The sequence below is a fragment of the Pan paniscus genome, chromosome 13 (genome assembly GCF_029289425.2).
Source record: "Pan paniscus chromosome 13, NHGRI_mPanPan1-v2.0_pri, whole genome shotgun sequence".
Lineage (NCBI taxonomy): Eukaryota > Metazoa > Chordata > Mammalia > Primates > Hominidae > Pan > Pan paniscus.
Genome location: NC_073262.2, coordinates 133,527,878 through 133,598,897, shown reverse-complemented (window position 1 = coordinate 133,598,897; position 71,020 = coordinate 133,527,878). Strand labels below are relative to the sequence as shown.

At 48.4% G+C, this 71,020-nt stretch overlaps 1 protein-coding gene and 1 pseudogene across 5 annotated transcripts; one reads left to right on the top strand and one right to left on the bottom strand.

Moving 5' to 3' along the window:
* Positions 1 to 13,547: 13,547 nt before the first annotated feature.
* On the top strand, positions 13,548 to 68,004 carry GPR55 (G protein-coupled receptor 55). 5 transcript variants are annotated; one of them, XR_008624604.1, is made up of 3 exons: positions 13,922 to 14,217; positions 64,225 to 65,699; positions 67,012 to 67,996. XR_008624604.1 is itself a non-coding variant. In XM_055109201.1 (2 exons), the coding sequence occupies exon 2, from the start codon at positions 64,359 to 64,361 to the stop codon at positions 65,316 to 65,318; it is 960 nt and encodes a 319-aa protein (XP_054965176.1). In that variant the 5' UTR covers positions 13,548 to 14,217; positions 64,351 to 64,358; the 3' UTR covers positions 65,319 to 68,004. The 5 variants fall into 5 exon arrangements, 3 of the variants coding, with proteins under 3 accessions (XP_054965176.1, XP_054965174.1, XP_054965175.1); XR_008624605.1 differs by lacking the exon at positions 13,922 to 14,217 and adding an exon at positions 44,081 to 51,171 and having other exon boundaries at positions 64,351 to 65,699; positions 67,012 to 68,002; XM_055109201.1 differs by having other exon boundaries at positions 13,548 to 14,217; positions 64,351 to 68,004.
* LOC100983910 (cytochrome c oxidase assembly protein COX20, mitochondrial-like) lies at positions 17,228 to 18,323 on the bottom strand (annotated as a pseudogene).
* Positions 68,005 to 71,020: the final 3,016 nt, after the last annotated feature.

Sequence of the window (71,020 nt, the reverse complement as noted above, 5' to 3'; positions counted from 1 at the left end):
GCCACTTTAACCATTTATTTTTCTTTCTTTCTTTTTTTTTTTTGAGACAGAGTCTCGCTCTGTCAGGCTGGAGTGCAGTGGCGCAATCTCGGCTCACTGTAACCTTGGCCTCCCGAGTTCAAGCAATTCTCCTGCCTCAACCTCCCGAGTAGCTTGGATTACAGGCATGCATCACCATGCCCAGCTAATTTTTGTATTGTTGGTAGAAGTGGGGTTTCGCCGTTTTGGCCAGGTTGGTCTTGAACTCCTGACCTCAGACGACCCACCTGCCTCGGCCTCCCAGAGTGCTGGGATTTCAGGCAGAGCCACCGCGCCCGGCCCACTTTAACAATTTTAAAGTGTACATCCAGTGGCTTCAGTACATTCACCATCTCATTCAACTGTAACATTTTTATCACCCCCAAAGGAAACCTCATACACATTAAAAAACCACGCCCCATTTCCCCTTCCCCTAGGCCCTGGCAACCACCAACCTACTTTCCATCTCGAATGGATTTGCCTATCCTGGATATTTCATACGTATGAAATCATACAATATGTGTCCTTTTGCGTCTGGCTTCTTTCACTTAGGTTCATCCAAGCTGCAGCATGCGTTGGTACTGCCTTCTTTTTATGATGAAATATTCCGTTTTATGAAAGTACTACAGTCTAGTTTATCCATTTACAGCTTATGGACAGCTGGGCTGTTTTTACATTTTGGTCACTGTTTTAACCTGTGTTTCTATTCTTCTGGGTACATACTAGAAATGGGACTTCTGGGTCATATGGAAACTCCATGTTTAAATTTTTTTTTTTTTTTTTTGAGATGAAGTCTCACTCTGTCACCAAGGCTGGAGTGCAGTGGCATGATCTCAGCTCGCTGCAACCTCTGCCTCCCGGGTTCAAGCGATTCTTCTGCCTCAGCCTCCCGAGTAGCTGGGACTACAGGCATGTGCCACTACTCCAGGCTAATTTTTGTATTTTTAGTAGAGTCGGGGTTTCATAATGTTGGCCAGGCTGGTCTCGAACTCCTGACCTCGTGGTCTGCCCGCCTTGGCCTCCCAAAGTGCTGGGATTACAGGCGTGAGCCACTGCACCTGGCCCCATGTTTAAATTTTTGATGAACCAACAAATTGATTTCCACATCAGCTGCACCGTTTTACATTTTCACAAGCAAAATAGGAGGGTTCCAGTTTTCCCACATCCTTGCCAATGGTTATTTTCCATTTAAAAAATTATAGTCATCCTCGTGGGTGTGAAGCGGTCAACTGTTAATACCCTTTTTGACACAAGTTTCGGGTGTCAAAAGATATGCTCTAATGCTGCCCTTTGGCTTCACGAGGCTACTTAAAGCTTCCAATTTCTTGTAAATAATATTAGACTTTGTTATTGTTACATTAACTTGGTGACCCAAGGGATTCACGGCTGTAGGGGGGCAATCCTGTTATATTCTAAGTGCTGTGGTTTGAATGTGTCCCCCAAAGTTCATGTGTTGGAAACTTAATTGCCAGTGCAACAATGTTGAGAAGTGGCACGTTTAAGTGGTGATTAGGTCATGGGAACACAGCTCTCATGAGTGGATTCAGGCCATTATTGGGGTACTGGATTAGCTGTCACAGGAGTGACTTAGATACAAAATCAGGGAATTCTGCCCCTCTTTCCTTCCTCTCACATGTGTTCTCTCTCACGATGTGATGCCTTCTGCCATGGGATGGCCCTCACTGGATGCCAGCACCACGCTCTTGGACTTCCCAGCTCCAGAACCATGAGCCAAATAAACGTCTGTGCTTTGTAAATTACCCAGTCTGTGGTATTTTGGTATAGCAGCAGAAGATGAACTAAGACACTATGCATGATGTTACCCTGAACATTTGCATAAAAACAGCTTTTTACATCACATAGCCACACTCAAAATGTGTTATGGGAATACAGAAAAACAGACGTGGGGGAGATGACATTAACTGTGGTGAGGGGGTGAAATAATCCTTGGGACCAGTGACCTTTAGGGGTCTTTTAAAGTGATTTGTGTGCTCAAAATAACTGGCCCGGGCCTGCGGAATCCGGGCATCCTGACAAAACCACATGAATGAGGAGAAAGGCACTTTTCATGACCAGCCCCACCAGGGGAATTTTTCAGGCACACATCTCACTCTGATGCTCAGGTCAGCTGGCTACCACTAATGAGCCCAGGCCCAGAGGCTGAGGCACCCCAGTGAGTCAGAGCCCAGATCAGGGAGGGTGAGAATTACCACTTCCTGTCTATGTAAAACACTTAGATAAATGTTGGTTCCCACCATGGCTAAGAATCAAATAATATTCTTTCTTCGGGCCTCAACCTCAAGTGCCTGACAAACTCTTGAAAAACCCAAGGCACTGCCCAAAGTAGTTTACATGGGGAGGTCCAAGGTGGTTTCCCTATGGCTGGTTGATGATGTTAATTACGGTATTTTTCAGGATTGGCAGTCAAGCAGATGTTATTAACATTAACTAATTAATCCAGGTCTTATTGCATGTCATCCTGACGCCAAGTAAAAGCACCAGAGAAGTTTGGAAGTGGAGAAATGCCACAGGGTGGATCAGGAAAGACAGGACAGAGGAGGGGCCATTTGTGTAAGACCTACCTGAAAGGATAGGTGGAAGAGGACAGTGGGAGGGAAGGGGAGGATTGAGGCAGGGAGGTAAAGGTGCCACCCCCACACAAGCATGGAGCAATGCCAAGTGTCCCAACATAGAATGGACTTCTGGATACATCCACTTTATCCCAAAATTATTGTGACAATGTGATCAAAAGAGAATATTGTGGCCAAAATGTTAAAGTTTGACATTCCAGAACAGGAATAATTATATCTTGGCACTGTTCATGGTGACATTTCTTCCATAGCTACTGTACTGAATATTTAGCAGGCGAAGAAGACACTTTCAACTGAAGTAAGTGGAGAAGTGACTATTTTGGGGAACCCCCAGGCTACCTAGGACAGTCTCTTTAACCCCTAGGATCGAGGTGTAGTTATTAAAAGCATCCACTTTCATTGCCCAAAGTGTCCCAGTTTAGACAATAAACTATATGGTCACTCTATTTATCATGGATTTTAAATTATTTTTAAAAATTGTGGTAAAATAGACATAACCTAGAATTCACCATTGTAACCACTGTAAGTGTTGAGTTCAGTGGAATTAAGTTATGTTCACCTAGTACAACCACCACCAACTCCCCATCCCCGCCTTCCCCCAGCTCCTGGCAACCAACCATAATCCTAATTTCTATGTCTATGCATTTGACTACCCTAGGTACCTCTTTAAGTGGAATCATACGGTATTTTTCTTTTTGTGATTGACTTATTTGACTTAGTATAATGTCTCCAAGTTTCATCCATATGAGAGCATGGGTCAGAATCTCCTTCCTTTGTAATGTTGAGTAATACTCCACTGCGTGTGTATTCGTCTGTTCTTGCATTGCTATAAAGAAATACCTGATACTGGGCCAGTCATGATGGTGCATGCCTGTAATTACAGCACTTTGGGAGGCCAAGGTGAGAGGATCACTTAAGTCCAGGAGCTCAAGACCAGCCTGTGCAACATGGTGAAACCCCATCTCTACAAAAAATACAAAAATTAGCTGGGCATAGGCCGGGCGCAGTGGCTCATGCCTGTAGTCCTAGCACTTTGGGAGGCCAAGGCAGGTGGGTCACGAGGTCAGAGGATTGAGACCATCCTGGCTAACATGGTGAAACCCCGTCTCTACTAAAAATACAAAAAATTAGCTGGGCGTGGTGGTGGGCGCCTGTAGTCCCAGTTACTCGGAAGGCTGAGGCAGCAGAATGGCGTGAACCCGGGATGCGGAGATTGCAGCAAGCCCAGATTGCGCCACTGCACTCCAGCCTGGGCGACAGAGCGCACTCCGTCTCAAAAAGAAAAAAAAAAAATTAGCTGGGCAAAGCGGCCCATACCTGTAGTCCCAACTACTGAGGTGGCTGAGGTGGGTGGATCGATTGAGCCTGAGAGGTCGAGGCTGCAGTGAGCTGTGTCATGCCACTGTTCTGTAGCCTGGACAAGAGAGCAAGACCCTGTCTCAAAAAAAGGAAAAAAGAATAAAAAAAGAAATACCTGAGACTGGGTAATTTATAAAGAAAAGAGGTTTCATTGGCTCTCGATTCCACAGGCTGTACAGGAAACATGATGCTGGCCTTCTGCTTGGCTTCCAGGAGGCCTCAGGAAACTTACAATCATTGCAGAAGACAAAGTGGAAGCCAGCACTTATCACGTGGCCGGAGTAGGAGCAAGAGAGAGAGGGGGGAGGTGCGACACACTTTTTAAACTACCAGATCTTGTGAGAACTCACTCATTACACAGTACCAAGAAGGGATGGTGCTAAACCATTTATGAGAACTATGCCTTCATGATCCAATCACCTCCCACCAGGTCCCGCCTCCAACACTGGGGGTTATAACTAGACAGGAGATTTGAGTGGGACACAGATCCAAAACTATATCAGCAGTTTATCAGTGGATAAACACAATGTGTTATCCATTCATCCATTGATGGAAGCAGCACTTGGGCTGCCCCTACCTTTTGGCTATTGTGAATAATGCTGCTATGAACATGGGTGTACAGAAAGCCGTGTGTGGCTTTGCTTTCAGTCCTTTCCAGTGTACACCCAGAAGTGGAATGCCTGGATCATATGGTAATTCTTTTTTTATTTTATTTTATTTATTATTATCATTTTTGAGATGGAGTCTCACTCTGTTGCCCAGGCTGGAGTGCAGTGGTGCGATCTTGGCTCACTGCAACCTCCGTTTCCCAGGTTCAAGCGATTCTCCTGCCTCAGCCTTCCGAGTGGCTGGGATTATAGGTGCCTGCCACTGCGCCCAGCTAATTTTTGTATTTTTAGTTAATTAATTAACTAAATAATTAATAAAAAATAATTATTTTATTTTTAGGGTTTCACCATCTTGGCCAGGCAGGTCTTGAACTCCTGACCTCGTGATCTACACACCTCGGCCTCTCAGAGTGCTGGGATTACAGGTGTGAGCCACCGCGCCTGGCCTCTATTTTGAATTTTTTGAGAAAATGCCATTCTGTTTCCAGTAGTGGCAGCACCACTTTACATTCCTATCAGTACAAGGATTCCAATTCTTCAATATCCTCTCTTTCTTTCTTATAATAGCCATTCTAGTGGGTATGAAGTGGCATCTCATTGTGGTTTTGATCTGAATTTCTCTAATTAGTGATGTGCTGAAGTGCATGGCGCCATCATAGCTCACTGCAGCCTCAAAATCTTGGCCTCAAGTGATCCTCCTGCCTAGTCTCCTGAGTAGCTGGAAGTATAGGTATGTGCCACCACACCGGGCTAATTTTTTAAATTTTCAAATTGTTTATAGAGATGGGGTTTCACCATGTTGTTCAGGCTGGTCTCGAACTCCTGGCTGCAAGTGATCCTCCCACCTTGGCCTCTCAAAGTGTTAGGATTACAGGCATGAGCCACCATGCCTGGCCAGCCATTCTTCTCTAGAGACATATCTATTCAAGTTCTTTGTTCATTTTTGTATTGTGTTGTTTGTTTTGTTGTTGTTTTTAAGTTTTAGGAGTTCTGTATATGTTCCGGATATTAATTCCTTATCAGATATAATCACGGATTTTTTTTACATGATTTTGAAACTTTTCTTCCTTGTAAAAGTTTGAGATATAAAGAATTCCCAGGCTGGGCATGGTGGCTCATGACTGTAATCCCAACATTTTGGAAGGCCGAGATGGGAGGATTGCTTGAGCCCAGGAGTTCAAGACCAGCCTGGGCAACATAGTGAGATCTCATCTCTACAAAAAATTTTAAAATTAGCCAGTCATGGTGGTGTGCACCTGTAGTCCCAGCTACTCAGGACGCTGAGATGGGAGGATCGCTTGAGCCCAGGAAGTCAAAGCTGCAGTGAGCCATGATCATGCCATTGCACTGCAGCCTGGGTGACAGAGCAAGACCCTGTCTCAAACAACAACAAAAGCAAAAACAACAACAACAACGACAAAATAATTCCCAAACTGGGCTCTTACTGGAATGACTTATGGTCCAAATATATAACTGAATTGTGTAACTAAGAATTAAATAGCCATCCTAAAGTTTATTTAGCTTAATATTACAAATGCAAGTACACCAAATAATTTTTATAAGGATTAGATGTCATAAAGTCTAATGTCTGTCATCATACTTAACAGTCTCATTTAAATCTTTATATTGTGTTGCATCATAGGTGATACATTGCTCTTTTTTTTTTTTTTTTGCGAGACAGGGACTTTCTCTGTCATCCAGGCTGGAGTGCAGTGGCGCAACCTTGGCTCACTGCAGCCTTGACTTCCTGGGCTCACGAAAACCTCCCACCTCAGTCTCCTGAGTAGCTGGTACTAGAGGTGCTATTGTTCTTCTTAAAGTTATCTAGTTAACACATTATCTTAACCGTCAATCTACTTCCCTATTTATCTGTTGAGACGCTCTTAATAACTGTTTTGGTACATAAAATAAATACCTTTCACAATCATCACTAATTATTGGCACATTTTGCTCCAGCAATAATAATGGTGCATTTATACTTCAATGGACTGATAGAACTTCAAAACCTAAAGCATATAATATTTTCTCACTCCTTGTTACATCTCACATGCTCAACTATAATTCAAAGTGAATATGCAGCCTTACCACCGAATTGGAACGGCCTGCCTTGCTGGAGTAACTCCAGATGATATGCAGGCTCCATATCATGATCATTTCTGTGGCCACCTGGTCCCTGATGGACTTCAAGGCAGTGAAGCTGTTACCAGTGGAGGGTGTCCAGGTTCTTGGCATTTTGAACAAAGAGTTGGACAAAACCCACAAACAAAGCAAGGAAAGAATGAAGCAACAAAAGCAGAGATTTATTGAAAATGAAAGCACACTCCATAGGGTGGGAGCGCCCCGAGCATAGGGACTCAAGAGCCCAGTTGCAGAATCTTCTGGGGTCCGAATACCCCCTAGAGGTTTCCCATTGACCACATGGTGTTCACCCCATGCAAATAAAGTAGTGGCCCGAAATCAATCTGATTGGTTGCAGAAAGCAACTCATCAGAGACTGAAGTGAAGTTACAAAGTTACACTCCTATGCAAATATCTGATCGGTTGCAGAAAGCAACCAATCAGAGGTACTTTCAGTTTTCCAGCAGAAATGGGTGGGTGCTTTTCAAAGGGAGTCGTCCCTGGTCCTTTTGCTACTTAGGTATGGAAAGTTGGGGTTTTCCTTTCAATTTGGTTCTAGGAAGTCAGCGTGAATCAGCCTTAGGTTTCCTGCCTCCAGACCCTAGTCTCCTGCCTCAAAGTGGCCAGTCGGCTCTCGGGCCTTCCCAAGGCAGAAGGTGGAGCTGAAAAGCAGACTTCCCTGAATGCTGAGGCTAAGTTGAAAAGTGGTGTAGGCTCCGTGCAGCCCACCTGAAGAACAGAGGAAGGGAGCACCAGAAAGCTGCTTGGGAGCTGGGTCTCAGGATGCCGGGCAGAGGCGTTTGAGCTTTACCCCTTGGGTGGTAGAGCATGGGCCACTGCAGGCTCTCCAGGACGTGAGTGGGCGTGGGTGGGCCCGCGGGCCTATTTGACTTAGTTTCTCTCTCCCACACCATGGGAGCCATCTTCTCCCTCTTGCGACTCCCTGTCTTATAAACCAGAGAAGATGACTAGTGCTTATGAAAAGCACTTTTGTGCTGACAGGTGCCCTAAGGCCACCATCATCATCCGTGAGGATTTCTCTTTTTGTCAGAGCGCTGCAGCAGCTGCAGCCTCATTCAGGGTCTGGCCTGTGTCCCCAGATTGCAGAGGAGAAAAGAGCCAACATAGGCCAGGCACAGCGGCTCACGCCCGTAACCTCAGCACTTTGGGAGGCTGAGGCAGGCAGATCCCTTGAGTCCAGGAGTTTGAGACCAGCCTGGGCAACATAGTGAGACCCCGTCTCTAAAAAAAAAAAAAAAAAAAAAGCCAGGATGGGTGGCATGGGCCTGTAGTCTCAGCTACTTGGGAGGCTGAGGTGGGAGAATTGCTTGAGCCTGGGAGGTTGAGGCTACAGTGAGCCATAATTGCATCACGGCACTCCAGCCTGGGAGACTGCTGAAATGCCCCAAAAACAAACAAAAGAACTACCACAGACCCAACAGTACAAAATCCAAAAGACCTGAAAAAGGTATACCATTCAAAATAGGTATCCCTCCCATTCTGTCCTCAGGGTTCCTGTTTTCTTTTTCCCTGAAGGCAACCGGGCTTCCAGCTTCTTATGTGTCCTTGCAAAGATTTTTTTTTAGAGATTGTCCGTACAGTACCTCTACAAGCAAATAAGGATAAATAAGGCCTTGGTTTCTTTCTTTCTTTACATAAACAGTAGTGTACCATACACATTTCTCTGTGCTTTCTTTCCACAATATATTTTGGAGCTTGTCCTACATTTGGTCATAAAGCATTTCCTTTTTCTTCCTTGCAGCTGCATGGTATTCCTTTACGTGGCTGTCCCATCGTTTTTAAACCAATCTCTTAATGATGGACAATTGAGTGGTTTCTGCTCTTTTTGTAATCAACAATGTTGCAGTAAATAACTGTGGATTTGTCATTCCACACGTGAGTATATCTCCAGGATGCATTCTTCGTGTAGAACTGTAGGGTCAAAGGGCCTGCACAGCTATAATCTTGATTAATATTACCAAAATTTCCCCCACTAGGATTGTACCCATTTACATTTCCACCGATGATGCTTGAGAGTGCCATTTCCCACTTTACTCACATCATGTGCTGTCAAGCTTTTGAATGGGTGCCAATCTGATAAGATGAAACTGGTACCTCAGTGTACTTTTAATCCTGCATGTTTCTTATTAAGAGTGACACTGAGGCTGGGCATGGTGGCTCACGCCTGTAATCCTAACACTTTGGAAGGCCACGGCAGGCAGATTTCTTGAGCTCAGGAGTTTGAGATCAGCCTGGGCAACATGGTGAAACCCTGTCTCTGCAAAACACACAAAAATTAGCCGGGCATGGGGGCACTCACTTTTAGTCCCAGCAACTCAGGAGGCTGAGGCGGGAGGATCACCTGAGCCTCTCAAGAAGTAGAGGCTGCAGTGAGTTGTGATGGCACCACAGCACTTCAGCTTGGGCAACAGATCAAGACCCTGCCGAAAGAAAGAGAGAGAAAGAAAGAAAGGAAGGAAGGAAGGAGAAAGAAAGAGAAAGACAGAAAGAAAGAAAGAAAGAAAAAGAAAGAAAGAAAAAAAGAAAAAGAAAGAGTGACATTGGTTGAGCAATTTTCTATTGTTTAAAAATCACTGTATTTCCTTTTTTGTGAACCGTCTGTCTGTTCATCTCCTCCTTTCCCCCTTTCTATTGGGTTGTTAGCATTTTCTCACTGATTTGCTTGTATATAAGTGGTGAGAAGTTTTTTTTTTCTTTCAGTTTGGCATTTATCTTTTGACTGCTTGTGGTGGCTTTACAGAAAGACTTTATTTTTGGCCAGGCGCAGTGGCTCACGCCTGTAATCCCAGCACTTTGGGAGGGCGAGGCGGGCAGATCACCTGAGGTCAGGAGTTTGAGACCAGCCTGGCCAACATGGTGAAACCCCGTCTCTACTAAAAATACAAAAATTAGCTGGGCGTGGTGGCGCATACCTGTAATCTCAGCTACTTGGGGGGCTGAGGCAGGAGAATGGGTTGAACCCAGGAGGCAGAGGTTGCAGTGAGCTGAGACACACCATTGCACTCCAGCCTGGGCGACAAGAGGAGACTCCATCTCAAAAAAAAGAAGAAAAAAAGAAAAAAAAAAGCTCATAGAATAAGGGTACAAAGAAAATATTTTGTGCAGCTCTATATGTTGGAGTTCTATGCTAAGTATTATTATAAAAAAGTCCGAATGTTTTTAAAAATTGAAAAGTTTGTAAAATAAGAAAAAAAGTACAGTAAGCTAAGGTTACGTTATTCTTGAGGAAAGAACAAATTTTTCATAAATGTGGTGTACCCTAAATGTACAGTGTTTACAAAGTGTACAGCAGTGGTCGGTAATGTCCCAGGCCTTCCCATTCCCTCACCAACCACTCACTGACTCACCCAGAGCAACCTCCAGTCCTGCAAGCTCCATTCATGGTAAGCGCCTTACACAAGTGTACCATATTTTTATCTTTCCTACCATATTTTGAACGATATTTTTCTATGTTTAGATACACCATTGTGTTGCGATTGCCTACAGTATTCAGTACAGAAACATGCTGCACAGGCTTGTGGCCTAGGAGCAACAGGCTAACCCGTATAGCCCAGGTGTGCAGTAGGCTACGCCATCGTAGGAACCCTACAATGTTCACACAATGGAACTGCCTTACAGCCTGCCGCTGCACTGTGTGGGAGTCCCTCTCTGGGCTGGCTGAGGCCAGAGTCGGCTCCCTCTGCTTGCGGGGAGGTGTGGAGGGAGAGGCGCGGGTGGGAACCGGGGCTGCGCGGGGGGCTCGCAGACCAGCACGAGTTCAGGGTGGGCGTGGGCTAGGCAGCCCTGCACTCTGAGCGGCCTGCTGCCACCGCTGGCCCTGGGCAGTGAGGAGCTTAGCACCTGGGCCACTAGCCGCAGAGAGTGCACTGGGTCCCCCAGCAGTGCCGGCCCGCCCACGTTGCACTCGAATTCTCGCGGGTCCTCAGCTGCCTCCCCGCAGGGCAGGACTCAGGACCTGCAGCCTGCCATGCCCGAGCCTCCCCACATCCGTGGGCTCCTGCTCCGCCCAAGCCTCTGTGGCTCCGGGTCCCATCACCGCCCAAGGTGCTGAGGAGTGCGGGTGCACGGCAGGACTGGCAGGCAACTCCGCCTGCGGCCCTGATGCAGGATCCACTAGGTGAAGCCAGCTGGGCTCCTGGGTTTAGTGGGGACTTGGAGAACCTTTATGTCTAGCTAAGGGATTGTAAATACACCAATCAGCACTCTGTATCTAGCTCAAGGTTTGTAAACACACCAATCAGCACCCTGTGTCTAGCTCAGGGTTTGTAAATGCACCCATCAGCGTTCTGTATTTAGCTAATCTAGTGAGGACCTTTATGTCTAGCTAAGGGATTGTAAATACACCAATCAGCATCCTGTGTCTAGCTCAAGGTTTGTAAATGCACCAATCAGTGCTCTGTGTCTAGCTAATCTAGTGGGGACTTGGAGAACTTTTGTGTCTAACTCAGGGATTATAAATGCACCAATCAGCAGGCTGTCAAAACGGACCAATCAGCTCTCTGTAAAACAGACCAATCAGCTCTCTGTAAAATGGACCTATCAGCAGGATGTGGGTGGGGCCAGATAATGGAATAAAAGCAGGCTGCCCAAGCCAGCAGTGGTAACCAGTGGGGTGTCTCTCTCCACTGTGGTAACTTTGTTCTTTTGCTCTTTGCAATAAATCTTGTTGCTGCTCAGTCTTTGGGTCTGTACTGCCTTTATGAGCTGTAACACTCACTGTTAGAGTCTGTAGCTTCACTCCCGAGGCCAGTGAGACCCTGAACCCACCAGAAGGAAGAAACTCCAAACACGTCCGAACATCAGAAGGAAGGAACAAACTCTGGACATGCCTCACTGCAAGGGTCACCGGCTTCATTCTTGAAGTCAGTGAGACCAAGAACCCACCAATTCTGGGCACAATATAATCCTCATTCTTCCTCCTTGAATATGCAGTTTACTGTGGCACACACATTCCCGTTGCAATGCTCTATTCCTGAATAAATATCTTTTTCTTTTAGAGAGCCTCTCTGTTATTTAGGTTGACAGTTTTTAACTGCCTTTTAGTATGCCTTGTAAATTTTGGTTGAAAGCTGGGCATGATGTATATGATAGTAGGACCTGAAGTAAATCCGCTTTATTGTGTGAGGTTTTATGTTAATCTGACTAGTAGCTGTGCCATGTTTAATGTTTCCTATAGCTGTAGGTGCCGGAAACTTTAGTTTCCTCTAGTTTCAGGTGGTTTTTTTTCTCTTCTGTTTTGGCTTTCCCTGAGAACTCTTATTTATTTTTTTTGAGATGGAGTTTTGCTCTTGTTGCACAGGCTGGAGGGCAGTGGCGCCATCTTGGCTCACTGGAACTTCCGCCTCGTAGGGTCAAGCAGTTCTGCTTTTCCTGAGTAGCTGGGATTACAGGCGCCCACAAACATATCCAGCTAACTATTGTATTTTTAGTAGAGACAGAGTTTCACCATGTTGGACAGGCTGGTCTTGAGTGCCTGACCTCAAGTGATCACCCACCTCAGCCTCCCAAAGTGCTGGGATTACAGGTGTGAGCCATTGTGCCCAGCCAAGAACTCTTAAATAACTTAAATATCTTAAATAACTCTTTCAGTTATAGTCTACTTTTATTATGCTGGAGCCTGTTGATGTGGGGTGGGTGTCCCCCCCAAATTCCTGTTCACCTGGAAACTCAGAATATGAGTTTATTTGGAAATAGGGTCTTTGCAGATGGAAGTAGTTAAATTAAGATGAGGTCTTGCTGGATTGGAGAGGTCCTTAAATCCAATGACATGGTCTTATAAAAAGAGGGGAGGATGCATGGAGACAAAGACACAGAGGTGAAGGAATTCAGAACATTTTACCCCAAAATGTGTCACTCTGATGCAAGGATTATTTTGCACTAAAGGCACTTAACTAGCAGGTTTAAGAAGTTACTCTGGCCCTCCCTATTTTTTTTCCTAAAAGCAGGAGATAAAACCCTCTTGGAAGGCAAAACCCTCCTGGTAGGTAAAATCCTCCTGGAAGGAAGATAAAACCTTCAGTATGGAAGATGTCTTCCCTATACCAGGAGGAAAGTAAGGTTCTTATCATCAAGAACAAAAAGTTGAAGCTGAGATAAATCTACACAAACAAACTTTGTTAACCTGACCCTTATCTTCCTAGTCACTTTTCTACCCAATTAACCACCCTAGTACAAGCCCCTTTGCCTTATCATATTTTCACAGTTTTGCTATTCTGTGCCCAACTCAGCATATAAATGTTTAACTCTGATTACTTTTTTTGAAAGGTCTTCATGTCTGTTGTCCCCAAAAATCATATATCGGAAACATAATTCCCAGTGTAACAGTGTTGGGAGGTGTTTAGGTCATGAGAACTCCACTCTCGTGAATGAATTAATGATGCTATAAAAAGCACCTACTCTGCTTTTCTACCGCATGAGGACCCAGCATTCATCCCCTCGGGAAGACGCACCACTCAAAGCACCCTCTTGAACTCAGAGTCTGGACCCTTACCAGACAACGAACCTGCCAGTGCCATGATCTTGAACTTCCCAGGCGCCAGAACTGTGAGAAATAAATTTCTATTCTTTATAAATTACCTGGTCTGTGGTATTCTGTTATAACAGCACAAAATGGACTAAGACAATTTTCTTATGAAGGCTCCCATGACACATAAAGCTTATATTAAATACATTTGTATACTTCTCCTGTTCATCTGTCTACATCTGTTTAATTCTCAGGCCCTACTGAAAGCCCTAGTAAGGTAGAGGTCAAATTTTGTCTCTCCTCCAGAGAGAAGGCCATGTGATGGTAGAGGCAGAGGTTGGAATGAAGCAGCTCCAAGCCAAAGAATGCGGAGAATTGCCAGCAACCACAAGAAACTAGGAGGCAAGGAAGGCTCCTTCCCAGCACCTTCAGAGGGGACATAGCCCTGACAACTTCCAGGCTCCAGAACTGTGAGACAATACATCTTTGTTGGTTCAGCCACCCAGTGTGTGGTATTTTATGGCAGCCCTAGCAAACTAATACCATAAGGTACTGGGGAGGAGAGGCATTGTGTAATCTTACAATTAAATCTCAGTGGGCCAAGTCCCTGCTGTGGCCTTTCTCTTTTTCTCCCCTGATGGAGACTAGAAGGCTAGAGAGGGGCTGAAGTTATCTCATTGCCCTTCCCCTAGGGCAGATAAGGCCCTGGTAAGGCAGTGTCCTTTGATGAGAACACTTAAGGAGAACAGAATGCTCTGGGCTTTCAAAATGGTTACTTTTCCGCTGGGCATGGTTTTAAATGGTTACATTTCCTCTCCTGTTGCCTGAAGCCTGGGGATTTTTCTCCTGTCTTCACAGTGAGAAACTGGCGACCTTCCTGGAGGTAACCCCAGGAAAATGTGGGGCTTCCCTACTACAGGGACCCCAGGAGTTTATGACACTTAAGCTAGCCCAAACACTCAGCCTCCAGCAATTCGTCAGGTACCATGTCAGTGCTCCTACAAGTTGCCGGCTCCTGGGTGGCTTCTGCTTCTGGAAGGTAAGTCGTGGTTCTCTGTATTCCTCTGTCTCTTCTATTTTTAGGGTGGGTGCTTTGCCTGTGACTACCATTCTCTGCACAATCTAAGAAAAGTTATTGCTTTTCAGTTTGTTCAGCTTTTTTGCTTGTAAAAATGGAAGTAATGATGTCCAGGCTCTTTACTGTCAGAGCTGTCTTATGGTGATTTTTTGTTGTTGTTGTCTTTCAGAAGTATTCGTGGTTTTATACTGGCATTCTATCTCCCTACTAACTCTTTTTCTCCTTCCCAAGGTATTTTTTTTTTTCCTTGCTAAAGACTATAGGAAAACATCTGAGTAACAAAAGTAAGACACAGGAAAGTTACAGAGGCCCAGAATCATAAAAACTCAGAGTACTGGCTTTCAGGTCTATGATTCTGCCTTCCCTTTTAGAAATTACTGGAAGCCTCAGTAACTTCTGTATCTTACCTTCCTGGCTGATGGTCAGTCCTCTTATACTGGTACTGCACATTTCTTATCTTGTCAGTCTAAAAAGTTGTTTCCTGTATGTTTCTTTGTCTTGAGCTCACTTTGTAAGCAACTTGAGGTCCAAGGCTCAGCCTTCCCTGACCTTGACAGCTTCCTGGAGTCTTGTGCAAAGCCAGTTTGTGATTAAGGCTCTGGGACAACGGGTCATCAGTTGAATTATATTCTTTCTTCCAGTCCAGTTGGTTTGGTGTAGAATAAGTCAAATATATTTCTAAATTGCCTCTTGCCAGCACCTAAGCCCAGGCATGTACTGGTGGGTCTGCTCTATGATCCAGGCTCTGATAGGGATGGGCAACCCCCAGGGAGAGCTTTCCTGAGTCTGACATCTATGTCAAATATATGTCCAAACCCCTATTTCTCTTTAAAAACACTTCATATATCTGTCTCACAAAACCAATGCATGTGCATTGTAGATAACTTGGGAAATACAGGTAAGTGTATAAAGACAAAAATGAAAATGATCTATAAAACCATAGTCACTATTTTGATGCAATTCTTCTGGCCTTTTGCATTGCTAATACTCAGAGAGAAGGATGAAGGGTTGTTTAGCAATCAACAAAAATCAAGAATTACTGTTGCTGTGATTGTTTTCTGTGCATACAAAAAAAAATAATGCAGTGCTTTAGGAATGTGGCTGGGCAGGAACATGACTTTTGAAGTCAAATGCATCTGAGTTCAAACCCCAAGTCTGTCACTCACTGGACGTCCTTGGGCAAGCTGCTTCTCTGTGCTTCAATTTCCTCATCTGAAAAATGGGCCTGCTATCACCTACCTCATAGGGTTGCTGGGAATAACTAAATGATTTTATGTATGTAAAGCAACTTTTTTTTTTTGAGACAGGGTTTCACTCTGTTGCCCAGGCTGGAGTGCAGTGGTGCAATCACAGCTCCCTGCAGCCTTGACCTCCCTGGGCTCAGGTGATCCTCTTGTCTCAGCCTCCTGAGTAGCTGGGACTATAGGCATGCACCACTACACCCAGCTAATTTTTAAATTTTTCTTCTAAAGACGGGGTTTCACCATGTTGCCCAGGCTGGTCTCCAACTCCTGGGCTTAAGTGATCCGCCCACCTTGGCCTCCCAAAGTGCTGGGATTACAGGCATGAGCTAGGTGCCTGGCCTGTTTGAAGCCCTTAAACCACAACACTGGCAACAAAGTATTCGATAAATGGAGCAGTTGGAGGAGAAAAAGCGTGAGGAGGAGGAAGAAAAGTAGGAACCAAAGCTATGCTGATTTCCATTTTTGGAACTGCTGTGACCTCACACAGCACACTGTGCTTCTCATTGTATTTCCAGTGGGAGAGTTCCTGCTGCTTGAAATGTGATTTATGACAGTTATAAACCAAGATTTCAGCTTGTCTTCATGGAAGAATGCCGGCTAATAAAGATAGAAAGAATGATAGAAATAGATCATCACTATTTTGTAAAGACCCTCGTTATAACTGATTCAGAAAATATGGTCAATGGGTGCTAAGGCCATAGGGTGAGAGGTCCTTGGGTATGGGATATTTACACATTACCAAACTACCATTTTGCAGATTATGTGTTAATTACAGTGGAGAGATCTTTTGGACATCACCTTAACTAAATGATCGAAATTAGGTTTATAAAATAAAAGACAAACATTGCATGTTCTCACTTACTTGTAGGATCTAAAAATGGAAACAATTGAACTCATGGAGGTAGACAGTTAGGATGGTTACCAGAGTGTGGGAAGGGGAGTGGTGGTGGTTGCAGGGGTGGGGGCACTGTCAGAGGGAGGTAGGAATGGTTAATGGGTACAAAAAAGAGAAAGAATGAATAAGACCTACTATTTGATAGCACAACAGGGTGACTATAGTCAATAATAACTGAAATGAACATTTAACAATAACTAAAAGAGTATAATTGGAATGTTTGTAACACAGAGGATAAATGCTTGAGGGGGATGGATACCCCATTCTCCATGATTTTACAATTGCATGTCTGTATCAAAACATCTCATATATCCCATAAATATATACACCTACATTGTACCCATAAACATTTAAAAAAATTTTTTTAAAGTTAGGTTTACAAATAATGAGACTAACATTATATGCCTGCTGATGTGATAACGGTAGTACTCTCTTATGTGTGGTTTCACTATCCTGAGTTTTAGCCACAGCCTGAAAATGTTAAATTTAAAACTCCACAAATAAACAATTCAAAAATTTTCTTCCTTTCTTTCTTTATTTATTACAACTTAAACTTTATTTACTTGATTGAGAGCCTATTGTACATAGAATGTTTTATGTGGTTGAGCTTAGCTTTGTTCACACTGACTTCAGGGAGTCTGATTTTCTATGCTCAAGATTGTTCAATTGCTGCTGTTGCCCTTGGTTTCTTTTCTTTCAGGATCAAGATGGGTACTTTCACATAATATCTTATTTTTAATTCCTTCTCTGGCAATTCTTTCCTGGATTCTTTGCTTTGCATAATTATACCTACAATGAAACCAGCATCCCAAAGTCACCAAGATAAATCCTCCTACTCCAACATCACATGATTTTCTAATTCTACTAGTTAACAAAAAAAAAGTCCAAAGCCAGCCACAACAGATCCTAATGAACCATACAATATTGAATCCCGGGCACAGGGAATATTTTCAACACCTGAAATGCCTAGGAGCTTAAAGAGCTTCCCCTTCGCGGGCTCGCCGGGCTCCGGAGCGGCGGCCATGGGGACGACTCCCCGCCTCCACCCGCCCAGCACCGCCGGCGCCGCGGGAGAAGGAAGACCGGCCAGCCGCGCCCCTCCCCGTCCCCCGCAAATTCACAAGTTTTAAATCACGCGCTGTTCTGAGCAGCGCAGTGAAATCTCTCGCTGTCCCACTCCATCCTGCTCAGGAGGCGAATCATCCCTCTGTTCCGCGTATCCATGCTGGAGACACCACCGGCCGTCAGTGATCGACTGTCATGGTATCGCAGTGCCGGTGTTCAAGGAACCCTTATTTTACTAAATAATGTCCCCAAAGCACAAGCGTAGTGATGCCAGCAATTCGGATATGCCAAAGAGAAGACCTCAAGTGCTTCCTTTAAGCGAAAAGGCAAAAGTTCTCAAGAAACAAAATCATTTGCTGAGATTGCCAAAAATCTATGGTCAGAATAAAATTTCTAATTCTGAAATTGTAAAGAAAGAAAAAGAATGTGTGCTGGTTTTGCTGTTGTACCTCAAACTGCAAAAGTGATGACCACAGTGCGTGATAAGTGCTTAGTTAAGACGAAAAAGGCATTACATTCGTGGGTGGAAGACCTGAACAGAAACTTCTTCTGATTGGCGGCAGTCGGGCTTGGTACTCTCTGCAGTTTCAGGCATCCACAGGGGGATCTTAGAACTGAAAAAAAAAAAAAGGTTAATCTGAATTACATCATGAGGCAGTAATTAGGCAAATAGAGATTCCAGAATAGTCCGTTAGGCTCTCCAAGAATGTCAACGTCATGAAAGACGAAAAAAGGTAGGGAGACAGCTCTAGATGAAAAGGTATTAAACAGTCAAATACAATGCATGAACCCTGATTAAATGCAAGATAAAGATTTTTTAAAAATACAGATTATGAGATAATATTATTGTATCCATGTTAAATGTTAAATTTCTTCATTGTGATCATGGTATTGGGTTATGTAAGGAATGTTCTTTTAGGAGCTGCAGGTGAAGTATTTAGGGGTGAAGTGAGCATATGTCTGCAACTTACTCCAAACGCTTCAGCAAAAATGTATATATATTTAGTGAAGGGTAATTGGGTGTTTGTTTAACTGATTTTCAACTTTTCTGCAAGTTTGATATTTAAAAAAATTAAAAGATGGCCAGGAGTGGTGGCTCATGCCTATAATCCCAGCACTTTGGGAGGCTGGAGGCGGGTGGATCACTTGAGGTCAGGAGTTTGAGACCAGCCTGGCCAACATGGTGAAACTGCCAACTCTACTAAAAATACAAAAAATTAGCTGGGTGTGGTGGTGCATGTCTGTAGTCCCAGGTACTCGGGAGGCTGGGGCAGGAAAATTGCTTGAACCCAGGAGGCAGAGGTCGCAGTGAGCTAAGATTTCACCACTGCACTCCAGCCTGGGCAACAGAGTGAGACTCTATCTCAAATAAATAAATAAATAAATAAAGTAAATAAAATAAATTTGGGAATAAAATCCTGCTTTCAGGTAAATGTTAGAACAAGACCTCCCACTGTCCTAGCTATTGGGATTCTCCTAAGGAGAATTAGGAATCCTCTAGTTTAAAGACACTGGTGTAGTTGGGCATGGTGGCTCATGCCTATAATCTCAGCACTTTGGGAGGCTGAGGAGGGAGGATCACTTGAGGCCAGGAGCTTGAGACCAACCTGGGCAATATAGTGAGACCCTGACTCTACAAAACAATTTAAAATCAGCCAGATGTGGTGGCACACGCCTGTAGTCCCAGCTACTCAGGGGACTGAGGTGGGAGGATTGCTTGAGCCCGGGAGGTCAAGGCTGCAGTGAGCCGTGATCACACCACTGCAGGCACACTCCAGCCTGGGCAATGGAACGAGACCCCGTCTCAAACAAAACAAAACAAAACAAAACAAAACAAAAAGACACTGGCATAATCTTTTCTGGCTGTGTTTTCCCATATGAGTCTCCTTTACGGTCTACCATTTAAGTGTAATCCTTCTCTACATTTGAATTGTATTTGGTTTGCTTTACAATTCTAAGAAGTTTCCATTGAGCTGATGTTTAATAGGCCCTCGAGTAGTGATACTGCTAATGTGCTACCAGATTTAGTCACTGGAACTATCTTAACAGGCTGGAGAGAATGTAAGGTGAGAAAAGCCTGTGTCTGTGTTGTGGGAATTCTGTACAGTTATGTTAAGGTGAGCAAGGAAACTGTGTGAAAGCCACTTTCTTTCCGGAGAGCATCTGATACACTGTCACGTGTGCCCATAACAAGGACTCAGATATGCTGTCACATCAAGGAGACATGGAAAATAGGAAGTCAAGACCTTTCTACTGGGTAAAAATGAGGAGAAATTTCCTTAAGGAAATAACACAAAATAATTAGACAGCTAACAACATTTGTTGTTTGTATTATCTGACAAAATTTCAACAGTGGATTGTGAATTATTCTTTTCTTTGCCACTCAAAGTAGATGGAGATCATAATTTCACAGAAATGGTATATGAGTTGGGATGCTAGCTCTTGGTGACAGATTACTGTCACATAGTAAAGGGATAAACATAGTGGGAGGAATTCAAAAGATGACTCTGTCCCTAACTGTAATTGCATCAAGGGATGACATGTTAGTTTCTTTTCACTTGCCAATTCCAATTGTTTGATGAGGATTGCTTAGAAGACTATATTAAGGATTCCTGGGACACTCCAGGCTCAGGGAGAAAGAGTACAGTAATTGATTAGTGATGTCTGTCATGACTTTTTTGAAAGAGTGCAAGTGGCATGGAAGCCATATTTGCTAACTTTGAATTCCAAACACAAACTAAATTGAATGCTTAAAAAACACTAACACCTTCAAGAAAGCATTTATTAAAGTAATGATCATTGGCCTTGGTTAGTGGGTACAAAAAAACAGAAAGAATAAATAAGATCTAGTATTTGATAGCACAACAGGGTGACTATAATCAATAATAATTTAATTGTACATTTGAAAATAACTAAAAGAGTATAACTGGACTATTTGTAACACAAAGGATGAATGCTTTAGTTGATGGATACCTCATTTACCCTGATGTGATTATTACACATTGTATGCCTATATCAAAATCTCATGTACCCCTTAAATATATACATCTACTATTACCCACAAAAATTAAAAATAAAAAGTTTAAGGCCGGGAGGCTTCGGCCAGTGGCATGGAAAGGAGGGAACTAAGACTGAAGTCTGAAAGCCAAGCTTTAAATCCAACAGAAAATGAACTAGAAGAGAGTTAAGCCGAGTCCTCTTCAGGACACAGAATGATAGCCAGCCCAGAGCAGGGGCTTGGCTCTGTCACTGTGGAAACACAGAGAAAGTTCTGGCTTGGATGGGGTGTTGGCAGTGCCATCTACACTGTGTCAGGGGAAGGGGCAAGGAGACCAGGTGCAAGGATGCACGTGGTCCACCTGATGCCAGGGGCAGCTGTTGTGGGCACGATTACGGGGCTGCATAGCCAGGGCTGTGAAACCTTTGCATCTCGGAACTTGCTCAGAAGCCCTCTGTTATGATTTGGCTTCCTGGGCAAGACAAGGTCCGTTGATCAGAAGCCAGTGGGAAGCTGTGGTTTCCAGAATGAGCTCAGCTAACATAAGCTTGCTCCACAGGCCTGCTCATCAGACCTTGGAGCCTCTCAGGCTGAGGACTCGCCTTGGGAATCCCCCACCAGGAAGGTGGTTCCAGGAGACCGGGGAGGTGGAGGGGACTGCCAGCCTTCATCTCCTGGCCGTGTGCAGACTCACACCTACTCATGCTCCTGGTTTTTAAGAAGATCCACACTGGACAGATGTGTATCCTGGATGCTTCCAGCCTCTCCAGTTTCCTAGGAGATCCTGCTCTTTAATGCCCTCTTTATAGTCAGCTGAGGGACACAGGATGTACAGGGTTTTACCAGGTTCTTGTCCCCTGATAGTGTCTGGGAAGATGTGTTTATTTCCCCTTCCTGCTGTAACACATTGCCATATATTAAGTGGCTTAAAATAACACAAATTTATTATCTTACAGTTCTGTAGGTTAGAAGCCCAACACAAGTCTCACTGGGCTAAAATCAGGGTGCTGGCAGGACTGTGTCCTCCTGGAGGCTCTAGAGGAGAACCTGTTTCTCTGCCTTTCCAGCTTCCAGAGCCAGTTCTTCCTGCAGCCCTTGGCTCATGGCCCCTTCTTCCATCTTCAAACCCAGTAACAGTGGGTTGAGTCCTTCTCACATCCTATCCCTCTGTCTCTTCTGCCCTACTCTCTACCTTCAAGAGCTCTTGTGATTACATTGGGCCTATCAGGATAATCCAGGACAATTGGCAACCTTAATTCCATTGACAACCTTAATTTGCCATGTAATTTAACATACTCACCAGTTCTTGAGATTTGTACCTGGACATACTGGGACGGGGGAGATTATTCTGCCCACCTCAGAAGCCCCGAACAATGCTCCAGGATCCACACAACCACCGCCTCCACCTGGTTGCTGCTGGTCACTTTAGCCAGCCACCTCTCCTTCCTTCCTTCTGGCCACCTGGGAACTAGCTTTTCTGGGGTGTGCATGCTTCCTGAGCCACTGCACCCAAGGATGGACCCAAGCATCACTCTGATTCCCCAAGGCCCAGCTGAAACAGAGGAAAACATTATCACTGTGACAACTGGCAGCAGAGGTCCTGATAGCTGGGGAAACACCTTGGCAACTGTTAGGGCAAATGGCGGAGCAGAGGACGCAGACATCGGCCAGCACCTGGGCCATCATGCAGAGGCTTCAGCTGCTGGAAGGAAGGAAAGAGGAAGGGGAGAAAGAAGGGCCAGGAAGGCAGAAGGTGAGAGAAGCCTGCCTGCAAGAGGCTGGCTCCTGTGGGGGCTGGCCTGAGGATGTTCCCCGGGGACAGGGTGGCCGTGGGCCATTTCAGCTGTGCAGATGCCCGATGGAAGCTTGTGTTTCTGTGATGTGAAATCTCCCTGTCTCTCTGCAGTCCCTGAGCTTCAGAAACACCCATGACACCTTGTGGGCAGGGGGTCTCTATAGGACTCCTGGAAGAGGAGACAAGTAACTGACAAGCGGCACCATGGGAAAAGCAGAGGCTGTAGAGGTGTCAGCAGCCCTGCCCTGGGAATGTGCAGAAAACCTGGGAGGGCATTGGCCATCCCCAGACCACACAACAGGACATCCCACGGAGGGCTGTGGCCTTCCTTAGCCCTCTGGGCTCACAATGAGCCAACCTCATGTAGAGTTCAAGGCACGGCCAGGCTCCAGCTGACTTCTGGATCACACCTGCTAAGACCAGGTAGTACCTTTTAATCCAATATTATTACTGAAGGCTTGGGCATAAGAAGAGAGCACTTTAGCATAGAGGGAGCATTCCAAAGTGCTCACCAGGATTGTGGCTCCTGGCACACAAGCTGTGCCCGCCCTCAGGCTTTCCCTGTCCCTATAGGCCTTGGCCTGCTGCCTGCAGGAGGGTTTGCCCACATGTCCTGATGAGAGCTCAGGTGACCATGTCGTCTCTATCTTTGAGGTCTAGTAACCCCCGCTCCCTCTCCAAATGTACCTTCTCTTGCCGGATGTGGTGGCTCACACCTGTAATCCCAGCACTTGGGAGTTTGAGGCAGGAGGATGGTTTGAGTCAGGAGTTTGAGACCAGCCTGGGCAACACAGCGAGACCCCCGTCTCTGCAAAAAAATTAAAAGAAAAAAATTAGCCGGGCCTGGTGGTATGTACCTGTAGTCCCAGCTGCTCAGGAGGCTGAGGTAAGAGGATCATCTGAGCCCAGGATGTTAAGGTTGCAGTGAGCCATGATTGTGCCATTGCCCTCAAGCTTGGGCAACAGAGCAAGACCCTGTCTCACACACACACACACACACAAAAACCCAATAACAACAAAAAACCCACAAATGTACCTTCTCTGGGCCTAATGAAAGGTAAAAAAATCCCTGCTTACCCTCAGTTGTCAAGATCCCAGCCAACTCCAAGTTGTGAATGGTACAAAGTGGAGCTGTCAGGCTTTTGAACTCCTCTGGGTCAAAGGGTAGGCTATTTTTAAGGCCCCTGGTATGTGTTGCCAAGTTTCCTTCTAGAAACCACATAGGCTGCCCTCTTCCCTAGACATCTGCCAGCACTAAGCATTGCCATCTAATAAATCTCTGCCAAGTTGGTATGAAAAAACCTCATTTTCATTTTTTGTTCTTTGATTACGTGTGTATATTTTAAAAATATGCATATTGTTTCAGGGAAACACTCCCAAACCATGTTTTTCCTCTGTTCTCACACCACCACAACAACAATCATCAACACAGAAGGAGAATTCTGGGACCAGATGTATGGGGGGTTGTCCCACTAAGCCGCGGACAACAGTGGGGTGTCCTCCAGTTCAATTCCAACACTGTCTACCTGGAGATAGTCTTACAGCCCACAGGTTGAGGGCTCAGTCCCAAGACTATCCCCGACCAGTCTGGCCCTTCGGAACTTCTGACCGACCAACTTCAAGTTGGGGTTCCCACAACGCCCTCTTTGGGTTTGATCAATTTGCTGGAGTGGCTCACAGAACTCAGGGAAACACATTAGCCAGTTGATTCTAAAGGATATTACAAAGGACACTGATGAAGAGATGCACAGGGCAAGGTATAGGGGAAGGGGCATGGAGCTTCCAGGAACCTCCTTGTGCTCAGCTCTCCGGAAGCTCTTTGAACCCTGTCCTCTTGGGGTTTTTATGGAAGCTTCATGATGTCAGCGTTCGTTCTCTCAGGGCATGGAACAGAACCCTCTCTGGGGAGAGTCTTAAGACCCACAATCAGAAAGGTGGGGAAAGATACGAGTCCTGCCTTGCGGCAGATGAAAGGAGAGCAGGAGAAGGCCAGAGAGATTCTGTTTCCTGAGGCCTAACACAGCCACTGTCATAACACGAGACTGTAACAAGGACTATGGGGGTTCCGAGCCAGAAACTGTGGACAAAAACCAACACGTGTGTACTTATCATAACACCACACGTCACTTCTTGTGAATGATATTAGTAATAATGAAAAACCTATTTCCAGTGTCGCGAATCTCTATTTAGATGTGAGAAAAAATGTTTGACTTATATGAAGCAGAGAAGGTTTCCTTATCTGTGCAGCTCTCATTATGAGGTCTGAGGCTGGAGTGGGGGAAAGAAGAGCAAAACGAGAAAAACAAAAAAGAGGGGAAAGAGAAGATGAGAAGAAAATAAAAGTGGCAAGAAGAGATAAAAAAACAAAAAAGTCAATTGCTCTGCGTCTTGTCTTGGGTGCCATGCCTGGGAGACAGGCAGGTAGGCGATGGGCTGAACAAGGTCTGCCCAGCACACTCTGCATTCTGCCACATCATGTGCAGGCCAGTGGTTCCCAGACCATGTGGCTTCAGGACCCCTTTACACTCTTAAAAAGTGTTAAGGATCTCAAAAAGCTCTTATCTATGTAGATATCTATCAGTGTTTCCTGTGTTAGAAATTAAAACAAAGAAACTGGCTGGGCGTGATGGCTCACGCCTGTAATCCCAGCACTTGGGGAGGCCGAGAGGGTGGATCACGATGTCAGGCGTTCAGCCTGGCCAGCATGGTGAAACCCCGTCTCTACTAAAAATACAGAAAAATTAGCCAGGCGTGGTGGTGGTTGCCTGTAATCCCAGCTATTTGGGAGGCTGAGGCAGAGAATTGCTTGAACCCGGGAGGCGGAGGTTGTAGTGAGCCGAGATTGCGCCACTGTACTCCAGCCTGGGTGACAGAGCGAGACTCTTGTCTCAAAAAAAAATAAATAAATTTAGTGAGAAGAGAAGCATTATTTTTACATTTCCACAAATCTCTGTGATGCTGGGCTTTATGAAAGATGGTTGGCCTCTCCTATCTCTATTCAGTCTATTGGGGTATCACACAGCATACAGCCTCCAGAAAACTCCACTGTACACTCACTAAAGGAAGACAGTGGAAAAGGAAATACTAACAACATTTCAGTATTATTATGAAAATAGTTTTGACCTTGTGGATCCCCAGAAAGTGTCCCAAGACCACCCTTCCCCACAGAGTGCCTGAGCCACACTTTGAGAAGTGCTGATCTAGGCCGGGGAATTGATGGAATCTACCCCATTCTTCCCAGGAAGGCAATCTTACAATAGCTATCAAGAACTTTAAAAGCAGGATGGGCGCGGTGGCTCACGCCTGTGATCCCAGCACATTGGGAGGCCAAGGCGGGCAGATCGCAAGTTCAGGAGTTCGAAACCAGCCTGGTCAACATGGTGAAACCCTGTCTCTACTAAAAATACAAAAATTATCTGGGTGTGGTGGCAGGTGCCTGTAATCCCAGCTACTCGAGAGGCTGAGGCAAGAGAATCGCTTTAACCCGGGAGACAGACGTTGCAGTGAGCTGAGATTGCGCCATTGCACTCCAGCCTGGGTGGATGAGTAAAACTCCGTCTCAAAGAAAACAAACAAACAAACAAACAAACAAACAAACAAAAAAACAAAAGCCATAAAAGCATTAGGGCCTGTTGATGTAGTGATTCCTCTTTGGGGACTATATTTTATATTTATTAATTTTATTTTTTGAGACAGGGTCTCAGTCTGTTGCCGAGGCTGGAGTGCAGTGGCACCATCCCAGCTCACTGCAGCCTTGACCTCCCTGGCTCAGATTATCCTCCCACCTCAGCCTCTCGAGGAGTTGGGATTACAGGCGCATGCCACCAAACCGGGCTATTTTTTGTAAAGATAGGGTCTCCCAATGTTTCCCAGGCTAGTCTCAAACTCCTGAGCTCAAGCAATCCTCCTGCCCCTGCCTCCCAAAGTGCTGGGATTACAGACGTCAGCCACCTCGCCCAACCCTCAGGGAATATATTTTAAAACAATAATTCCCAAAGGAAGGAAAAACTTCCTAAATGACCTATAATTGGGGAATGGTTAAATAAATGCTGGCATATACATTTAATAGAATAGTATGTGGTTTAAAAGGATAATGATGAAGACTCTGCACTAGCATGGAAGGAATATCTACAGCTCTAAGTGAAAAAATCCGAATTATATAACTGACTCTTCACCATGCCTGCCAATCTCATGCTGGCTCTGCCTGGAAACAAAGCCTCAAAGGCAACGAGAGAAAGTAGGTTCTATTCCATATATAGGGTAGGGACTATGGGAGAATTTTTCCTTCTCTTTTTGGTTTATTTTGATTTATTTATTACTATTATTATTATTTTGCAATTAGTGAAAACAAAAATCAGGACTCTCGAATTTGTCTTGCTTCCCCAGGTCAGTGCGGTTGGGAGGTGTGGGGAGAGCAGCCACCCAGACCCAGAGGTGGGGAGATGGGGAGGAAGGAAGGAGTGGGGGAGGCTCTGAGTGGGGAAGTCAGGCCTGGAGGGGCTGATAGCTCAGCTGGTTCTAAGTTCCCTTTCAGTGCTGACTGAGAAAGCTCTCCTAAGCAGCTGTTGTCAGAGGCCTGCGGGAGACACAGACCAAGCACAGGGGCTATGCTTTGCCTCACCAAGGGAGGAAGCTGGGGGGGCGGCCAGGGGGTGGGCGGCGGTGGCAACTGCAGCACCCAAGACCTCTTGGAGAGAACTGAAGTCAGTGGCCACACCCAAGTCACAAAGGAGCCGGGCGGGCACTGCAGGCTTCATCCACTGATGGGGAGCTTGACAGACACCAAAGCCACCGTGGCCTGGTGAGGCAGGATGCAGAGTTTCTGCTTAGGTAGGACAGGGCCAGATTTGTATTTTAGGAAGCCTTGCTGTAGCTGGGTGCAGGCTATGTTAGGAGTTGGAGGGGGGGCACCAGCTGAAGTTGAACACAATGGTACTTTAAAAAATAGCACTAAAAGGCTGGATGTGGTGGTCGACACTTGTAATCCCAGCACTTTGGGAGGCTGAGGTGGGAAGATTGCTTGAGCCCAGGAGTTCGAGACCATCCTGGGCAATATAGTAAGACCTAGTCTCTACAAAAGTTAAAAATTAGCCTGGCATGGTGGTGTGCCCCTGTGGTCCCAGCTACTTGGGAGGCTGAGGCACGAGGATTGCTTGAGCTTGGGAGGTCAAGGCTGCAGTAAGCTATGATTGCGCTACTGCACTCTAGCCTGAGAGACAGAGTGAGACCCTGTCTCAAAAAAAAAAAAAAAAAAAAGGTCATAAAGTTGACCAGCAGACACTCCCTACTGGGGTAGAGAGTATGGGATGGGCTTTATTCCCCTGAGCTAAAAATGTAACCAGGGTCCCAATTATACCTTGCAACTTAGATGCAATCTTCTAGGATTGCAAATGTGCTCTTTCATCGTGCTCTTGCCCTTTGCATTGGAGCCCAGTTGGCTGGTGCACATCCAAGGTGCAGCTGGCAGGCTCCAGCTTTGCTGCTGCAGCACACCTAACCAACCTCAGTAAGATCGCCCCATAACCAACAAAACTCTGGTGGTGCTGACCAAGGGGAGACTGATACACAAACTGGGTTGTTGGCAGCCAGGCAGATTCCCACACCCATAGTGGAAAGGAGCGATTTGTCAGCTAATGGCTCTTTCTGGCTTGGGCATGATGAAGGAATGGAAGGCGTGGGTCTGTGGTGTGGCCAATGTGACAGGGCCGTCAGAAAGTTGAATACACTGAAGTCAAACATAGGAAATGAGCAATAGGGTTAGTTCAGCATGAACCTATGCCAATTCTTATTTACTTTTCGGGGTTCACTAAAATATGATGTGATTAAGATGTTCTGCTCTCTAGTTTGGTGTGTGTCTCAAAGAACCCCAGTGGAGTCCTAAAGAACCACATGAGCACCCCCAGCCACAGCTGCCTTGCCCTGGCCCCTGCCCCGGTTAGGCCCTGGAGGTCCCTAAAAGGTCTGATGGGCTGGGCCTGCTTTCTTCCAGCTCTGCCAGAGTGGAAACTTGGCCCCAGCTATGGCCTGGTCCAGGTGTGGGCTGCAGTGGGAACTTGTCCCATGCTACTGGGACACCCTGCTTCCACAACCATCAGCTTCTGCCAGCGTCATTTCACTGATCTCTAGTTCATTGATCTCTACCCTCCACCACTTACACTGACCTCGTGGCATCTTGGCCTAATACTACAGGGTGCATCTCTTCTGATGAGGACACTTTTTTCTCCACACTCTCCGGTCCCCAGCTTTGTTAAGGTACACGTGACAAAAATTGGATATGTGAATGATGAACACTGTGATATTTTGATATACGTATACATTGGGAAATGATTAAATCAAGCTAATGAACACATCCATCAATCACATAGTTATCTTTTTTGTGTGTGTGGTGAGAACATTTCAAATTTACTCTTGTAGCAATTTCCAAGTTTACAATACAGAACTATTAACTACAGTCACCATGCTATTATATACAATAGATCTCCAGAACGTATTCCTCTTAACTGAAACACCTTTGACCAGCATCTCCCCCTTCCACACCCTCCCTAGCCCTCCAGCCCCTGGCAACCCCCAGCCTATTTCCTGCTTCTGTGAGTTTTGACTTCTTTAAATTCCACATATAAGTGAGGTCATGCAGTATGTGTCTTTCTGAGTCTGGCTTATTTCACTGAGCATGACGCCCTCTGGGTTCATTTATGTTGTCACAAATGACAAGACTCCCTTTTTTAATGGCTAAATAATATTTCATTGTGTATATGTTTTTAATCCATTCATCCACTGATGGACACTTAGGCTGTTTCCCTATCTTGGTTATTGTGAATAAAAAGGACACTTTTTAATGCAACTACCGTGCCATTATCTTAGCTAACACAATTAAAAGTCAATCTGTAGACCGGGCGTGGTGGCTCACCCCTGTAATCCCAGCACTTTGGGAGGCGAGGCGGACGGATCACGAGGTCAGGAGATCGAGACCATCCTGGCTAACACGGTGAAACCCCGTCTCTACAAAAAATACAAAAAATTAACCAGGTGTGGTGGTACCTGCCTGTAGTCCCAGCTACTTGGGAGGCTGAGGAAGGAGAATGGCGTGAACCCGGGAGGTGGAGCTTGCAGTGAGCCGAGATAGTGCCACTGCACTCCAGCCTGGGCGACAGAGCGAGACTCCGTCTCAAAAACAACAACAACAACAAAAAGTGAATCTGTAATATCGTCCACCACGAAATCCATATTCAGATTCCTCCATTGTGTCAAAACTGTCTTTTTATGGCTGGTTTGTTCAAATCAGGGCTCAAATAAGGGCGCGGGTTGCATTCTTTCCAAGTCACCCCTTTTTTTCCCCCTTTCCTTTTCATGTCATTGATTTGTTGGAAAAACTGGGTCACTGTTTGGGAGTGCATTCTCAATGCACAGCAAATAATTGGAATCCTCTATCCAGCACTTGCCCTTGGAAAGGCCTCCATGCAGGAGGCAGCTGCCTCCCGGAACTCAGTCCTCTCTCAGCCTCTTTCCACCTCAAATCCCAACCACACACTCGCCACCCACGTCCCCGCTTCATTCTGTGAATTGCCTTTCCTCTCCCCCGCCGCCATCTTTTTGCGCAGATCACCTTAGCTTGTCTGTCTTCTGTAGTCTTCTATCTGCTTTGTCCACCACCAGAATTTGTTACTACCGAGGAGGGCCAGCAGACACAAATCCTTCCCCTAGAGGCTGGTGGGAGGAAGGAAGACAGCTCCCAGCCCCACAGTGAGGCTCCTGCTCCTGCTTCATGGAGGGCGATGTGCGGGAACCTTACCTGGTTCTTCCCCCGGCAGCGAGTATGGGTGGCTGGGACAGCATCTACGTTCGTTGTCGCATCTGCAGGGCCTAGCGCAGCGCCTGGTACTTGCAGGGCATCAAGAATGATTCTTGGAGGGCTGAACAACCAGCATGAGGGCAGGCAATGGGCCTTCCTTGTTGTCTTTGATACAGTGGCCAGGCCTGAAGAATCAGGATGAACAAGCGGAATGTGAATTTGTTATTTTTATTTTTAATTTTTCTGGTACATAGTAGGTGTCTGTATTTACGGGGTACATGAGATCAAAGTAAATTTGTGACACAGCATTCAGTTATATTCTCTCCACTCCTGAAAGATTCTCTTCACCTGCAGTTAAAGCAAATCATGCTGTAGGACGTCACTGTTGAGTCATTCTCCGGGGGCTCCCAGAGACACGGCATTCTCGTTTTCACTCTGAGAATTAAATCTTGTGCCGGGTGTCACAGTCATCTCTGTTGTGGACATTTCCCTCTGAACTAACCCGCGATGGTTACTGGAAACCACGGCTCCTCCACCTCCCTCCACAGGCTTTCTCCCCTTCCCTTCCACACTTCTGGGGTTTGCCTGGGGATCCGAGTCTCTACGCTGGTGAAGCAGGCACAGCTGTCAGGTCACAGACTCACGTGTGCAGGACCATAGCTTCTGGGTCATCAAGCTCATGGAAGCCCCGGGGACAGTCATGTGGGCACACGTTGGAGGGATGTGGATTTGCCCCTTTCCACACCACAGCTTTGCCCTGTCCAATGTCCAGTGGTGGGTAATTTCCTGGGAAGTCTCCTTGAGGTCCTCTCTGGGACCCAGCATCTGGGACCAAGATGCTGTTGTGTGTGTAATGAATGGCAGAAAGCATCTTCATGGAGAGGCTTCTCACTTCACTACTCTTGCTGGTCCTCCTCCTGGGCTAGGGCCAGGGAGAAGAGGGACACCCCGAGGGCCCCTGCCTAAGACAGACCCTGTGTTAGGCCATTCTTATGTTGCTATAAAGAAATACCTGAGGCTGGATAATTTATAAAGAAAAGAGGTTTAATTGGCTCACTGTTCTGTAGACTTTATATGAAGTGTGGTGCCGGCATCTGCCCTGCTTCTGATGAGACCTTGCTTGCAATTTTGGCAGAAGGCGAAGAGGGAGCGGCATCTCACATGGCCAGAGTGGGAGCAGAGGAGGGGTGGGGAGGTGCCGCACACTTTCAAACAGCCAGATCTCGCAAGAAGGAACTCGCTGCTGAGAGGACAGCACCAAGGGGAGGGCGCAAGATCATTCATGGGAAATCTACCCCCATGATCCAACCCCCTCCACCAGGCCCCGCCTCCAGCACTGGGGATGACAGTTCAACATGAGATTTAGAGGGGACAACACCCAAACTCCATCAGACCCTGAACGGGGATAACTCTTAGCTCTCCAGGCTCTTGCTCTGTGACCTACTCTGGCATTGTTGCCTCTCTTGCTTGGCCCCCCGGCTGGGGATGCCCGGAGACAAACATGGGCACTGCTGCTCCTGCCAGGAAATTCCTGAGCCCAGACATCTCTTAGCACCCATGCCCAGGGCTGGCTGGGCTTCTTGGCCCTCCACGGAGGGGCTGGCTAGTGGGAGAGGAGAGGAGGTGCACAGGAAGGAGGGGCTGCTCTGGAAGGCAATAGCCAGCCAAGCTCTCGGGCAGTCTGGGGGCGGGGAGCCAGCCAGGATGCTGTCCTGCTAACACGGGATGGCTCCGGATGTAGATGGGCCTTGACCTGGCTCTAGTCCAAGCACTGCCCGGGGCGGCCTCTGAGGGGCCTCACTTTCCACCTCTCTACAATGGGCACAGTTGTGCTACAGAGAGCGCTCTCTCTCTCCTCTCTCTCTCTTTCTCTCCTCTCTCTCTCTTTTCTCTCTCCTCTCTCTCTCTTTTCTCTCTCCTCTCTCTCTCTTTCTCTCCTCTCTCTCTCTTTTCTCTCTCCTCTCTCTCTCTCCTCTCCTCTTCTCGTCTCTTCTCTTCTGGTCAAAAGGACAAATCCTAGGGGAACAGAAGCAGGATGGAACTCTGACTTCAGAGCCCCAGGGTCGTGCTCTCACTCTGTTCATTGGCAATGATGAAGGAAAAATGGGTCTGCTTTCACCCAGCTGTCCCTAGCCTGCCCCTTCTCCTGCCCCTTCCATGTATTTTCCCCCTTACCCCATTCTTGTGGTTGGGGGTGGGGGTGGGGAGTGGGGGGTTCCTTCTTCTGGGTCTGGTGCCCACCCTCCCCATCGGGCCCTTCTCAAACAGCCAAGCTCCCATCTCTCACTGGCTGCCCCTGGCCTTTGGACCCTGCCACCCTGCAGCCCCCTGAAGTCCCTTCCCCCATGGCCCACCCTCCCTCTGCTCTTTTGGCTTGGCCTCCCTCTCTGCTCTTCACTCCTCCTGTGCCATTGACCTCCCTTTTGGCCTTTCTCTGGCCTCCAGCCACCAGGGCAGATGCTCTACTGCCCCCTGCCGCTCTACCCCCGCACCTGCCTCTTCCACCCGCCCTCCCTTGGCCCTTCCTGCAAACCGTCCTGGGGGCCTGAGTGGGGAATTGAGGCTGGAGGGCAGTGGCTGGGTCCCTTGTGGGGTTGGTCTGGGACTCCTGCCCCTGAGGACTAAGTAATTCTCTCTCTCAGCTGCTCTGCTGGGGACACTCCCTGAGGGAGGCAGGGCCAGGAGGCCCGGCTGAGGCAGGAGAAGGAGGCAGAAGAAGGAGGCAGGCCCTTGCCTCTGTCCTGGGCCCCCTTTCTGTGATCTTCTGGTATTCTCAGGGGTCTGCCCAGCCCCGAAGTGTGAGTGTGGGGGTGGCCCCTCTGAACATATTCTTGCTGTTCTGTTGGTTCTGACAGTGTCCTTCCTGCCCCTTCTGGTCTGTGTCACATTCACTTTGATCTCAAAATGTTTTCTGAAATTGCTCAGAAAAGAAAAGGCCCAGTATAGCCCCCATCACAGGGAGGGTAGCTCAGAGGGGGCCACTACCCCGGGCATCAGGCTCCCCTGTACTCTGGATCCCAGAATGTCCAGGACCCCTGGGCTGGAGAACAAAGGGCCATCTCTCAATGATCAGTCAATAACTCATCAAATATTTATTAAAGAGAGCAGACAGGATCCCTTAGATCTTACAATGTAAGATGCAAATAGATATCAAACAAATACTTGAAATGTTTTAATGTTTAAGATATTTAAAAAGCACAACTTTTGGAGGAAGATGAAGGCATGACATGAGCTGATAAAGGGGACCCCGAGTTGAGCTGGAGGTCAGGGAAGGCCTCCCTGGGGGAGTGACATTCAACCTGAGACCTGAAGGACAGGGAGTCACTGGGGATGTGACCCAGAGCCAGAGATGAGACTGGGACCTCATCTGTCCCTGAGTTTCCTCCAGCCACAGTCCAGCTCTGCTTGGTGAGAGCATCGCAAATAGGAAAGTCACGAGGTGGTAGGTGGTGGTCCCAGGGAGGGAAGGCCAGGAGACCGAGTGTGGGAAGTGGTGGGCACACAGCTCACCATGGCAGAGGAGGCAGAAACACATGTGGCCATGGGAGAGCCCAGGTTGAGCGTCCTGGGTCTGGGAGAGGGGGCAGGCCCCCCAGGATACTACCCTGGGTTCAGGTTCAAATGCTATGCTCAGTCTGGGGGACTCCTGGTGCTTGTCTTTCTTCCAGCAAAGGGCCCTGCTCACTGTGGACTCTGGGCACTCAGAGGGCAGCTGCGCTGGCCACCAGCAGCCAGCCAGGTCAGCACCGCACTCCTGCAGCCTCCCTGGGAGTGGCCGTGGGCTCCTGTGGGGTGCTGGATAGAGCATCTAGAGGGTTCTCTCTGAGCCTGGAGGCACCCAGGCATCGGGCCCTCCAACCCCTTCTTTCCTTTTTTTTTTCTGGAGATGGAGTCTTGCTCTGTCACCCGGGCTGGAGTGCAATGGCGCGATCTTGGCTCACTGCAACCTCTGCCTCCTGGGTTCAAGCAATTCTCCTGCCTCAGACTCCTGAGTAGCTGGGACTACAAGTGCACGCCACCACGCCCGGCTAATTTTTTGTATTTTAATAGAGATGGGGTTTCACCGTATTGCCCAGGCTGGTCTAGAACTCCTGAGCTCAGGCAATCCACCCGCCTTGGCCTCCCAAATTGTTGCGATTACAGGCATGAGCCACCATGCCTGGCCTCCAACCCCTTCTTAATTCCTCCCTGCAGGCCCCGGTGCAGCCCCCGGTGCAGCCAGGGATACTCCCGTTTCCCACCCAGGGCAGGCAAGGAAAGCCTGGACTGGCCAGAAACGCAGGCAGCACTTTCATACTCTTCGACCTGCCCAGCTGGGGCGAGGCGGCCACCCAGCAGCAGCATGGGCCCCCAGGGAGGCAGGTGCTGCGAATCCTGGCCCAGTGACCCCTGAGAGCTCACAAACAGGGCACAGGTTGCTGCCCACTCTAAGGAGGCACGGTGTGGACTGGCTCCTCCCTAAGCACAGCCTGGTGTGTGTCAGGGTCCAGAATGACGCTGTCTTCGGCCCCTGCAGACTTCTCAGTCTTGATAAGCGCCTTCCTGCCGGACGAGTTCATGCTCTGGAGACACCTTCCACTATCTTCAGGGGGCTGCTTCAGAATTCACAGCAGTTTTGGGCCTGGGGAGCCTGGACCCCTCCCACTGATGGCCTTGAATCTGCAGATGATTATGAAGAGAACGCAGCCTGTCAGGAAACCCCAGCCTTGAGCTCTGAATTTTAATGCCAAGGGTGGGTGCCAGGAGGGAGGTGGCTGTGTAAGCGCCACCCCCACTGAGACCCCATGAGCGGTTAGCCCCCTTCCTCGCTTTCTCCATCTGGCTGCTGGGCCCTGGTCCAGGTGCAGGCTGAAGGGCCTCCCGCCTGCTCCTGGGAGGCTGTAGCTGCCCCAAGCCATTTGCATCCACCCTTCAGGTCCCAGCATCGCAGGACTCCAGGGGGGCCACATAGCTCAGGGATGGGAGGACTGGCTCTTTCTGGTGCCTGGCAGGACACTTTGGGCCTACTGGGGGTGGCAGTGGCAGGCCAAGGAGATGCCTGGGGTGGGAGGATTAGCTGTCCCCCCTCCCAACACACCCCTGTCTCCCAGGGGTGTGATGTCTCTTCAGCCTGTGGCTGGCTCTCCCCGCTGCAGCCTGCTTGCCCCTGCGTGGGGAGCGATGGTGGCACTGGCTTCCTCCCCAAACAAGGACTTCCTCCACCCATCGTGCCCGGGGATGCCGGCTGGCCGTTCAACTTCCGCACTATCTCCTCACCTGGTTCTACCCGGGCTCCTTGTTCCCTTTAGAGCAAGCACTGGCCTGCACGCCAGGCTCTCCCCCTTCTCCAGTGTTACATGGACACGGCCCTGTTATTGCCAGAGACCCACAGACACCTTTCCTTAGGGGCTGTGACTCCTCTGGCCTCCTGCTCAGGTGCTCTTGAAGACCCCCCCATGCATGTCTAGGGAGCCAGTGGTATGAGATTCCAGCTCTTGCAGCCCAGGGAGCTGGGCAGCCCAGGAGATGCCAACTTCTCAGGGCAACAAAATGGGCCACTTCCGAGAAGAACACCCCCAGACCACTGTCACCCCTTCTGGTTTGGAAACTTCCCTGGGAAGCATCTAGGGCTTGTCATTCCCTGGCTCCAAACTGCCCCACCCTTGAAGACCCTCCCTTCTTTCTATGGCCTGTGACATCTCCCAGCTCCCCCAGGCACCAGCATCTCAGACAGGGTTGACTGCGGGCAGAGCTGTGCCATGCCCACCCCAGTAAGGAGATCAATGGCACAGCTCCTCGGAGCCACCGGAAAGAGCCCTGCCCCCCCAGAACTCCACAGCCCTTCTGCCCACCGGGGGCAAAGCTGAGCTCTCGGTTCTCTGTGCTCAGCCTAGGCCCCAGGGCTGCAGGGACAAAGGAGAAGTCTAGGGTAGGTTGTGGCGAGTGCCCATTGTTGGCTAGTCGGCCTCTTCAGTCTCCATCTCGAGAACTGGCCACACGGCAGGAGCCCTCTGTGCTAGATGCTTCCATGCCCCAGGCGGCGAGGTGGGAGCCATGCTGCAGTTGACTTTCTTCTTGAAGTGCTACTTGGGGGCGATGTTTAATGAGCTCTTTAAAAGGCCAGGCCCTCCTGGAGTTGTTTACTGAGACCCAGAAGAGATGCAGCTAGACTCGAGGCTCTCATGAACAAATAATTAGGTTTAGAGGCTTTTTGTCTCCTGCCCTAAATGACATCCTTCATATCAGGCAAGGTCCCGAGATGCCACGGAGCCCACATGGCTGCCCCAGTGCCTCTGCCAGTGGCTGGACAAGAGGCCCCGGCTCCTTGAGCCTCCTCCAGCCTTGCCCTGCCCGCTGCTCCAGCCTCCAGGACAGCCTCGGATTTTCCGGAGCTGGTGAAGTTAAGCCAAATGAGCACCTGGGATCTTCATTTACTCTCTGATCCCAGCATCCCCAGCCCCAGTCAAACTGCCCCAGTCTTTCCTTCAAGTGAAGAGACATCAGGAAATACCAATATTTTTCTAAGCAATATAAAATATTTGTTAAAACCATCTCACAGAAAAACACGGTAAAAGACCAGGTTCTGTAGGAATGGCTCAATCATTTTCTTTCTTTGTTTTTTTTTTTTTTTTTTTTTGGTCATCTGGTTACAGAAAGAGAACTTTGATTGTATTTCTTACATAGTTTAGAAGGAGTGAAAGGTATTACATCGTCTTTTAAAGGTAACTGATTCCATATAAAGCCCACCCTGATGGCCTCACTTCCTCAAATGGCAGTTAAGGGGGCCCTTGCTTGGCCAGCTTCTTTTTATGTGATGTTTTACACAAACCCCCAATTATTAGTATGAGAATGAGTGTAACCTTTTTTTTTTTTTTTTTTTTTTTTTTGAGATGGGGTCTTGTTCTGTCTCCCAGGCTGGAGTACAGTGGTGCGATCACGGCTCACTGCAGCCTCAATCTCCTGTACTTAAGTGATCCGCCCAAGTAGCTGGGACCACAGGTGCACACCACCATGCCCAGCTAATTTTATTTTATTTTTTTGGTAGAGATGAGGGTCTCAATATATTGCCTAGGCTGGTCTCAAACTCCTGAGCTCAAGTAATCCTCCTGCCTCCGCCTCCCAAAGTGTGAGGATTACAAGCATGAGCCACTGTGCCCCAAATTTTAGATTTAAATACCTTGTTCTACTGAGTAAATTTTCTCTATTCTGTTTGGTGGTTGTGGCAGCATCTGTGTTTTGTAGTTTGCAGAAATTAGCATAAACATTCTTCTAGATGAGGTCTCTACTACTTGTCTTTTTGAATGAGCCAGGGCAAGACTTTTTTCTATGGTTTACATTTTTACCCCAAATCTACAAAACAAATAATCACAATTTATCATATAATAACCTTTTTTGGTGACTGTTGGAAATAAATGCTCAGTGGCACAAAGAAGAATCGGCACTCCAGCAAAAAGCTCTCTCGGCAAGGCAATTTACTTCTGCAGAAGGGTGCAACTTGCGCCAGTCACAATCACAAGAGCACACCAAGTGGGGTAGGGCAGGGTTTTTATCCCTAACGCAATTAGTTCTTACTGCTGTGTTTTTTCCCCATTGGCTGGGGTTGGACTGCATAATCTAAGCTAGCCCAATTGGCTAGGGTTTAAAATTGAATAGGGTCAATTAGGCGGGAAGGTAGAGGCTGCCCGTTACTGGGCGGGAAGGCGTACCTGGAGTTGTCTGGGTGCGGCAAAGGCGGGGAGGGTTGTTTACAGAACAGGTAGCTAGGAGACAAGGAAGTACAAGGAAGTTGGTCTTAAGAAACAAAGAACAGGGACCTAAAGCTTTTTGAAAAGGAATTTATCATCTCTGAGAGTGACAATGCCTCACTCTCTTGCCCAGACTGGAGCACACTGGCACAATCACGACTCATGGGAGCCTCTAACTCCTGGACTCAAGTGATCCTTCCATCTCAGCCTCCCAAGTAGCTAGGACCACAAGTGTGCACCACCACACCTGGCTAATTAAAAAAAATTTTGTAGAGGCGGGGTCTTACTATGTTGTTGACCAGGTAGGTCTCAAACTCCTGGCCTCAAGCAATCCTCCCACCTCAGCCTCCCAAAACGTTGGGATTACAGGTGTGAGCCACTGTGCCTGGCCTAGAATACATTTTTACTTAATGTTTCCAGTTGTACAGCCCAACTGAAAATCAGAATCATTTTATTCAAGGAAGGCTATTGTGTTTTAAAGTTTATTAATAAACTTAGGAGACTAGGGAGGTAAGAGGAAAACTAGGGAAACAGGATTTGACATAGGAAATCTGGCTCAGGTTAGATCAAGAGTCCTGACTTCTATTCCTTTGTATACAAGCATAAAAAGAAGAATCATAAATATAAATTACTTTCCCCTTAGCCTCCAGACAAACAACTTAGTCAGCTTTTGACAACTTGAGTAATACCTCAAGGGAAATTCTAATAATTCATTTTTGTGTTAAGACAACTGTCATCAGACTTATCTCTGGGGATCATCCTGGCCTCAAGAGTTTTATAGACAACTACCTTTCATGAGCCTAAATCCACACATTGGATGCTCTCCTTGGTCCCCTTTGAGCCACTCCTGCAGGCAGAACCTCTATGGACATTGCTGCTGTCCAACAGGATGTTTGTATCAGTCCATTCTCATGCTGCTAATAAACACATACCCAAGACTGGGTAATTTATAAAGAAAACAGGTTTAATTGACTCACAGTTCAGCATGGCTGGGGAGGCCTAAGGAAACTTATAGTCAGGTGGAAGGGGAAGCAAACATGTCCTTCTTCACCTGGCGTCATAAGAGAAGTGCCAAGCAAAGTGAGGAAAGCCCCTTATAAAACCATCAGATCTCATGAGAACTCACTCACTATCATGAGAACAGGATGAGGGTAACCGCCCCCATGATTCAATTACCTCCTACCAGGTTCCTCCTACGACATGTGAGGATTATGAGAACTACAATTCAAGATGAGATTTGGGTGGGGACACAGCCAAACCATACCAGTGTTCTTAGTTTCCTCTGCCAAAATTCAGTACTGGCCACTGGCTTACCTTCAAGGCTCCTTCACATACTGGCCAGCCTTTGTCTGGAATCTTCCTTTGGCTTTTGCAATTCTCCTACCCCTGACTAACTCCTTTCCACCTTTGTGCATTCCAGTCTCTCTGCCAACCTCTTTAATATTCTCTTCCCCACAGTTCACTCTTTATTTTCTCACACTGCATGTTATTTTCTACAAACTCACAAGCTTCCTCCATCATGCCGATACTGATGACTCCTCAGTATATACAAGCTGGGCATCCAAAGTCCAAAAGTCCAAAATCTAAAGTACTGCAAATCTAAAACTTTTTGTGCGCCAACATGCACTCAAGGAAAATGCTCATTGGAGCACTTCAGATTTTGGTTTGAGGATGCTCAGCCAGTATAATGCAAATATTCCCAACTCTAAAAAAATCCAAAATCCAAAACACTTCTTTTTCCAAGCGTTTCTGACAAAGGATACTGAACCTGTATCTCCATTCCCCTGTGTCGGTGTTCCGTACCCTCCGGTCCAAAATGGAACCCCTCTCCTCCCAGCCCAATCCCAGAGCCCAGGGCTGCATTTCCTTTAGAATTGCCCCATGATCCATCTAGGGCATGCACATGTGAATCTCTGGGTGTGTTGTGTGTGTGTGTTGACATCTGGATGGGTGTGCACAGTTCTGGCTGTGAGCCTGTGAAAGCCTGAGGGAAGACCACAACACACAGCACAATTGTGCGAGACCCTAGGACTCAATCAATTGGGCAAAACCCCTTTTACAGCCAAAGCAAGTCACTCACTCAAGGCCCCCTAGGAGCTTCAGAAGGAAAGACTTCCTGGTAATAAACAGGTCCGTGGAGCCCGTCAGCCTTCGCTTCCTGGGCCCCTCATCCAGACAGGAGGCTGCGCTGGGGCTGGGAGTGGCTGCCGGGCTGGGACCACACACTCTAGTTCCTAAGACGTGCCTGCCTCTGTGTAATCTGAGGCCCCTTTTCTGATGTGTTCCAGGCAGCCTGAACTAAAACACCGCCCCTTTGTCTGACCGCAGCGCCAGGAGCCTTCTCTTGGAAATGTGGTCACGATGGTGCTGAGGCTGCGGGTCCTGCCACCATCTCTGAGGGAGAGGAAAAGTGCCCCCCACCCCAGGCGTTTCCTCTGAGACCCGTGTGTCTCTGGCATGAAGGGGCCTGTGTGTCACTTGTCCAGGTGGTAGGAAGGAGGTAACCCATGTGTGTCCTGGCAGCCAGAGAGGCTCTGGGCACCCTGGGCACAGTCAGCAGAATGCAGGGGTCCTGGGTGGGGGTAGGGGAAGCCCAACCCAACAGGACAATGCCCTTCCTTGGTGGGTGGAGTCAGGGTGGGAAACCCCGACTGAAGAGAGGGCTCAATCCCCAAAGCTCCCTTGCCGACCTGCAGTGACAGCTCTTCACTCTTAGGGACGATCTGGGTTTAACACTGAAGGTCCAGAGTCCCCCCAGGAGTCCCATCCATTCCGGGCAAACCAGAACAGATGGTCATCCTCACCCCACCCCAGATAGCAAACAGGGCCACCCGAGGCGTCCGGATGCTAATCTTCCCCAGGGGAGGCTGACCCCTGCCCAGAGGTTACCAGGAGTCAGCATGGAGTGGGCCCCGGGGAGGGAGGCGGCCGGGCTCTAAGCATTTTGCTAAGCACTCGGGCTGGGTCAGGCTGGCTGTCCCTGGTTCTTCTGACCTGTGTCCTCCTTCCCCTGGGACCAAGAGCTCAGGGTTGGGGCTTTCAGTGGACACTCGTGCTGTTCACAGAGGTGGTCATCTCACATTTGGTCCCGGGAACTAACCCCCATCCCTGAGGGGCAGAAAGAGCAGCTGTGCTGGGGTCGGAGAGAGGCCGGGGACCAGAAACCTGGAATCGGTACTCGGTGCTCGTTCCACCGCTTTTGGTGAGAGAGGTGCAGAGAGGTGCTGGCCCTGATGCGGACCTAGGTTTTGTGATTCCAGAGCCAGGGCTGGGTTAGAAATCACCATATTCTGTCAGCCTTTTGTGTTGTAGGGGCAGGTGGAGAAACAGCCAGTGCAGGGAGGGGTCTCTCCAAATAAGCGGCCCATATACCGAGGCCAGTGCCCCTGGGGGACAGTCCAGTCTATTAGCACTGGAAAGGAGGGTTGAAAAGGTGGGCAAGGAAAGCACCCTGAGCCCAGGTGACAATAGAGGCGAGGAGAGGGAGGCAGGAAGTGACCACAGCCTGACCCAGCACCTCTGGGGTGGTCACCGGAAGCTTTGGGGTGACTGCAGATGTGGCCTCAGAAACTGAAGTCAAGAACTTCAGAGGCTGAGCTCTTGGGGAAGACCTGGTAATGCCTCTCCTACCGGACACATCCCCTGCATCCTGCATCCCCCACCCCCACAGCAGAGCTTCATCCCGCTGCTGTCACTGCCCCCACCCAGGCAGCCTTTGCCCTGCCAAGGGAGCCCCCGCCCTGCCTCCTGGAGACGCTGACTTCCAGGAGTGGGGAATGCTGCCGGTGCAGGGGCTGCTGCTCCTGGATAAGAGGCAAGCCCTGTAAGGAGAGAGGCCCGGAGTCCCCTGAGTCCAGCCACCACCTCTATGGCCGCTCTGAAAGCCTGAGGGGACTGAGGGTGGACATGAAAGGAGGTTGCTCTAGTTTCTTTGGCCTGTGGACCAACCTGAGGAGGGACAGCCACCCACTGCCACAGGCCAGTCCCCAGGTGGCTGAGAGCTCCCTTGGAGATGGGGGCTTCCTGGAGGGCCTGCCAGGCTGCCCAGCAGCTGCACACCATGGGCTGCCCCATGTGTTCAGTAGGTTCCTGACTTCCCCTAGCAGGGACATCAGGGCCCCAGGAGACGGTTTGCAGGAAGGGCCAACGGAGGGCAGGTGGAGGATGCGGTGGACGGATGGGAGGGAGACGGGGCAGTGGAGCAGTCTGCCCAGGTGGCTGGAGGCCAGAGAAAGGCCAGAAGGGAAGTCAAGAGCACAGGAAGAGTGAAGAGCAGAGAGGCAGGCCAGGCAGAGAGGGCGGAGGGAAGTGGGGAGCTGGGCGGGGCAGGGGACTTCAGGGGCCTGCAAGGCGGCAGGCCTTCCAGGTTCCAAAAAGTCAGTGGGCAGCCAGTGAGAGATGGGAGCTTGGCTAGGCCCACAGGCGGCGACAGAGCACGGGACCAGAAGGCAGTGATGGAGGGTAGCAGGGAAGGGGGAAGAGGCAGGAAGGGGCAGGGAAAGGAGTGGGCCGGAAGCAGCCGGGTGAAAGCAGACCCATTTTCCCTTCATCGTTGCCAATGATCAGCGTGAGAGCACGATCCTGGGGCTCTGAAGTCAGAGTTCAGTCCGGCTTCTGTTCCCTTAGGATTTGTCCTTGTGACCTCACATGTAGAGAATTAGAGAGAGCGAGCGCGTGCGAGAGAGAGAGAGCAGCAGTCCTGCCTGTAGCACAGCTACAGGGATGTGGAGACTGAGGCCCTGATGGAGGCAGTCCCAGGCAGAGCTTGGGCTAGAACAGGGTGTGCTTTGTCACAGGAGGCGAGGAGGTGTTGCAAGAGTGGGAGAGAGGCCTGGTTTAGGATGATGGCCAGACACGAAGCAAGAGATTGGGGCTCATGCAGACACAGCTGGGCAGCTGGAAGAGGCAGGACCTGGCCAGTTTCGAGCCCCACGTGGAGACTGTCCTTGTAATGAACATGTCCTTCTGTTCGGAGCTTTATGTACCTTTATCATATAAACATTCACACCCATGCTGTCTTCATTTAGAAGTGGTGTAGATCCAACTATCGTAATGAACACTGAAGACTTGCCTTGCACAGTAGCTTCCCCTTCATGTAACGTTATGTGCATTATGTAACAGAATGCAACGGACCTTTACAGAAATCTCTGTAATTTTAAAATGATATAATGCACAAATTAAGACTTCTAGTCACCTTAGATGATAGAAACAATATCCATCCAGCTGGTGGTAATTTTCTGCCTTCAGCACCAATTATGTAGGGAATGAGTTTTTAATCTTGTGAATTCCTCTAACATGTTTCCTGCCCTCTGGATGCCTCCCACAAACAGCTGCAACCACCTGACGGGCAGGCGCCCAGAGAAGGTCGGCGGGCTGGTGGCGTGGAGGTGTTTCTCGAAGCAGCAGAGACACCTTTGTCACTTGGTTGGGTGCAGACCGCGGCTGGTTTGTAGGACAAGGAGCTGGAGCTTCACGCCTCAGAACCGAGATTTTTTTCTGTGAAGTTGGAGGCCAGGCTGTCTGGGGATGGTGAGGAGCTGGAGGTGGGGCCTTGAGGTGTGCAGTGGCCTCGACGGGACCGGGCTGGGGTGGGGCTGCCCTAGCACCAGGGAAGGGGTGAGGGGTGCTTGTGCCCTGAGACTGCCATTTGGATGGTTCCCTTTGGCTCCAGGAGCATTGTCCATGGGCTAAAGGGGCTGGGGTGGAGTGGGCAAGCAGGCGAATGGACTGGGCCAGGGGTGGCCCGGGCAGTGGAGTGGGGCACCACTCAGGGTGTGGAAGGAAGGGGAGCAGAGGGGCCCCACATGCTCTCATGGGGATGGGGCTAATGGGCAGGGGTGAGAGCAGCAGGAGGTCGCACCGTGAGGCCAGACTGTGAAGTGGGGCCCTCGTGGGTGCAGCGGTCGGGGCCTGTGGCAGCAGCAGGTGCACCGTGTTCCTGCTCAGCATCTTAACAAGTGGGCTTATCAGGCGAGTTGCCAAAACCTCTCAATGCCTCCATTTCCACCCTGTAAAGTGGGGGTGCCTGTAGGTCCTGCCTCATGGGGTTGGTGAGGGTTCAGCAAGGTGGGACAGGTAGAAATCGGCCTCTCTAGGTGCCATCTCCTAGGCCCAACCCCAGCTCTGCATCAAGCTCGTGGTGCACATTTGGGCACAGGGCTCCAGCCCTCTGTGCTTCAATTTCTTCCTCTGTCAACAAGGCTGTTGATCGTTTGCACCTCCCAGGGTGTTTGGAGAATGAACAGACTTAATTTGTAAAGTGTACTGCCCTCGGCGTGGTCCTCAGGACAGGCAGGGTCAGTGTTGGAGGGAGCTGTCACCATTGGCAATGACGTCTCCTTGAAGAGTCGGGAGGACTTGGGGTGGAGATGAAGACTGAGCCAGGTACTGGAGTGTGGTGTGCCCTGGAAGATATTTGATGGCATTAAAGAGCAGAGGTGGTAGCTCTGCATGTGGGGTAAGGGTCTCAGGACAAAGCGTTTTGCAGGAGAATAGGGTGTGAGTGCTGGCACAGTTCCTGGGGGAGTGGCGGGTAGGTAGGGCACGTGGGGACCTCCCCATAGCCTTCACCTGTCAGCCCCTCAGTATTGGAGAAGATTTTTTACCTTCCACCCCAATATATACTTTTTAAAAATCAGAATTAAATAAAAGACTTTCAGGAAGGAAATGAATGTCCTAGTTACTCAAACTACAGAAGGGTGAAGATAGGTTCATTATTAAAGTGCTACAAGATAATTCATGGAGACGAACGACACAATTAACAATTTCCATGCCGCAAAACAAAGATAAAACTGAGCCAGGCGCAGTGGCTTACGCCTGTAATTCCAACATTTTGGGAGGCTGAGGTGGGTGGATTGCTTGAGCTCAGGACTTGGAGACCAGCCTGGGAAACATGGCAAAACCTCTCAATGCCTTTGTATTTTGTACCAAAAGTACAAAAATTAGCCAGGCGTGGTGGCACGTGTCTGTAGTCCTGGGAAGTTGAGAGGCTGAGGTGGGAGGATCACTTTAGCCCAGGAAACGAAGGTTGCAGTGAGCTGAGATCATGCCACTGCACCCCAGCCTAAGTGAGACTCTGTCTAAAAAAGAAAAGAAAGAAAGAAAAGAAAAACAAAACAAAAAAACCCAAAGATAGAAATGTCTGTGTGTAGGGGAGGTGGGAAGGGATGAAGTAGGGAGAAAAGACTCAACACGTAAGAAGAATAGGAATTCAATAGCTAAAGTGTAAAACAGAATATTAGGCTCCTGATGGGCATGTGGGCAAAGGAAATAGTACACTTTATGCAACAGGAAACATAAAAGAAAATAAGTATTTCAAAAGGGTCCACCATCTGCTCACACTCCTATCCCCGTGTCCCTGAGAAATAAACAAGTGTAGCTCAGTAGCTGTGACCTGGTGGCCTGGACAGGGAGCTGCTGGGAGGCCAGAGGGGGTACTCAGAGGTGAGCAGAATCCCCTCATTCCTTGACTCCTGGCCCCAAGGCCCAGGTGGGAGGCGGGGTGGGGGGGTCCTGGCTGCCCGGCGGGAGTGGAGGGAATGCTGGGAAGCTGTTGCCAGGGTTTAGCCCAGGACTCTGCTCCCTTGAGCGCCAAACCTCAGGAAGGCCTCAGGAGGACCTGGATGAGACAGAGCCAGAGGTGTTCACTTGGAAGCATTTGTTTAATGTTCACAAGACATTCAGTGGCTCCATGTGCCAGGGGAGCCATGGGACAGGGTGGGCTTCCAGAATTCTCTCCTCCCCTGCATTTGGCAGCAGGGGAAACTTGGGACGTACAGAGACCTGTGCTCTCTGTAAACTTCGTAGTAAAGGGCCTCCTCTGGATGCCGTGGGCTTTCAGTGATAAGACAACCATTGCATTTGAAGACCACCTTTGTCCAACTTCTGCACATTCTGGGGGCTCCAAGCCCCATCAGGGCCATCAACAGCCATGGGCAGGATGACTGCAGGGAGAAGCTTGGTGGCTCTAAAAGAATTGGCTGGATCATGACAAGAACAGAAGGCACAGATATCTGAGCATCTGCAACCTTCTCCTGTAACCTTGACGTTACATTTCCAGTGAGTGACAGAGGGGCACGTGGGGTGACATGGGAGGGGAAGGCTGCATTCTGGACAGTTGCTGCCCCCTTGCGTGTTTTACTCCCTCCTGCCTTGACATTAAGCGTCACTGACCTCAGCCACCATGGGCCCACTTTCAAGGAGACATCTTCAATTGCTAAGAGGGATTATCAGGGCCCCAAGTTGGGGGGCTTGGGGGCACGCACCTTCCTGTCTTTGTGAGCACCTAGGGGGCAGGGTGTCAGTCCTCAGGGACTTGGCAAAGGCTCCAGGAACGGGCTTCGTGTGGTATAGCACCCAGCTGACCGTGCGGGAGTCATCCGGGCTCAATGTTTAAGTGGGGCTTGGTGGCCGGATGCAGTGGTTCACACCAGTAATCCCAGCACTTTGGGAGGCCGAGGTGGGGGATCGCTTGAGTCCAGGAGTCCGAGACCAGCCTGGGCAACATGGCGAAACCCCATCTCTATTTTTACAAAAAATAAAATAAAATAAAGCAGTGGGGCTTGGGAACAGAAGTGTTCCCGGCAGAATGGGAGGGGAGAGGCCAGATGGGGAGCCATAGGATGGGGCCTGGGGCAAGTCCCTGCCTAGCCCAGCTCTTGGAGCTCAACCCTTTGAGTCTGTCTCCAGGCCGCACCTGGAGGATTGGAGCAGAGGGTGGGGGCAGGTGCTGCTCATCTTCCTCTCTTTGCCTCTTCTTCCTGAGTTCCCCTGCCTTCCTCTCTCTGATTTTTAGGACCCCTTTTCCTTGGATCATGAGGGTCCCATTATCAATGTTACTCCTTTTTTTTTCTTTTCCTTCAAATAGACCCAGTAGGGGAGACAAAGGCAGGCATAAATCAACGAGGAATGGGGGCCTCAGTCACCGCTTGAGTACCAGGCACTACCTGGGTACGCTTACCCCTGTTACCATGCCAACTCCTAAAACAACGTTTTCTGAGGCAGGTACTGTCATCTGTCTTCACCACCACTGCCTGGTCCCTAGGAGATGATCCACAAACATTTTTTGATTGAATGGATGTGTAACTCCAATTTGCGGCTGGGGAAATGGGCTCAGAGAGGTTAGGCAACCAGCCCAAGCTGACAGAGCTGCTTTGTGGGGAGTGGCGGCCGGAGACCTGCTGAGGCTATCTTCAGAGTCCGGCTGCCTCAGATGCCCTGGATCCTTCTTTCAGACACTCTGACGCCCCCACTCCTGCCCTCATTCCTTCTTGTTGCTGCTGGTGCCCTCATCCCAACCCAACCCCTGCTGCCCCAGTGGGTCTGTCACATGCTGCCCCTGTGCCAAGCGTGTGTTCCCTGGGACCCTGGGGCGGCCCGTGCCCCTGGTTCCTGCCTGGCCAGCTTCCAGCCTCGGCTCCTGCCATTCCCCCCTTACCCTGGTGCAGAGGGTGCCCGGGCCCTCACCAACACCGTGCGCCTCCTGCCCGTGCCTGCACCTGGGCTGCCCTCCTCCAGCATCCTCCTCCCTCCCTGTGTCTCTTAGGGTTCAGCTCTTGTCCCTGCCCCTGTTCCCTGACCAGCTCTCTGGGGCAGGCTTGGGAGCACTTCTTGCACAGCTCTGGGCCAACTGGTCACCCTGCAAAGCCCCTGGTGGGCAGGTTTCCCCCCTTGGAGGGAAGGGATGCCCCACGAGGGCAGGGCCAGGCCTCTGGCTGCTGAAGGAGCAAATTTCACCAGCGTCAGGGGAGGATGTGGTGAGCGCCCAGCTATCCTGGACCCGCTCTTTGATAAACACAGTCAGATTCACTTGTTCCTTGCCCTAGAAGAAGCTGGTTCCTGAAGCTCCGAAGCTGCCCCACTGGTGAAGTCGAAGGTGTGTGCCCCCAAACCCCCCAACTCGGGGCTCCCAGCCTGGAAGACAGGCAGGGACCTGCCCAGGCTCCCAAAACCTCCAAGTTATTCTGGATGGTGAGAGGGTGGGCAGGACTAGGGGGAGAAGTTTCAGGAGGCTTAAGGGAAATTTTCTGAGAAAGGTCTTCCTATTTATGACTCCCCAGGGCTGTGGCAAGGGGAGGCGAAAAGCCCGAGGGACAGGACTGAGCCTTAGGACAGGGCCTTGGGCGAGTCCCTGCCTAGCCTCGCTCTTAGGAGCTCAAACCTTTGAGTCTCTCTGGAGACGTATCTTGGCAAGGGATCCCCCATATAGCTTGGATATCCCCCAAGGTATCCAAGGGATACCCACAGGAGAGGGAGGTGGACAATGCCTTCTACTGCAGAGCAGCTTGTGTGGTCTCTAGCTTCTGCGTCAGAAGAGGGAGAAAATAAGAGCTCAGGTGTACACGGGCGGGTACAGAAACTCTGGAAGAAACTTAACAGTGGTGCCCTGGGGGGTAGGTGAGAGCTGGATTTAGGAGTGGGACAGATATTTTCCTATATGTGTTTACATATGTATTTGAATCATGTGCATGTTTTCAAAAATTTAAAAATTTAAAAATTTTAATATTGCAACAGCAATAAAGTAGAAATATTCATTTCTTAAAAGAAGGTAGCCAGGGCCGGGAGCGGTGCCTCACATCTGTAATCCTAACACTTTGGGAGGCCGAGGTGGGTGAATCACGAGGTCAGGAGTTCAAGACCAGCCTGACCAACATGGTGAAACCTCGTCTCTACTAAAAATACAAAAAAAGTTAGTCGGGCGTGGTGGCACAAGCCTGTAATCCCAGCTACTCAGGAGGCTGAGGCAGGAGAATCACTTGAACCTGGGAAGTGGAGGTTGCAGTGAGCCAAGATAGTGCCACTGCACTCCAGCCTGGGCAACAGAGCGAGACTCTGTATAAAAAAAAAAAAAAAAAAAAAGAAGGTAGCCAGAATGGGAGTAGACAAGGCTCCCTTTGAGGAGGGGCTGAGCAGAGACACTGCTCCCTGCAGGCCACTCAGTGTGGATGCCTTCCTGGGGCCTCACATTGCAGGCTCTGGGTATGGAGGTGGGTGCCAGACACCGGTGTGTTTCCTCCCTGCTGCTGTCCCAGCAGGCTCCTGCCCTCCTCCCGCACCCAGGGTGCGGGCCTGGCTGCCCCCCCTTGCCCAGTAGCCAGCCTTTGGCTTAGATTGGGCTGGTGGCCCAGTAGGGGGGCCTCGCTGGGGGCAGGACTGCCCTGTGCCCTGTCTTGGCATGCAGGCCAGCTTGGGGCTCCACGGCCTGGAGCAGGCAGTGGACTTGGCACTGCCCATCACACAAGCCCAGGTGAGAGCTTAAAAGTTGTCATGATTCCGTCAACCTCTTCACCAGACAGTGGGAAGATCCAGCTCCAGAGGGCCAGGTGGTTCCCCTGCAGTGACTTGCAAGGTGTTATTTACAGAGGGGACCCATGTGTTGGATGAATCACCCAAAAAACCCAGGAGTAGTTTCTATTCCTGTAGACACCTGAAAGTCCCAGCACGCATAGCTTTTAAAAATTGCTTGTGTTTGGTCCTCCGACAGGGCCTCCCAGCACCTCCAGGGCATGAGAGCTGCATCTGCCGGGGTAGTTTCAGCCCAGCCTTTCCTGATGGGCTGGAATCTCTGAGGGCTCCCAGCTAAGAGCCACCCAGGCCCACGGGTGAGTCTCAGCCCTCCCAGCCCTGAAGGTGGGAGATGCCAGGGAAATCTCTGCTTGCAGGGCCCTAGGAAGCCACAGGCCCAAGGCTGCCCCAAATCTCTGTGCAGGCCTGGGACAGAGAAGCCGAGGCTGGGGAACCTGTGGGGCCCCACTGACCATTCTTGCAGACACACATGCAGTGGCTGAGGTCTCCTCCGACGCTAGGCACGCAAGTCCTAACCTGCAAGTACTAAATAGCACCACCTTCCTTTCCTTTCTGTGGGCAGCAGTTTCAAATCCTAAACCCCCGAAGTGCTGGAAGCCACGACGGCCTTTGGCAGGTGCTGAGAATGGCTGCTCCTGTGTGGTGCCCCTGTTAGGGTGTCTGGGGTGCGTAGGAGGCTTCCTCCTCCAGAGGCTTCCCAGGCCTTGACACATGCAGTGTGATTTTTGGCTTTTTGGTTTTTTGTTTTGTTTTTTGGAGCTGCGGGAGGGGGGCGTGCAGATCTTCCAAGAGGGCGGGAGAGTGTAGACCCTCCTCCTGGAAACTGCTCCCCATGTCCACACTCTAGTTCCACGCAGCCTCTCTGTAGACCCCAGAGCAAGAGCCCCTAGGCCAGACAGGGTGACACTGGAGCGGCTCAAAGAGCATCTGGTCCCACCCCTTTATTTCACTCACAAGGAAGTCGAGACCCAGAGAGGGGAAGTGACTCTCCCCAGAACAGGCTGACAGCCAGGCCTGGAGGAGAAATGACATCTCTCAGCCCTCTCAGCTGCACCAGACCACCAACAGGTAACAGCCTCTGGGCCATTTAGAGAAACGAAGGCATGGAGCCTCTAGCCTGACCTTGCTCTTGTGGACTGCAGGTAACTCTCCTAAGATCAGTGGGGCTTGTGTGGGCCTGGGCTTTGTGCACACCTGTCCCGACTCAGCGAGCAGTCCCAGGTGTCAGGGCAGCGGCAGCCTCTAGGCAGCCTCCGTGACAGCAGCAGCGGCAGGCAGACCCGGTTTGTCCCCGATTACGAGTGACATTTTTCTACGAACCCTCAACTTCCTCCTGATCTGAGTCAGGGTTGCAGCATCATGTCGGGTCGGGAAACCTCCCCATAGGCAGCCTGGGAGCCTTCCCGGGGCATGTAGCTCACGTGCCACCGCCCTCCACCAAGCCCGCCGCCCATTCCCCAGAATCTTGTTGGGAAACCACCAAGCGCCCGAGATGACACACTCTCAGGGATCATCCTGCAGCCCTGAGCAAGTGCTTACTGGGGACCAGAAGGAGCCTGGGAGCCCAGGCTCACCCACTCACCAGCTGCGTAATTTCTCTAGCCTCCGTTTACCTCTCTGGGGCATGAGGCAATACACGGTTTCTTCCTCACGGGGCGCTCAAGGGCAGTAAATGATGGGGAGGAAAGCCCTGGTTGCTATCCTACATTATAGCTGCATTGTTCTCTAACCCTAGCCAAGTGTGTCTTGGAGAGGCTGGGCGGGAAGACACAGCAGCACTTAGAACACTGAACATTCTAGATTCTTCCCTGAGAGTGAGAACACAAAGTCAGGACATGTCTGGCTGGCCTGGCTTCACCTGGGCTTTGTGCTGCCCGAGGCAGTGGGGATGAGAGGACAGGGCAGGGCAAAGTGCTGCCCACAGCTCTGCGGAAGGCAAGGTTTGCCTTTGGTTCTGAGCGGCTGTCCCAGCTGTAAAGGGAGCACCAGTCACTGTGGAGCTGCAGCAGACCTGGCCATTTGTTCCGTCATTTCTTCACCCCCTCTTTCATGCAATAAGACCTTCCCAACGACAAACTGTATGTGAGGCTCGGTGATAAAGGTGAAGGGGACATGGTCCTGGTCCTGGGGTTGCTGGAGGACAGCAGGGACACGCTCCCCCTGGGATACACAGAGGACTTTTCAAGGCACCCACTCAGGACTGCACTGGGAAAACCACATCAGATGACGTGGGTGAACCTGGGAAGTGGGCATTTCAAGGAAGAGGTGGGATTTTTAGCAGTGGAGGAGAGAGTCCAAGGGGAAAGAGGAGCATGAGCATGCAAAGAAGTGAGGAGGGGGCTTGGCAGCTCCTGGATCCCAGATGCTCTTGCTTGTGATGCTGATGGGGGCCAGGGTAAGCGAGGAGGAGAGACTCAGAACATGAGTTCCAGCTGGTCCCTCACGGCCTTTTGGACCTTGGGTAGAATCTTTAACATCTCTAAGCCTTACTGTCCTTATCTGTAAAATGGGCATAATTAGGGCAATCTCCTAGGAGTGTCCTGAGTTCCCATCGTAGATCACTGAGTACACTGCTGGCCACCTTTCACGTCCCCAAGCCGGCCCCTCCCCTCTCCCAGCCCCACTCCAACCCCCCAGCCCAAGCTCCAGCAACATTCAGGCATTGGGGAGATTGTGGTCATGTGCTCTGTCCCCTCTGTGTCCTGTTCCTTCTTCTATCGTGGCCCCCAGAAGCCCAGCTCAGGCACAGGCGGATGACTTTATTCACACTATGGTGTTACTGGTGGATACGCTGTGTATTCTAACTGTGGCATTTTTGGGGGAGTATTCCAGGGCTCCTCAAATCCATCCCTGCGGCTGTGCCAATGCTGCTTTTTTAGGCTCTGGCCCTGCCATCTCTGAGGTGGCTCACGCTGCAATGCTCTGTGCAGATGACAGCCTGGCAGCTGCAGGAAGGGCCACCTTCTCAGTTGCAACCCTCCTTAGGGTTGTGATCTTCTTGTTGCTTGTGTTCTCTGGAAAGTCCAGGCCACAGAGGGAAGAAAGGTAGGTCTGGTGTGGAGCCACATAGCTGGGTTTCGAGGTCTCAGCTGTGCAGGCAAAGCCACAGGGCTGCCGCAAGTGGGACACTGGATCCTTCAGGGTGTGGGCGGATGAGGGTACCATGGACCACTGGCAGTTGCAGGAATCCCAGCTGCAGAATGTGTAGAGTCAGCAATTAAGAACCAGCACAGGCCGGGTGCTCGGGCTCACGCCTGTAATCCCAGCAGTTTGGGAGGCAGAGGCAAGAGGATTGCTTGATCCCAGAAATTTGAGGCCAGCCTGGGCAACACAGTAAGACCTTATCTCTACAAAAAATAAAAAATTAGGCCAGGCGCGATGGCTCACACCTGTAATCCCAGCACTTTGGGAGGCAGGTGGATCACCTGAGGTCGGGAGTTCGAGACCAGCCTGACCAACATAGAGAAACGCTGTATCTACTAAAAATACAAAATTAGCCGGGCGTGGTGGCACATGCCTGTAATCCCATCTACTCAGGAGCCTGAGGCAGGAGAATTGCTTGAACCTGGGAGGCAGAGGTTGCAGTGAGCCGAGATCACACCATTGCACCCCAGCCTGGGCAACAAGAGTGAAACTCCATCTCAAAAATAAATAAATAAATAAATAAAAATAAATTTTAAAATCAAAAAATAAAAAATTAGTTGGGTATGGTGATGCATGCCTGTAGTCCCAGCTACTCAGAGGGCTGAGGTGGGAGGATTGCTTGAGCCTGGGAAGTTGAGGTTGCAGTGAACCTCAATTGTGCCACTGCACTCCAGCCTGGGTGACAAAGCAAGATGCTAACTTAAACAAACAAACAAACAAATCAGCACATTGAGGCCAGGGCTCCGGGCACGGGGCTGAGCAGGGCCTTGAGGATGGAAGAAATGAGACGGAACCCCCCAAGCAGAGGGAGCCAGGAGGAGAAGCAAGGCCTCTGTGCTCCACCCCAGTCCCTTTCCACACGTCACATAGTTCTCTCCTTTTCACCAAACATTGGAAAACAGCCTTATATTGAAAGGAGATTCTACTTCAGGGTTAAAAATCAACAAACAAAAACACCCTTCAGTAAGACACGGCTGTGTACATGAATTCCCTCTACAGCACCCTGGATAAGCACATAGCCCTGCCTTTGCTTGCATACCTCTGGTGACAGAGAGCCCTCCACATGACGAGGCTGCTTTGCTTTGTCTACTCTCAGACACTCTGGCTGCGAGATAGGTTTGCTTTCTGCAGCACCTGGAACCCATTCCTTTTCTGACCCTGTGAAGTCTTATGGTGGAACACGTCACGATCACTGGAGGATGGATGACCTTGTGCCTTTCCCTCTAGGGATTAGGAGCATCTCTAGGCCTTTCTGCATCTTCTCCCATGCTGTGGTTCCCTAGCCCCTCCGAGTTCAGCCCCTGCAGACAGACAGCCTCGGGTCCTAGGGTGATCAGAGCTGTGCATTGGCCATGGTCACTCCCATTCCACTTCCAGGATCTCTGAGTGTAGCCTTGGCTCACCTCGTTTCTCCCTTTCATGTTTAAAAGAACACTTAGGAATTCCCACTTTCCTTAAAGTGGTGACTGCGTTGTGTTTTGTGTATAAATATTGTTTCTTTACAATATTTCAGCAATGTACGTCTGATTTTGTCTCTGACTCACACGTGAAGAGCCTGTGTAAGAGAATGCATAGAAATGCCTGTATTTTTAATATGGCACTGCAGCTAAGTGGTCAGGACCAACAAACAGCTATTTTCTTTGTGGTCCGAGAATGAGGAGTGTAAAATTGCCATTGCCTGTGCTCGGGAATGGGATAAATTTTGTGAAAGACACTTCTATTCTTCTAAAGAGAGCATAGACCCTTGATTTATGACGTACTTCTCCCTGATCTGCTAGTCTACCTTATTAGTTGGGTTGTTCAGAGCTCTAATTTCTGTCTATTTTGATCATGGGTATTCTACAGGAGGGGCACTAAGGGCTCCAGCTACATTATATTTCCATTTTTTAAAATTTCTTTTGCATTTCCTGCATGGTCCCATTATGTACTTGTTTGCTGTGCTAATTGGAACAGAAATTGAGTGTTTTAAGTTTTCATTATTTATTGTAACTTTCACTCGTGTGGAGTCTCCATGTTACTTTCTCAATTCTTTTTACTAAAAAAAAAAATTACTTTGTCCTATTCCCTTCCTTTCTAGCACAAAATGTGCCTGATAAACCAAAGATTATGCTATCATTTTACTCTGTGTCTTTTCATTTTCTTAGTGTTTTTCCTTGACAAAAGATGATTGAATTTTGTTTTTTTTAAATTGATGGTTGGTTTTAATAGATTAATATAGGGAGTATTAACAATTGTTTATAATATTTGCATAAACCTCTGTGAGGTTGCCCCTCTGTTTTCTATATTGTGATATTATAGTTTTTTAATTTTCAGTTTCTACTGTGAATCTTCTCTTCCTTTTGTCCCGTTAAGATAGACAAGGTAATTTAACCTAAATATTCAATTTGGAAAATATTTAAGTTCTTAACTTCTTGATGCTATTGATAGCTTGCCAAGCTTTGGGGGAATTATATTTTAAATCTCTTTTCTTACCCTCACCTACTCTTCACTATGAAGCTGGCATTTTGTCTCTTTTATGTCGTCTTTTACTGCTTATGTAATACACATTTTTATGATGTGATGGCTGACCTGTGAACAGAGGAAACTTGTTTATTTTTCAATTTTTTAAAAAAAAAATAATGAATCAGGTTCTTGTTGCTGTTCTCCCATCATTTGGGTGGGATTGCTGTCTCACTTGACACTCCCACATCTCTCTCTCACTTCATGCTTCGTTCCCAGCCCCATCTTGAAATGCTCATCTCTGACCCTGAAAGGTCATGCCTCATCAGCTGAGCTTTGGTGAATTCAATGCATAACTTTTAATTTTGTGTAAACCTTGCGCCCTGCCATGCCTCAAACACAAACCCAGACCACAAGTTGTTTCTCTGATACAGAAGGAAAAAATGGAAAGCTATCCTTACTGGTCTCCTTTTTCCCCACCAAGCATTATATACATATCTATTTTTTAATCTCAGGTTTTCATATTATCATTAATTAATTAGAAAAGCACACACACACACACACACACACACACACAAAAGACAGAGATAAAGATAAAAGATTTTAAAAATCACCCACCTTCCAACTGCTAGAATGCAACCACTGGTTGGGATGTAGAAATCTTTTTTTAGGTTTTTTTTTTCCCCTCTATGCGTGGGTTTTTGTAATTTTAATCACAGTTGAAATCATTCTGAATGTCTAATTCTATAGTTTGTGGGGTTTTTACTCGACATAGTCAGCATAAACATAACAGTCAGACAGAAAAATTTTCCATTGAGTAAATTTACCGTAGTGAAATTAACCTCTTGTTGGCATTTACATGTGTGTATGTATTTTTTACTATTAGAAAAAAAGTAATGTGGTAATACATTGAGGCAAAGAAGAATAAGAAGAAAAAATGCCAAGGTGGACATATTTTTGTACACAATTTTTCTTCTTTCATATAATTTACTTAAGGTGAATTCTCAGAATCACTGGATTAAAGACATACCATTTTCATGGCTTGTAATAGAAATTATCAAATCCCAAAAATTGTGTGCTAATTTGTACACTTACCAGCATATTGGTGACTGGTTTCACAGAACCGTTGCCAAATTCTTTGTTAAATTTGATAAGCAAAAATGTTATCTCTCTGTAAATCCTCTTCTGGGAACTGCCTATGTCATTGGCTTGTTCATCTATTGTTGTTCTTGATGTTATTCATTTTAATATTCTCTTCGCAGAGAAAGAACGTCATTTGTCTAACATTGATTGTGTTTTGTTTCTTCGAGTATATTATTTGATGTTAAGACTTTTTAGCAAAAAGAATTTTTTTTGTGCAGTCAAACCTGTCCTGTTTATTTTCTGTTTCTTTGATTTTCAGTTATGCTAAGTTGACAAAGAGCTTTTCCCTTTAGTGATTTTATAAGTTGTTTATTAAATTTTCATCTAGTTTTTCTATGATTTGATTGTTTTGAAATGTAATTCCTTGATGAATTTGGAATTTCTTTTGAGATACCGTGTAAGATGAGACTCTAAGTTGGTTTTTACTCCCAAATTGTTAACTGACAGTCTTAACATAATTCTTAACATAATTTCTTAACTAAGCCTTCCCTTTGTATTATTGATTTTTGTGGAATGCCTCATTTATTCTTGCTTCTGTTAAATGTGTTAGTGCATAGTCTGAGATTTTTGGGTTAGTAAATGTCTGATTTCAACAAGAATGTCCCTATTATTTTACCATTAAATACAAAGTTGTCATTGGTGTGAGCAATTTACTCTTTGTAAGAAGTACTTTCCTGTTCCATTAGTTAAATAACTCGAAAAACTATTTATACAATTGGATGACTTTTTATTTTTGCTCTAATGATGTGATACAAAACATTAATTGATTTCCTAACACTGAAACTATCTTACATTTCTATAGTGAATCTGATTCATCATGATGATTTATAATGTTAATGTACTGAATTCCACCTGGTAATATTTTAATTAGGATGTTTGCATATATATTCATAATTGTATTTGAGCAAGTCTGTCTCTTTTGTGCTGAGTTTCGATATTTGGATAAGTTAGTTTAATAGAAATTCATTAATACTATGTTCTGAAATACTTTATAGGGCACGGGGATTATCTGTTGCTTGAAAATTTGAAATAAGCTACAGCCTATTTTAAGAGTAATTCTTTGATAATATTCGGTTTCTTTTATGGTTATTGGTCTAGTCAATAATTCTATTTCTTCTTGTGTCAAACCTTGTATAGATTGTGGTAAATTATTTTTTGCCCCCAAATCAACAACTACATCAAGGTTTTTCAACAGATCAACACACACGCAACAATGCAGTTTCTTGCTATTTTTGCTCTCCTCTCTAACTCAGCTGAATGTCTTCTTTCTTATTTCTAGTTATGACCATGTGAGTCCTTTCTTCTTGATCATAGTTGTTAGAGATATAGGTATTGCTTCGTTTATTGCTTCTGTTCTGAAGGAACCACCTATTAAATGTGTTGATTCTGATATTTTCTCTTTTCTAATTCCTTTGTTTCCACTTTTATCTTTATACTTTTTTCCTGATTTCCCTAAGACATTTTTTCCCTAAATGCTCAAGTTAAGTGCTTAATTCATTTATTTAATGTCCTTAAAGAAAATTAAAGCAGTTAGGGCAATGTATTTATCTCTGAGAATAGTTTTGGCTGTATCCTGTGAATTTTTTTTTTTAAAACAACCAATCCAAAAAGTTCTTGCTATTCTTCACATGTATTTAGTTTTGTAGTTCTCACTTTATTTTTAAATAGTCATTATTATTTTTGTTATTATTTTGAGACAGAATTTATATAAACAGGGTCTTACTTTGTTGCCCAGGCTAGAGGGTAGTAGCATGATCACAGGCCACTGCAGCCTCGACCTCCTGGACTCAAGCCATCCTCTTTCCTTAACCTCTGCCTCTGAGTAGCTGGGACTATAGGCACAAGCCACCACATCCAGCTAATTAAAAAAAAAAAAAATTTGTAGAGACAGAAGTTTCACTATGTTGTGAGGTTGATCTCAAACTCCTGGGCTCAAATGATCCTCCCTCCTTTGCCTCCCAAAGTGCTGGGATTACAGGCATAAGCCACTGCGCCCGGCCAGGCTGTATTTTTATTTTCTAGGTCTTTGTGTATGTGGTCAGAGAGTATAGCCAAAATAATTTCTGAATTTTTTTAATGGATGGTTTTGTTCTTGTAAGGTAGATAATTCATTTTTGGCAAGTGTTTTTTGGCTGCTTGAGAAAAAAAATGGATTACCTATTTGTTTAAAACCAAGCCCAAGGGCTATTAATTAAACTGTATTAATCATATTATTTATATAATTCTATGTCCTAGTTTATATTTTGCCTATTTGTTTTGTTCTAATCTACAGTATATGAAAGTCTGACACTGCAGTTTGTTTTTGCCAATGGCTCCTGGAATTCTAAGAATTGTACCTGATGTACTTTTCCACCATTCGGTGTATAAGATTACTACATTTGCCCTCGCAATTGAGTTTTTATTTTATTCTATAAAAATAAGCTTCTTAATCCTGATGAGCAATTTTGTTCTGCAATTCTACAAGGCTAGTTATGAATATTACCTCCCTGTCTTTCTTTTGTTTATATTTGTCTGTTCTATCGTCACAGAACTTTTATGTGGAACATTTCTGTGTCATTTAAGTGCACCCTTCATAAGAGCAAACAGTTATATTTTATTTTTGAATTGAGAATATTAGTAAAAGTTGAATTTTTTCACACTTATTGCTGTAATTTCTATGCTGTTTCTTTTCCTATTATATTCACTCCTTTGCTATGTAGTTGGTTTTATTTCTTTTCATCTTCTGTAGTAATTTTGAAGGTAGACATCATATTTTTAATAGTGGTTGCTTTTAAGGTTTTCAAGAATCTGACACACATTTCTGTAATTATTGAAGTAAAAAAAAACAGAATAGAAATATTAGCAATAGAGCCTTTTGCTTCACCCCAGGCACTTACTATTACCCTCCATTGTCCCCACCCCCTACAACACAAGAACATTCTTCCTGCTTTATTAATTTATCCACAATATTAAAACTTGTCTCTTTCTAGGGACACAGATTATCTCTTTTTTTTTTCTTAGAGAGAGGGTCTCACTCTGTTACACAGGCTGGAGTGCAGTGGCACGATCATGGCTCACTGCAGCCTCAAACTCCTGGGCTCAAGCGATCCTCCCACACAGCCGCCCAGATAGTTGGGGACCACAGGCACGAGCCACCACGCCCTGCTAATTAAGTTTTTTTTTTGTTAGAGATGGGGTTTCACTATGTTGCCTAGGCGGGTCTCAAACTCCTGGGCTCAAGTGATCCTCCCACACAGCCTGCCAAATAGTTGGGGACTACAGGCACGAGCCACCACACCCTACTAATCTAAAAAAAATTTTTTTTTCTTTTTTGGAGAGATGAGGTTTCACTATGTTGCCCAGGCTGGTCTCAAACTCCTGGGCTCGAGTGATCCTTCAACCTTGGCCTCCCAAAATGCTGGGATTACAGGTGTGAGCCACTAGTCCAGCCGGATAATCTCTTCTGTTTTTTTTTTTCTTTTAATTTTAAATCTGTAACTATATTCATCATAACTTAAGTCTCTTTCCATAGTTTCCTGCTTTCAATTCAATGCTCAGTTCCAAGCTTTTCTACCTTGATGTTTTCATCCTTGCACTCTTCTTAGTGATGATCTCTTGGAGGTCTAAAGTTTTGGGGCGATTGTTTTTCTACAGGCCACATCCACCTGAGACTTGCTTTCTGCCCTCTTTACAGAAGAACGCCTGGTTGGATACGAAATTCTTGCACCCAAATCTTCTCCCTCAAACCTCTTCTGGTGTTAATTATTTTTTCAGAGGTTTCCAAGGAACTTGGTTTGTTTATTCATGGATGTTTGTGAGGCTGTATCTTGGTGACATTTAAACATGTCAGCGGGACATTCAGAGGTGTCAGCAGGGCCTCTGGGAGTGGCTCTCTCCATAACTTTTGCATGAAACATGGCGCTTCATCTCCTGTATTGTCTCATTTACTCCACGGTTCAATTCAGCCCCACCTCTCAGCCACTGTGCTGCTGCTGACTCACAATGGTTTTGGGTCCTTTCACTCCATGCACAGATGCTATTTGCTTGACCCATGACCTTTGCCCACTCAATGCTATTTCCTTCTGGAGGAGGCTGGGACTGCCCCATTCCAGTCCCCTAGGAGGCGAAGGCGCCCACCCATCCCTGCTGCAGATGGTAGAAAGGCAGCACTCCACAGATGGTGCTGCTGGGGTGGAAACTGAGAACATCTCCACTGCTGCCTGTGACACAGATCCCAACATTAATGGCAGCACTGGGATGGCTCCTTGGCAGCTATGCAGGGGTGCTGCTGAGATCTCCCCGGAATTCCAGAGAACCCACTCCCAGGGTCCCTGACCACAGTCAGTGCAGCTCTACTGCTTCAGGTCCATGGTGATGTTGATGCTGATGCCACTCTCTTTGGGCTACTCCTAGCCAGTGCTTGAACTGGGCAGAGGCACTAGCCTGGGGCGATTTCTGCGGATGTGGGGCTCCTCCAACAGGCAACCTTTGCTCAGAGATGCCCCATGGCTTGGCCAAGAAGGGCTGAAATCTGCACTGCTGTCTGAAGTCCTTCCCACCTTGTCGTTCCTTCCCTCTCTCCTTCCACAGAGTCAGACCTGCAGGTGGTCTGAAGGCTCACCCCACCTCCTCCTGCTCCCTCTCCCAACTATCCTTCATGGGAACTTCCCCTGTTTAATCTCTGAGTTGTCTAGCACTGTCTTAGCATCTGCTTCTCAGGGGACCTGAGGGGACTCAGCCTCCCACCCAGCCAACTACAGTACCATTGCTTGATTGGGGTGGACTCCTGGGTTGGCCAGAACAGGAGCTGCTAATGGAATGGCCCCACACCCCACAAGTAGCAAATGGTGCTAGTTGCTGCCCCCCTGCCCCGTTCCCCTCCCCTACCCACAAGTAGACTGGTTTTTATTAGCAAACTTCTTTGAGAAGGATGACTGTTTCATCTCTTGCTGCCATTTGGAGTGCATTGATGCCTTTATATCTTACTACAGTGAAGCTTCCGATTTTTTTGAAAAAGACTCTAAAAAGATGGTTTCCTTGGACTTTCAGAGGGAATTCAGATTAATTTTTCAGATTCTCTGTTCACTCTGCCATTAGCCGGCAGTATTTTTTCAACCTAATTTCTTCTTGCCAGCCCATAGAGTGCCTTCTCTGGCTTCAAAGACTACCCTCTGAGAAGCTTCCATTTGAAGTCTGTCGGTAATTCAAATGTGACCTTTAGTATAATCCTACTGGGGAATACTGATGGCCAAATTGTGTCTATGAATATACCTGCTACTGTCAATGGAGACTCATCCCACCACCTGAGGTTGTGTGCTTTCTGTCAGATCACTTTCCTCCCGTTGTTATTCGTTTGTTCCCCCAATTCAGCCACACATTGTGTCTGGGTTTGGGTTGGACTTTGAGCATCACCGATTTTTTTCTTGGCCACTTTGAACCACCAGCAATACGGTGGATTCATCCATGCAGTCGGCCGGTAACAGCTGACAGTAAGGGCCTCTGAGTGTTGAGCTTTTGTCATTGGTGGCTCCTTTTTCTTAATTGGTTAGTGTGACCCAGACAAAGACAGATGTCCTCAGTTCCCTTTTCAAAATCTTATTGGATCTCTTTAAACATAAACTTGTATTCATTCTTATCTTTGTGGTTCTTGGTTTTCTGCTGTTTCTGGTCTTGAAGGCAACTTCTCCAAGCCAATTCCATCTTCCTCTTTGGTGTTGCAACATTTTACATTTAGACTTGAACTGGGCTTTGACCTGCTTTTCTCATCATTTTTGAAATTTACCTTGTGAGTTCCAAGCTATTCCAGTAATTTTTTGAGCTAGGCCTGTGGCCATTTCAGCATGTTTAGTGAGGAGGCGGCCACCCCACCTTGCAGATTCTGAGCATCCTGAGTAGGACCAGTTACTCCTACACACCCCTAGGAGGCACCATCCCCACAGACCACAGGACACCAAGGCTTTGAATAAGAGGAAGTACTTTTTCCTAGATCTCTCATTACATAAATCTGTGAGAAAAGTTAACACATTGGAAACCATAGAATCTTTGGAAAGCCACCAAATCAAGTAATGTATGTTAAATGTTTAGTGCGTAGTGCTCAATGGATGATATATATATGAACCTATAAACATCTATCTATATATATCGATTTTCTTTTTCATTAGAGATCAGAGAGGGCTTGGGAATGGTATTACATATAAGATCTTAAAAAACACCCCAATTTTTTCCTCCCACGGGCGCCCAATAGTGATGAGAAACAATAGCAGAATGAGAATTCTGTTAGCAATAGCTGCACAGCAAAGAAATAAGTCATAGGAATGCTTATTGTGGAATTCATTGTTTCCTGGTAAAATACTGGAAACCTAAATGTTTATGAATAAGCTACTGGCTAAATGAGTTTTGGTATACCTACACAATGGGAGGCAAACAAGCCATTCATATATGCTGATATAGACCAATGTCCAAGAAACATTGATGAGTGAAAAAGCAAGGGACAGGGGCTCTAGGTATATTATTTCCAAATTTTAAAGAAGTCATACATGTATATGTATGCATGCATATATTTGCATATATGTATCTACTTAGAAAATGTCTGGGAGGAATATGCAAGAAGCTGTAAGCCATGCTGCCTTTGAAAAGGACAGTTGAGGCCTTAGGGTACAAGGAGGCTGACTTTCCTACGCTTGTTCTTTTGTTCTGTTCGAATATCTTACTGAGCGCATGGAATACTTTTAAAATTAATAAAAAGCTATGAAAAATAATAACAGAAGCTTTAATTAATAACAGAAGTTTTAGGAACAGGTGCGGGGCCTCCCGCCTGTAATCCCAGCACTTTGGGAGGCCGAGGTGGGTGGATCACCTGAGGTCAGGAGTTCAAGACCAGCCTGGTCAACATGGTGAAACCTGATCTCTACTAAAAATACAAAAAATTAGCCAGGGGTGGTGAGCGTGGTGGTGCATGCCTGTAATCCCAGCTATGAAGGAGACTGAGGCAGGAGAATTGCTTGAACTGGGGAGGCAGAGGTTGCAGTGAGCCAAGATTGTGCCACTGCACTCCAGCCTGGGTGACAGAGTGAGACTCCATCTCAAAAACAATAAAAATAAAAATAGAAATAAATAGCTGCAGTGGTCACTAGTATGGGATTCTCTGGTGGGAGTCCATGCTGATGTCTCCTCCCTGATACATTGATATCTTGGGATCTCAGCACCTGCTAGCCAGGAAGTCATGGAAGATGGGAGAGGCACAGAAAGGTGGGTCTCACGGCAGGACCTGGCCGCACTTGCTCACCCAGCTGCTTTCTGCCGAAGTGGTTAAGGAAGATGCCAGGCATAAATGTCCTTTCCATGCCATGCCCCTGTGCTCTAGTGAATGTGGCACATTCCATGTCTAAGGCCAGTCCAAGTCAAGTACACCAGCAGCATGGCCTCACATGTGGGGAGAGGGAAGAGTGGGTGAGAAAGGAGGGAGCAGGGAGGTGGGCAGAGGTGGGCAAGTGGGGAGAGGGTGGAAGTTGGGTCGTATTTGAGTCCTTCTAGCAACCTGGTTCTGGATGCCTGGATTGAACACTTGGTTCAAAACACTTGGTTTTGTCCTGCTCCAGGGCTACATACCTTGATGCAGAACCCCACAATGGCACTCACCCCCTCACCCCAAATTGACCAGGCTCGGACCACACCCCTGTGCAACCACACCTGCAGCCTTGGTCCTCCCGTCCCTGAGGCCACTTCTAATTTTCTGCCTGACAAAAGGCCTTTCCTTGCCCTGTGGAGACCTCAGGGCCCCGCTCCATTCCCTCTGGGAATGCCATTTCTCCCATATCTCTCCATTTTCTGTCTGGTTTTCTCTTTGGGGTACAAGAGGCTGCAGCAGCTGCAGACCTTATATCTTGGCAACTATGAATCCCTGACAAGGGACTCCAACCCTCTGCCTGGAAACCCAAGCAAAAGTTGTGTTGATTATCATGGCTTCTTGGAGAGTCAAATATCTGTCCCTGAATCAATGAACTAACCAGCTACTGTGTCCAGGGGAATGCAACGCTCTGGTGTCAATCATCCCTGGTTGCAGGTTGACTGTGTCCAACCATCAGGAAAGTGGGTGGGAGGAGGACAAAGGAGACAAAAGGAGCTGAGTCCTGGAAACAGCATTTGAATCCCTGATCCAGCTGCTCCTGAAGTCAGCCCTACCCTAGTTTTCATGTTTTCCATTATGTGAAACTGTCTCTTTGCTTCAGCCTGTTTGGGTCTGGGTATGTGCTGTTACTTCTTTCAACAAAAGGAGTTCTGATTTAAAAGACAGATGTCCATGCACAGCAGGTTCTATATTTGTCAAAGAAAAATGTGTGTATGGTAGAAAGAGAGTGAGAAAGCGAGTCTGGAATGATATACACAAAAAGTAACAGTGGTTGCATCTGGGCAGCAGGATTAAAGGTAATTTTTCTTTTCTGTGTTCTAGTTGTGATTCAATGGGCATGAATTGCTGTGTGATGCTGGGGAGGTGTTTGTGATTCTTGACAAAGTCATTTGAATCCATCACTTCAAGAGAGTGAAAGGAGCCCTGTCTAATCTGTTGGTGTTGTAGGAAGAAACATGAGTCAGCAAAACACCAGTGGGGACTGCCTGTTTGATGGCGTCAACGAGCTGATGAAAACCCTGCAGTTTGCAGTCCACATCCCCACCTTCGTCCTGGGCCTGCTCCTCAACCTGCTGGCCATCCATGGCTTCAGCACCTTCCTTAAGAACAGGTGGCCCGATTATGCTGCCACCTCCATCTACATGATCAACCTGGCGGTCTTTGACCTGCTGCTGGTGCTCTCCCTCCCGTTCAAGATGGTTCTGTCCCAGGTACAGTCCCCCTTCCCGTCACTGTGCACCCTGGTGGAGTGCCTTTACTTTGTCAGCATGTACGGAAGCGTCTTCACCATCTGCTTCATCAGCATGGACCGGTTCTTGGCCATCCGGTACCCACTCCTGGTGAGCCACCTCCGGTCCCCCAGGAAGATCTTTGGGATCTGCTGCACCATCTGGGTCCTGGTGTGGACCGGGAGCATCCCTATCTATAGTTTCCATGGGAAAGTGGAAAAATACATGTGCTTCCACAACATGTCTGATGATACCTGGAGCGCCAAGGTCTTCTTCCCGCTGGAGGTGTTTGGCTTCCTCCTTCCCATGGGCATCATGGGCTTCTGCTGCTCCAGGAGCATCCACATCCTGCTGGGCCGCCGAGACCACACCCAGGACTGGGTGCAGCAGAAAGCCTGCATCTACAGCATCGCAGCCAGCCTGGCTGTCTTCGTGGTCTCCTTCCTCCCAGTCCACCTGGGGTTCTTCCTGCAGTTCCTGGTGAGAAACGGCTTTATCGTAGAGTGCAGAGCCAAGCAGAGCATCAGCTTCTTCTTGCAATTGTCCATGTGTTTCTCCAACGTCAACTGCTGCCTGGATGTTTTCTGCTACTACTTTGTCATCAAAGAATTCCGCATGAACATCAGGGCCCACCGGCCTTCCAGGGTCCAGCTGGTCCTGCAGGACACCACGATCTCCCGGGGCTAACGGAAGGACATCCTGTTCAGGGGAAGAAAGCCCTGGCCCTGAATTCTGGTAACGGATATCGCGTTCCAGGGTTTTGATGTGGTGGGATGATCCGCACCATCTTCACTGATGTGCTTCCCTTTGATGCCCATTGAGTGCCAGCTTTGCTCATTATACCCCAAAGACCTTTTTTCCACTGCCTAGACAGCTTATACCACCCAGTGTCCAGGGATCTCTGAAGAACCCACAGACCAGGTGAATTACTGATTTCTAAGTCCAAAAACTATACAGCAGAAGAATTGAGAAAGAGAATGAGACCATGTCAACAAGGCTGTTTCCAACTCTCCCCATTTTCCTGTTCGACTGGGAGGTTCTGGAAAGAAAGAGAGAGAGAGAAAGGAGGTAAAGGAGGGAGCCAAGAGAGTCAGTTATGGGGGAGAGTGTCTTGGGCAGAGGTGGGGTGGTAGGGATGAGTGAAGCCCCTTTTTAGTTTGGGTGTCCCAGAACAGAGCAGACTTGCATTTTCCGGTCCCTTCTGGAACTGTGTTGCCAAAAGCCTCACTGAGATGACAGCAAGAAGGGGTGGTGTTGGGGCTGGGCAAGTAGTATGGATCACCCCAAGTTTCCAGTGAGCCTCAGAAAGGTGAAGGAAGCCAGCCACACTTTTCCGTGCCCGTGAGAAGACTGCAGAATGACTGAGTGGGGTGTTGATGACATCCAAGAGCCATGAGGGGGGAGAGGAAAGGACACTCCTGGGGAAGGAAGAAGACAGGCCCAGGGCTGGAAGCACACAGCCCCTCCCCCATCACCATCAGGGTGTCCACAGCACGGAGTGTTGGTGCTGGCCCAGGGTGAAGAGAGACAGTGAGAGACGGCCTGGGAGCGGGGAGACCCCTGACCTGCTTTCTATCTTAAACAGACTGGGAAGTTGCTCATTACAGCTAGCTTCCTTGAAAACAATGGCAAAGAATCAGGCCTGCCTTGGTTCCACCATAGGAGGATGGAGGAGGTGCTGTCTTACTCACCTGCATCCTGGCTGGGCAGCTGGCACCCGTGGCACTGCCCATGGAGCCGTCCCTCCCTGGCAGCTGGGAGGGAGATGAGGCAGCTAGGCACAAGGGTGTGGCCTTGAGAAAGAAGGCAAGGGGGGGTCCCTGCAGGTCCCAGGAAACTGTAAACAATTGAGTCACGCCTGGATGGCTTCTCAACGGATCTGGAGGAGGAGTGCAAGTGACAGCGGAAGCCTCCCAATGACTCAGCTGCTCCGGAGAGTGAAATGATGAGAAGGATCCATTGTGGGGTGGTTTTGCATGACAGAGAGAGTGGGATGAGGAGTAACTGATGAGACTTCATGTGAGCAAGGTCTTCAGGAGGAAAAGCAACTGAGGTCTACTTGTAGGATCTGGGCTCAGTGGGGGCTGAAGGGCTTGGGAGGGGTGGCGACCTGAGGGGAAGAAGAGAAGCATTTGGATAAACCTGGACCTGTGGGGAGGAGGAGGAGGAAGAGGAAGAGGAAAAGGAGGGGAAGCTGAGCAGTGGCCCTAGGCTTGAAGCCTGCAGGGAGTGCAGGGTGGGTGGGGAACCTGGCTGAGCTGCTTCCTGCCTGAGAGCTTTCCCAGCTGGCCTAAGAGCCATGGACGGACAGGAGTCGCCTTCTCAGGAGTAGCTCCCGCTGTTGCTGTGTTCAAGTGGCACCCTGTACACCTCCTCCTAGGTGGATGGAGGGAAGGGTGAGGAAGAGAGCGTCAATGAAGGGGTGGAAGTGGATGTGGAGGAGTGACCAGACCAGACCAGACCAGACCAGAGGGATCGGAGGCTCAGGCCCCCTGAGCTGGGCCTCTAAGAACCACAGCCACAGAGTCAGGCTCTGCAGACCCAGAGGTAAGGCTGCCTGGCTGCCCCAAACCCCAGACACTCCTCTCCTTGCCTGCAGGCTGCCCTCTCCAATGGCCACCCTAGACAGAGACACCACCCGTGATACTCTGAGGAAGCCAGACTTTCGCATGCAACAGGGCATTTGGGGCTGGTTCGGCTCAGTGTCCACGGGTGGTGGATTTAGTGACCACCCTCCTCCCACTTCTTTCTCTGCACGAGGAGTTGGGAGCCTGCCTGGTGGAGTTGAGTGATGCCCGTCATGTGCACTTGGGTCTACCAATGTGCTCAAGGCCAGATGGGCTTCCTAAGAGACAAGGGTGGGTGGACCTAACCACCTATCATCCCCAGCGATGTTCAAACATAAAATCGTATCTATGTGCAGCATGACTCTCTCCAGGTGACAGAAAGGGCTCTAGACAGCTGAGAGGAACTGATCATGTAGGGAGGGACGGGGAGGGGAGCCAGGACCCAGGAGCTGCATGGCTGTAAGAGGAAGGTCCTTGGAGGGTATCAGCAGTCTCAGTGTGATGTGACAACTATGGACCTGTGGGTGTGCCCTGGGGACCCCTGACCCATCCCAAAACACTGTGGAAAGAAGGGCCTCTTCTCCGTGGGGACCCGTGTCTGCGGGAGCGGGCACAGGTCCATGCTGCAGGCCACTACGGCTGCTCGGCAGGAGGGCCGAGAGTTTGGACCCACATAGCTGCAACCCAAGCTGGCCCATAATCAGCAGTGGGGCCCAGCAGCACAGGAGGGGCGGACGGTTAGCACTGGAAAAAATGACTTGATTAATCTGATTCGCCAAATAAATAGATTTATGTGATGCCTTGTGACCCTGTCTTGGACTAAGCTTACTGGCCCCGGAGAAGAGCAGGCCCCACATGGCCCCTGCCAGGTCACCCAACAATCTTGGTCTCTTCAGCAGCCACCTGGCCACCAAGTGTGGGGCTGCAGGGAGTGGCCCTCCCTGCTCAGGAGCACAGCTGGGCTTGTCCGGGTGACCAGGAGCCAGACCCTTTGGGGTCCAGTTGCCGCTCCCCCACATCCACACGGGTGCTTGGTTCTCTGTGGTAGCAGCCAGGCTGCACAGAACCCGCATACTCGGCTGCAGTCGACCCCACCCTGCCCTTGCCACCTTGTCCCACCACCACCTTGTTGCACTGCCACCGTGACACTGCAGCTGCTTCTACAGGCCCTGGCTCCTCCGCATACACAGGGGTGGGGGGCCCAGTACGAGAAACCTGCTGACCGACTGAGGGGCTGAAGAACTGAGGGGCTGAAGACACAGGGCCAGTCTCTAGAGGTCCTCCTCGGTGGCCCTTCCCTCCCTTCTCTGACCTCCTGTGGTGGGAATCCGACTTTCCAAGGGTGGATTCTCCTAGGTTCTTCTCCGCACTTCACAGTGAATTTTGCTAGCCTTTGGAGAACTCCCAGAAGCTGTGCACTGCTAGGCTCTGGCCTGGGCCACTCTCTGTACTGAGTTCCCCACAATCCCGAGCGCAGCTGATCATGGCATGGGTGCTGAGGGCCAAGGGGGACATCTTTGCTCCATCTAACCATCTCCTACTAATCTAGGAGCCACCCCCCATGTAGGCCACGTGCCCTAGGGATAGTGACCACCTCCCCTTGGCCCCCAGGGAGGATTTGACTTGGAGAATGTCAGTTCACAAGGTGCATTTGTCAACTATATTCCTCTTGAGTTACCTCTCTGGGGACCCTCGGAAGCTGAAAGTCATGATACTAATACTATGTAATTGCCACAGGATACCAAAGACCTCTGGAAGCGTAAGATAACACCCTTGTAGCAAGTGACCACAAAGGGATGGAGATTGCAAAGGTGCTTGAAATGACTGAGGCCTGATAACAGTTGTAGAGATTCCTAGAGGTTAAAAAGGATTCAGTTAATAGACCAGTGCGGAAAGAAATTGGGCAGAGCCACTGTGTGGGTGTGAGGAGAGGCTGGCGTGCAGAACAGTCAAGAGGCAGGGGTGGGGACATCCCCATAGCAGGAGGAGCTGTGTGGTGATGCCCACGCCAGACCACCCTTCAACTGTCCTCAAGGGTCAGTTGTACTGTGGACAGCGACTTTCCAGGGCCAAATAAAGGCTGGCAGGGACCACTTGACAACCTTACCACTGCGGGGGGACAGAGGACTCAAAGACATGCCAAAGGTGCCTTTTCTGGGTGAGCACTCCCCTGAAACTACCATCACAGGCCCCACTGGCTTCTTCCGCCCAGAGCTGGCTCCTCTAGTGAGCCAAGGGCACAGAGCCACGAACAGCCATTTGAGGGGGTGTGGACAGCAGGTCAAGAGGGACTCCAGGAGCTTGAAGTGGAAGGACAAAACAGACGTCCCTCTGCCCCACTTCAGGCCTGAGCGCTCCCTCCCAGGCCAGGAGCCTGCAAGATACGCCCTCCTTGCAAAGCTGTTGCAGAAAAGGCCACATGGTGCCTCAACCATGAGTCACGACAGAAACGTGGCCCTTTGTGCTTTGAAGTCTCGTGAGGTAGGATCAGAAGCACTGTCACTTCAAAGCCAGACGCGGCTCTGGTTCACTTTTGAGGCTTCAGATGACAGCTTTATTCCGGAGGCCCACGCCTGAATGAGTGTAACCAAGACGCTGCCTGCAGGGGGGACCTGCATCTCCACCGGGGCCAGCACAGTTATGCAAAGGCTGCTTAGGGTGCAGATAGATGTCTCCAAAAAGCCTCTCTTCTCAGTAGGTGGCTTTGGGCTGTGCGTCGTGCAGATGAGAATGCATACACACGTGTGCGTTTCTCGTTCAAATGGTGTCTCGGAGCGGCTTGCCGGTGGAGGCCACACAGAGTTTAGGAAAGTTGTGCCAGAGTTGACTAGATCTGGCTAAACCCAGATTTTCCAAACAGCCGATTCCCCAAGTCAGTGCCTAGTGCATTTCAGACGGAATGACCCTGACTGGGGGAAAACTGATGTCCAATGACCCAGTGATCACCGTGTGAGCCCCCAGCCAAAGCACAGTTCTGGGAGTGGGTGGAGGGGTTTCCCTGAGGGCAGTGGAGAAGCCTTGAGGCCAGTGGGCCTGGAGTGGTTAAGGAGGGCTCCAGAGGACCGGCTCAGGGTGGGACATGTTTGTGGGGATGGGTCTCCAGACAGCATTAGGTAGGTGGAGAGACCTCTCCCTCCCCAAGATGGGCCACGCGTTGCTGGGCACTGGGCACTGGGCACTGGGCACTGGGTGTGGCCCCCTTCGGCAGTAGATACCAGCCTCTTTGCTGTGGATTTCCTTCAGTTTCCTAAATCTTCAGTACCAACTTCAAGTCGCAGCCAGGGCACAGCTTTCACCAAGGGGAATCAGTATGAGCTTTACAGCAGAGCATGAGACCCAGAGATGCCTGGAGGGGGAACCCACAGAAAATAGGACTTCCCATATCAATGGAGTGTGGGGAGCAAAGTCATTATTCTCTGAGTATTATTAAAGGGTATATGACCCCAAAGACAGGACTATTTCAATTATATGAACAAAGTGGGATGAAATTGATGGTTAAGAGATCTGTGAGCTATTGATATTTCTTCCCTGGGACTTTACACTGCAAAAAACACCCATATATGGCAAGTATGTTGTCAGTCTACCTGAGCTGCCATAATAAAATACTGCAGACTGAGTACCTCAAACAACAGGAATTTATGTCCCACAGTTCTGGAGGCTGGAAGTCTCAGATCGAGGTCTGGCAGGGTCAGTTTCCGGTGAGGCCACTCTTCTTGGGTTGCTGATGACCACCTCCTCACTGTGTCCTAAGAGGCAGAGAGAGAGGAAACAAACTCTCTGGTGTCTCTTCTGCTAAGGACATTAATCCTACAGGATCAGGCC

What these genes read in the sequence shown, in the direction of transcription:
- GPR55 (XM_055109201.1), top strand. Translation starts at nt 64,359, where the DNA reads ATGAGTCAGCAAAACACCAGTGGGGACTGCCTGTTTGATGGCGTCAAC.